The sequence below is a fragment of the Giraffa tippelskirchi genome, chromosome X (assembly GCF_054371585.1).
Source record: "Giraffa tippelskirchi isolate mGirTip1 chromosome X, T2T-mGirTip1v1.2.pri, whole genome shotgun sequence".
In the NCBI taxonomy this organism is placed as follows: Eukaryota; Metazoa; Chordata; class Mammalia; order Artiodactyla; family Giraffidae; genus Giraffa; species Giraffa tippelskirchi.
The window spans coordinates 7,181,832-7,253,920 of NC_137289.1; the positions used below are offsets into that span (position 1 = coordinate 7,181,832).

At 38.7% G+C, this 72,089-nt stretch overlaps 1 protein-coding gene across 25 annotated transcripts; it reads right to left on the reverse strand.

Moving 5' to 3' along the window:
• Nucleotides 1–1,317: 1,317 nt before the first annotated feature.
• On the reverse strand, nucleotides 1,318–40,736 carry FMR1 (fragile X messenger ribonucleoprotein 1). 25 transcript variants are annotated; one of them, XM_081566822.1, is made up of 17 exons: nucleotides 40,094–40,736; nucleotides 29,906–29,958; nucleotides 25,710–25,803; nucleotides 23,107–23,178; nucleotides 22,683–22,831; nucleotides 20,898–20,991; nucleotides 20,684–20,800; nucleotides 18,318–18,488; nucleotides 18,145–18,223; nucleotides 14,273–14,382; nucleotides 13,434–13,568; nucleotides 12,854–12,916; nucleotides 10,456–10,542; nucleotides 7,864–8,059; nucleotides 6,139–6,246; nucleotides 5,350–5,432; nucleotides 1,318–3,259 (listed from the first exon to the last, which is right to left on the reverse strand). In XM_081566822.1, the coding sequence occupies exons 1-17, from the start codon at nucleotides 40,655–40,657 to the stop codon at nucleotides 3,149–3,151; spliced, it is 2,286 nt and encodes a 761-aa protein (XP_081422948.1). In that variant the 5' UTR covers nucleotides 40,658–40,736; the 3' UTR covers nucleotides 1,318–3,148. The 25 variants fall into 25 exon arrangements, with proteins under 25 accessions (XP_081422948.1, XP_081422944.1, XP_081422945.1 ...); XM_081566818.1 differs by having other exon boundaries at nucleotides 1,318–3,310; XM_081566819.1 differs by having other exon boundaries at nucleotides 6,139–6,285.
• Nucleotides 40,737–72,089: the final 31,353 nt, after the last annotated feature.

A 72,089-nucleotide genomic window follows, 5' to 3' on the forward strand; every position in this document is an offset into this window, starting at 1 on the left:
CTCTAAAAGGCACTATACTCCTAACCACAAGGAACCATAAGTTCATGGTCAGATGAGAGAAATGCCTCCAAGTGAGCCAACTGAGACAAGACAGGCTTGAGTCTCAAGCCTGTTGCCACCAATAGGGTACTCACATGTAGCAAGCACTGAAACGTGAAACCACGAAAACCCAACAAAGTTACTTGAGGATGGTTGCTACTTACCACCTCTAATGGACTGTGCAAGAGTATAGGACTAGGCTGAACAGGTAACAGAAATTCAAAAAAAGTACCAATGAAAAACTAGAAATCCAGAAAATAAAGATGGATTTTTCTCCAGAAAAAAAATGCACCATTTATGTATAGACTGTCCTGCTTATCACTGGATCGTTTTGGATTCTAACACTGGGAAGAATTTTGACAGTCATCTCTGTATATCTATCTACTTTTCTAGGCTGTGCCAGAGTTTCCACCAAGTTATTACAATAATCAATTCAGACATATTTTACCTACAAACTGTCATGTTCTCTATTACTGACATCAACATTTTTTTAAAAGATTCATAGACATATTTAATAGTTTCCAAATGGCAAGTATGTTTATGCGTGCACAGACAGGAGCATGTCTTTAACATGGTTTAGTAGCATCCTATGTAATTAACGTGTTCAAATCCTCTAACTGGGAATATATAGAATTATTTTCAACTATCTACATTTCTGCCTTTTAGGGGCACATAAAAGATTATTTGCAAGGCATAATATATGCTTTGCATGATTAATACCTCCCCCCATCTTTAAGTTTTGTTACATTTAGAAATTTAAGACCAGGAGCAAACATCTGTCAGACTAAATTTTTGCTTTTTCATAATTGCAACTTTTTAATAAAAATTTACATCTAGATAAACAATCTTCAGATTTTTGAAACTTTAATAAGATCTTAAAAACATGACTTTGAACTGAAAAACATACATGTTTAGCACACAAATTGTAATATGAATCAACTCCAACTCCACATGAAAACATGTGACTCAAATTACAGTTTTAGAAGTTAGTAATTCACATTTAAGCAAGTTAGCCCCTTGCTGAATTCAGCCGTGGTAAAAAAAGAGACTTAGTGCATATTGTAATGGCACAATGTGCTTTTGTACCATTTTGTTGCTATTTTCACCTTATTAAACAAGATCAAGTTCTTGAAAGTTGGTAGATATCGGCTAACTTCCTATGACATGTGAAATTTCCAATGGTAACAGATACATTTTGTAACAGAACACTTTCTATAGACTTTTCCTAGCTTAAAATTCTAAAAGCAATCATTTGTAAGGATTGCATCAACAGCAGTGTAGCAGAGGAAGATCAAACTTTATTGAAACTGCTTGCATACAAAATATATTGCACTATAACCAAACAAATGTCAACATAAAATCCAATCTGTTGTCGCTAATATGTACAGAGAATATTGCCCAAGAGCAGTTACATTACAAGGTCATTCTACCTTGGTTAATTATCTACAGTATTTTAAACCGAACAGCTTACAGATGATGTGTGCAAGGTACCAATTTCTGTTTTCAAATACTATACATTCCCAGAATAAATAACTAGAAATCAACATTAATGTTTGGCAATACTTTTAAAAGACTTTTTAATATTCTTGAAATCATGTGCAGTTTGTTGCCATTTTTATATGCTTATTTGTATGCAAGGAAAAGTAACCATAAAATGAAAAGTCAAAGAAACAAACTCACAACAGACATCAGAGGCAGAACTTCGGTTTGTACGGCACTGTACAGATTCAGTGGTACCCCTACTTGGAGTTATTTTTTAAGAAAAATATAACATCTTAAGAGTGAAGGTCCTTCACATATTTTCCTCAGTAAATCTCGTAAAAAAAAAAAAAAAAAAAAAAAACAAACAAAAAAAACCACCAAAATCCAACAAGCCGAAAAAAAAAAAAAAGGTAAAAAAACTAAAGAAAAAAGTCTCATGTATTAACCGATCCTAGTCTGCTTTCCAAGTCTGCTTATACATTAGACCTAACATTTCAAAGTTTACAAAACATTTAACCTGCTTCCAATGTTTCTCAAAGTACCTGTACTTCACAGGATTATTATGCACACATGGAAGTGACCTTTCTACCTCCCCCAAATAAACTTGAAATGAAAATGAGAAACTTCACAAAACTCGGGGAGGACAAAAGGAAAAACAGCTCTAAGTTAAAACTGGTCATCAGGCCAAAGAGCAGGCGTATCCTACTAACTTTCGACCAGGAAGATTTGTTCCTAGCTGAAAACATTTGAGCCTCTCGCAAATGAAAAGACCGTTACTTCTTCTCCGGTCTATACAGAAAAATTACACATCCCTCTCAATAACACTATTTGTCAAACTTCAGTGCAACAGAACAAAAACAAAAACAAGTCTTATTCTTTATACTGCCTAACCTGATGTTTATGTAAGAAAAAAAATATGGAAAGCATGCATCCTTCTATAAAGTACTAATGTTTGACAGGGTTTGCTACATCTTTTAACATTTAGTGTTTCCAACTTATCTTCCCTGAACTCTGCATCCAAATATAATATTCCTACCTGCCAAGATATAAAAAAGGCACAGATCATACAACTTTTTTTTTTTTTTTTTTGCTAATGAAAATGACAAACGTCACATCACACACATCTCAGGGTCCACTAAAATACTGGAAAAGTGGACCAAAACATAAACTGACACAGGACATGAAATGCCATAGTATTTTATGGACTTCTATATGAGATTGAAAACAGAAGTCTAATATGATTACCATAAACGCTATTATTCAGAAAAACTGAAATGTACCAGTGAGTTATCACCCAATGCAGGGTAACGGTCCAAATTAACAAAGAATATCACTGCTTGGTTTTTAAAAAAAAAAAAAAAAAAACAAATGAAAATACTGTCCTGAAGTGCTAAGTCTACTTAATTATTTAAAAGTAATGTTTCAAAAATTTTAAGACCTCATTTTGTGCAAATTTGAAAATTGCTGCTTATGGCCAATGTGAAAAAAGCAAAATTCTTAACGGAATTGTTCATTTCATGCCCTGTGCCACCTTGCCTACTATTTGTCTTTGGCCTAACAAAGTTTTCTAATATGGAATAAGAATTACAGAAATGGTATAGGGGATATCACTCCAGAATTATGCAGTTTAGGGTACTCCATTGACAAGTGGTTGCTGGCCATCCACGGTGTCTGGCTTTTCCTTCTTCTGGTTACGATCTTTACCCGTGCGCAGCCGATTACCTTCACTGGAGGTATTCTGTAATGTTTTAATGTGGACACTTCTTTCATTATTGCAGTCAACTCTGATCTAAAACAAGTTATAGTTGTTATATACAAAGACCATATTCTGTTGTAATCTGTAATTGGCCTGACAAGAAATTTAAGCCCAAAGTGTAAATTCCACATGTTAAAAGGGATTTGAATAGAAGAAGTGTGAGAAATTAAGGTCAGGTAGGAGGTTTATTTGGCTTATGATTCTAAAACACTCTTCTTCTGTAACTGGAACACCTTGGTCATCTCACTGCATCCAAAGTTAGATAAAAACTCACAATCCTACTGTGTCTTCTTCTAAGTAGAACAAAACAATGAGAAACAAATAGTTAAAATGAACTCCTATTACTGATTGCAAAATATATATGCAAAATATACACGTCTGTAATACTAGAGTTCAAAAAAATGGTTTATTCTTCAAAGATATGAAACCCAGGAGGAAAGAGACAAATTATTGTCTTCCTATTCTGATGTTACCAGAGCAATAACTTAACTCACTTATTAACTAGCCTTTAGTTGACATCTTCATTTCTATTATTAAGTATGATTAACTTTGTCTACACTGAGGGCTCCCTCTGTCTTACAGTATGTGTGTGTATATATATACACATAAACTGTATATACTCATATATACACACACATACACACACACTATATATACTCATATATACTCATGAGCACTGGTTTCTAATAGCTTGTATTACAGTAAGGCAAGTCAGAGGATCATACAACTTAAACTCTCAAGAATAAGAATAGTACAGGGAAATTTGAAGACACTAATGTGTGGGAGAACTGGAATCCCAGGAAGAGGATAGAGATGAATACGATTTAAAAAATAATATTCTGAGATTTATATTTTAAATGCCAGCACTAAACACCTAAACACTGCTAATGCAATTGTAGATGCTGTACAAAAGAAAGATAATGTTGACACACAGGCCTACAACAATTAGTAAAAGTATTGATATGCTTCAAGTACAAATGGGACTACCTACAGTTCCAAAATGCTGCACTTGAATTTCAAAGTGTGTTTAATTGTTGGTCCTGGGTGAGTGTTTTAACTGTTTGGTTGTCAAGAGGGGAATTATAAAACTGGTACAAAATACATGTGTACATAATTTCATCACTCTAGGTCTAAGATCTTTTCTGTGATGATCCTTAAGCATCAGCTAATAGTTAACACCTACTTACAAATGCTATGAATTCTAAGGAATAGCCTGTCATGAAGTTTCTGCTCTTAAAATTTATGTCTCACTAATTTTAGGTACTGGTCCCAAACCAATCCATAGTCATGAAGGGACCCCCAACTATTTGGATTAAGTCTTCAGAGTTAAAGAAGCAGCCAAAGAGATCATGCGTTCTGGGAATGAGGTACCAGGGTTCAAATATCACTCTAGTGTATGCTAACTATGTGACTCAATCTTTCTAAACTTCAGTTTATGCACCTATAAAACAGAATAGTAAAACTTCTTACCTCAGGGTACTGCTGAAACATTAAGTGAGATACAATACACCCAGCCAAGGTACCTGGCCGTGCTTGGGGGGTCATTTTAAAATTACGTTAACAGTGTGTTCAGCACAGGTGCTGGCCACATGAGATGGGTTCTCAGGGTAGAGGCTGGCTCTAAATAAGCAGCTGACTGATTCAGCATGTACTAGCTGAGTGTCATCAGCCCTGTCTATTGTGAGCTAGATACCTTCTTTTTCTTACTTTTCAGTCAAAGGGGACACCTTATCCTTGTAACTCCAGTGAGGAGGGATGTGGGTTCCACAGGGCTTACACAAGTCTCTCAGTACATTCCTGGATGTTTCTTTCCTTGGAGAACGGGGGTAGGGAGAACCACCTATGTGGTACTGAAGTCATAATGTGGTTGTTGAAATCTTTACAAATACTGAGACTCCACATTCTCTAGAGAAATCTTCTTTCTATACTTGTCACAAAGGACTAAAATTGACCACAAATGTAATGTTGAAAGGAAAGTATTTCACAAATACCTATATAGTATAGCAAATTCACATAAATCTCAAACTTCTGTAACTGGGACAATTTACATGAAAAGAGGCACACAGGTTTACCTGGAGGGATCCATCTGCTGTTCTTCCTTTAGCCTCTCTTGGATTACGTGGACGATTATCTGTTCGGGAGTGATCGTCATTTCCTATAGGGACATTTTTAAAAGGTTCAATGGTCACTGATTCTGACATGTCTATTGGCGAGTTCTTTGTTTCCACATCCTCAATGTATTTAGATCAACCACAGAATCTAAAATATAATCAACAACCTAGCAATTTCAGTTACACACTGCCTAATAATCTAGCATCCAGGTGGCACTAGTGGCAAAGAACCTGCCTGCCAACGCAGGAGACATAAGAGACCTGAGTTCGATCCCTGCATCGGGAAGATCCCCTGGAGAAGGAAATGGCTACCCACTCTAGTACTCTTGCCTGGAGAATCCCACGGACAGAGGAGCCTGGTGGGCTACAGTCCACAGGACTGCAAAGAGTTGGACATGACTAGAGCGGCTTAGTGCACAGCAGCACATGTTACAGAAAACATTCCTAAGCCATCACAGTTCTACATCAACTGTGTGATAGGTCAACCTGAACTAATGATCAGATGTGTGTTTAGAGTACCCAAAGAAGCTGAACTAGTTATCATGGGTTATTCATATTTTATTCTACGTAAACTATAAGAAAGCCTGTCTGATATGGCTAATTACATGAGCCTTTCTTATGGTGACCAGTACAAAATGGTTCGAGAAATGGGGACTTGATAGTATGTCACTGAATCACCTAGCTTTTTCATAGAACTTCAGACAGTTGTTACAATTCAGCTTCATTTCTTAAACGAAAAACCCTCTGTACCTTTGAAGCCACCTCCACGTCCTCTTCCTCCTTGTCCTCTTCCTCCACCGCCACGCCGCCGCCCGTCTCCTCTGCGCAGGAAGTTCTCCCTCTCTTCCTCTGTTGGAGCTAATGACCAATCACTGAGTTCATCTCTGTGGTCAGATTCTGTTTCAGAAGCATTTGATGCTTCAGAATTAGTTCCTATCGAGAGTTAAAAGTTATATACCGTTGTCTGACTTAAAAAAAAAATGTTAGGTTAACAGAAGCTTCCAGAGACGTTCCTGGGGGTAATCCATTACACTTCCCAATTTATAAGCCCACCAAAGAGTATATTATCACCTTCCATTTTGTAAAACAAATTATCTTAAGTTCAAAATGAAGGTTTTCACAATATTTGAGGTAATTTTTGTTTCACATTTTTCCTTCTCATAAAAAAATAAAGGAATTCTATCAGCCATCTAAGTTCAAACCTGAGTATGCCACATCATTAAACAGCTGTGCTCCTTTAAACATCTGTGCTCTCTGGAGGAAAAGTTGCCTACAACAGTTAAATGCAATACCTTGATAAACAAAACTTCTAGAGAGAGGGTTCCTTTGAACAAGGTTTGGCCCAGGGACAGAGGGGAATGCACACATTTTGGTCATCTTAGAGAGGGTGGCAAAGGTGGTCATTGTGGCTACTACCCCAGGGAATGGTCTCTTGTGGGATCACGGACTGGACCTCACTGAATGGGGATACGCTTGCCTGATGCTTGGTCAACAAACTTCCCTCCCACTCCCGCAGGAATAACTGATCATTAGAAAGGATTTACTGTAGTGAACTTATTATACCTGAGGGGGTGGGTTAATGACACAGGGGATGGGAGATGGGAAAAGAACTTCCTGGTGAGGGGGGACCTTCCACAGCATCAAGAACAGACTGTTGGGAAAGGGATGAGGGCTCAGGTTCAAGGCTGGCCTTAGGAGTAGGTAGCTCTCTCCCCCACTTCAGAACAGCAACTCTACTACCTCTCTCTTCCTCTGTTGGAGCTAGTGAGCAATTATAGCTTCACCATTATAGCTTCATTCCTGTGGATCTTGAAGGCTTTTCCATCTTACAGAGTTCCTTTTTGAAATGCAAATATTTGTGAGATGGATTATACCTTATACCATCATTAGCAAGTTACATAGTAGATACACAGTTGAGCAAGACAGTAGGGCACGGGTAGTGGGGCAGCGTTCAGTGAAAGGTACTGGGAGAGAAGAAAGAAGCACTGAGAGAAGAACTGGGGAGGCAAAGAGAAACTTCGCCTACTTCTTGACTGTGCCTAGGGCTGACTTTGGCCATGCCACTCAAAATCACCTTATGAGCCACAGGATGTAGACCCCTGATTTACACAGTCCATCCAGCAAGTATGACCAGCACACGCCTGACAAAACATGAGCCACAGTACACAAATGAAAAAAGTTTTGGCTATACAGTAATAAAATCAGGACAGGCCTTAGGAAAGGCATCAGCGTACAAGGGCTTAAGCAGATTTATCCCCAGTCAGACTGTGGACAGAACTCACACCTGCCCTGTGAACTCTATGGGTTATTATCAGGTTTTTCACTCTATGTGTCTTGCAACACAATTTGACCCACTGTGAATTGGAAACCACATAGTGAGAAATTGTTATAATGGGGTTCTAATGAATATTAGAGATTAGCAGCTATTAAGTCTAGGAACAGATAAAGTTACTGAGTAAAATGCTTAGTTTGTACCTGAAGTATATCCAGGACCGCGTCTGCCGTGCCCCCTATTTCTGTAAGGTCTACTACCTCGACCCAGTCCTTGACCATCATCAGTCACATAGCCTTTTTCCTTATCTGTACGATTTGGTGGTGGTCTAGAACTAGCTCCAATTTGTCGCAACTGCTCATCAATTTGTAATCTCTCCAAACGCAACTGGTCTACTTCCTATTTAAAATATACAAGATAACAGTAAAAATAATTTGACATTTTACTTAATAATACCTTTCTCCTTTTCATCAGATAAAAAGTATACTGGAAATATTTAAATTTCAGCTCTAAGTTCATAGTAAACACTGTTACACAGAATTATCAGGAAATTGAATGGTCTCCTTAAAAAGAAAATTACTATAGGTAACATATTATTGATGTCCAGAATTAAGAGATATAACAAAAATACTCAGCATTAAAATTATACTGACAGAATTTAAAGTTATTTAATTTGGCAATATTATCCAATAGATCTGCTAAGGCACAATTATGGTAGTTTTGGGACTTGATAATAGGTTATTGAATAAAACAACTCTAAAACGTATGAATACGGATAAATGACATTTAAGGCTTAACCAGCTAAGCTTAAAAATCACACATTGTAAATAATCTTATTAATTGAAATAGATTTGCCAGTTAAAATCTTAATTAACGAAACACTGAACTTGGGCCATCTTCTACTTTCAAAGAACAGGAACTATCTAATAGTTAACCCACAAAGTTGGATATCATGCCTTGAAAACCTCTTAAAAGACTACAACTCTGCTAAAACAAGTATGACAAACAGTATAAAGTCAATTGATCAAAATATACACCTGGGGTCCACTAACAGACCCTCACACACAATGCTTCCAATATGCTAGGTTCTGTCAAAACCAGATGATATCTCAGTTCTAACCCTTCTCCTTCCAATCTATTCATAAACATCGATTTACCAGCTGCAGGGAACTAGATCCACAACTAGAGTAGAGGCAATCATAGGGACTGTCCACATGAACAGTCACCGGGGAAGCCCCTGTAAAGCTAAGTTCTTAAAATCTTAGTTACAGCAGCTTCAGGAAAAGGGCAGGTAAGGATCTAGATGAGTGTCATCTGTGCTCTGAACCAGACATTGTTTTACAAAGGACTTAATTAAAGGAGAGACTGCCGCTGAGTGAGTGGCTTGAGTGGCTTACTCCAGAAGTACAGTCATAGCTCATGGAATGGGTGGATCTAGGAAAACAGAATGGTAGTCCAGGTTATCCCATGGGGGCAAAGCAGTCACCACTCGGTGAGAGATGCCAAGCCCACTCAAGGGAAGATCTGGTGATGGGAAGCATGGCAACAGGACAGCTGCTAATAATCCAAAAAGATATTCAATTGTGAAGAATAAATCAAAAGATTTAAAGAAGAACACTGGTTAAAAGAACAAGGGACTGATACAATGCAACCCTAAATTTCCAGGTCTTCAACATTATTTAAGCTAAGAATAGGAAGAAAAACACATACAACAGATTACACATAAAACACACTTTAAAATAAAAGTGACTAAGCAAATCAATGGGGTATCCTACCCATGCAAACCTTGCTGGATGAAACCTCTCCATTTTCAATTATTAATTGACCACCATAAGAAGGATAAGAAGTGCCTAGCTATTATGTTTTTCTTCCTTATTTACATGTAACTATAAATTGCTTCATTTTATTTAAGAAGTCAGCAGAAAAATTCTTAATAGGATAGCCTCATAAATACAATAGAAGTTGGATTATTTTAAAAATAGTATTTAGTACCAGTTATAGTATGTTTTTGATACATGTGGATACAAAGATGGAATTATAAAAGTGACACTGGTAAAATTCTATTTTGTCGAATTACAGAACATTTGGCCAAAATAAATTTTAAAAAGCACCTAGTCTAGGGAGGTGATTTGCCTACAGACACAGGGCTGGTCATGGCAGAAGACTACAGGCAAGTGCTGGGCTGCCAATCCACTGCTTTTTCTGCTATGCCCTGCAGCCTCCTGGTTCTTGCTTTCCAGATTCTAAGCTGGAGTACGCACAGTGGTACAAATACCAACTAAAATGAGCATTTCTACAAGAAGACAAATTGCTTCTAGTTTGTAAAACGGAGTATAGAGAAAATTATGAAGGGTACACATTTAAACAGAGGACTTCATGAAACCCTGGGCTTTTCCTGATAAATGACATAAAGGGGACAACAAAGCAAGTGTTACAGACATAAAATTTGGCCTGGAAAAAACTCTCAAGGGCTAGAAAGGATCAATGGGATGAAAAGGATTTTAGACAGGATTGTCTAAAGTGGGTATGAGGGTTTACCACAAGAATGATGGAAAATAGGGGAATTTCTTCAGAATGGGGATACTGATTCTTAAATTTAAAATGATGGAAAACTGCCTTGTGTTTTCAGAAAGAATACAATAAGCTCAACAAAATGATTTTTTTTTCTATTATATTTTATACGTCTTTCATCATCATGTACAGGCTAGAACAAATCTTAATTGTGTTAAGATTTACTACGGAGTTTTTCTATTTTAGTGCAAAAAGATTCAAAGTTAAAGTTCTTCCTTTCTCACCTTTAAATAGTTCAGGTGATAATCCAAAAGAACAGTGGCATTAGCGATGCTGTCTTTTGTTCCCACAAAAACAAACGGCACCATACCCTGAAAAAGAAATGATAACAGTGATCTTATCAAATTAATGATGAATTACAATCTGAAACATGCAAATAACGACTAAATCCCTAGCACAGGATCTGACAAACAGTAGGTACAGAAAAGTTTGTTGAAAATATGAAAAACATAAAAACAAGAGCAGTTAGTATATTTTACACATCTCCTGTGTATAAGGACAGATCAACACAGCAACCATTAAATGCCATCAGGGTTACTATGATTTAAACACTATTAAATGTTGGCAAGCTTATAAATTATGTAACTCAAAAGTATACACGCTTTAACATGAGAGACATAAACAAAATGAGTGCTTTAATATACTCATTAATTTACTACAAGTTTTATCTAGATAAAATTCTTTAAAATATTAAAATTAGATGCTAGGGCACAAAAGTAAAAACTAAATCAACTTTGCTAACCAAGTCAACAGAGTACAAACAAGATACAAACAAAAAGAGTTAGGATGAATTAGTGTGCACTTAGTAATTATTCTGTGAGGGGGGGGAACTGGGCATACTCATGAACATAAAATTTAACATTTCAATATATTTCAATAATGTACTCTGAACATTGTAAAGGACTGAATCATTAGGAAACTTTGATCTCCCTATGATAAAACTTTAAGGATAGATTTTTTTGAAAAACAAGTATACTAAAAATGTGTACTTCTAGCTCATCAGTAGAAATGAGGGAAAAAAAATATTTCTTGTCACAAGTTATAGGGAGGCCTAGGCCAGTTCTGTAAACTAACAGCTGGCAATTATGACCTTCAAAGCTGAGAACAATTCAGTATTCCACTACTGATGAAATTCTCATGGTTACTGATAGTCACAAGTGACTAAAGAAAAGCACACAGTAGTTTTGATGTAGATATATTAGAATATTCTAGGTGAAGTTTTTAGGTGTGAGAAGCCAAAAAACTTAGCAAGTATCATTCTTTTAAAAAGAGCATTCGTTTGATAGATTTTGGTACTGCTAGGCTGCTTTTGTTTGCTTGCACTCAGTATATAGCATCTTAAACGTATGTGGGGTTGAAATAGGCCTTTTCTTTTTCCTTCCACGTGAACCTGGCTGTTGATAGGGTGTAACACTGAATAATTAGGAAATATTGCTTGCAAACTGGCATCCATCTGGTAGGCAAGGCATTGCTTCCTAGTAACAAGGACCACCTAAAGAATCAGGTGCCACTGAAAACGCATTGGCTTCATTTTTTTTTTTTTTTTGACTGAATGAACTATGGAATTAATCAGGCCTATGACCCAGATCTTTTTCTCAAAAAGATTTTTGACTGTTGAATTTTTTTTTTCCCCAACTGACTTTCTTACAAAGCAGTTAACCATATTATTTTCCAAAATGCCCTATGATGAAATGCTATGCCCTTCTCCCTGGATCACATACTATCAAAATAAGCTTTAATGCCACAGATTTAGCTGATCAACTTTGAAGCAAATACTGAAAAACAAAATTATCTTTCAACATTTCCAAACTGATGATGTACCCAAGTGCCACTCTATTAAGCACATCACTAGTGGACCAGAATAGTTAAGACAAAGAAAGGCAAGAGCAGAACAGTGACCTTCAATGTAGACGCCAGGAAAAAGTGATTCTCTGATCTGGGGTGAGAACTGGACTCCCTCGCAGAGAGCAATGTCCAATTCAACTGCAGTTACATTTCTCTTTATAAAATGGCATTTTCACTTTTAATCTCTTGTTGCTCGTAACATTTTCCCTCATCAACAGTTCTTACAGGCCAGGTAGGGGGGGGCTTGCCCTCAAGAAACTAACAATGTGAGGAGATAACAAGTAAACATCTATGTGGTAAGTGCTACAAACAGAGATGATCACATCAGAGCATCAAAGGGGAAAAAGGCTCTTGAGCTCGACAGGGGGAGGGACCCGATGGCAAGTACACAAGGAAAGAGCCACATGGAGTAAGCCCACAGCAAGGTGGCAAGCTGGAGAAAACAGAGGGCTTCTGGCAGAGGAAACATATGCCTATGTCTAGAAGCAACAAGGAGTAGAGCGGTGTTTGGACAACTCTAAGTATGGCTCAAGCCTCTCTCCAGTGCAAGGAAGAGGAGTGGTAAGAGACGATATTGGTCAGGTGGCTATGAAAGAAAGGCCTTGTAAGCAATAGGAAGGAGTATGAGCTTTCTCCCCACGGCAATGGAGCCAAAAAGCCCACAGACACACCTCCACCATGCCCCAACTCTGATGATCAGTTGAAGTCTTTCTTAACAAGGAGAATAAACATTAAAATATAAAATTGAAATGTATTTTTCAAGGAATGGTTTCCTACCTGCCAAGCCTTGAGTTCAGGTTTCTGGGATTCCCCTGCTACAATGGATGAAACCACTAACACCTAAAGCAGTATAAGGAATGCAAGTGATGTCATTAACTATAGCAAATGATACACAGAAGCCTGAACGCAGGACTTTCACTGCAGGACTTCTAAATCCGTTTCTAAACAATTCGGTTAGTTCACATATTGAAAGTCAGTTTAAAAAATATGGCTTTAAGTAATAATTTATGCATCTAACAGAAGGTACATTTGGATATATTACAACCTGCAAAATTTCAAGAGCTATAGCATGAAAAAACAAAAGTCCACCCTCAAAAGAAAAATGACCACTAAATGGTGACCACTAAATGCAACCCCATATTTTATGTTTATAGCATAAGATTTGTCACTGTGAATAAACTGAAAAGTAGTTATCGCATTGGTCTGTAATATCTCATAAGTTGGCAATAAGATCTGAAACAGATACAGCATGAGTAGCCTGTAAGCCTAACCAGAGAAAATACCCAGAACAACAGCTGTGACATTTGGGGCAAAGAAATTACTTACAGCATAATTCAAAGTGACAATTATTTCTTACCCTCTGGACTTTTGTGCTGTTAGGCTGTGAAAAGTGAGTGCTATTTTCCTTTATATCTGTATGTTTTTTTTCTTCTGAGGGAGTAGGTCCAACCCTTGAGTTACTGGAAGGTAGGGAATTTGGTGGCATCATTTCCTTGGTGAAAAACACAAAATATAGAAGAGAAAAAAAGGATTCATTTTTAAGATTTTACTTAGCACCATTATTGTATCAATGATCATCTTTTTTTAAGAACAGAAACTATTATAGACACTTTTGGTAAACAAACTTACAGAATGCAAAAATTGTGCAATAAAAATGCACACAGATTCAACTTCAGTTAAAACAACCTTTCACAAAAGCAAAGACTAGACAACATATGAAAATTATGGCAATTTGGAAGGATTTTATTTTAAACAGTACCATTGTACTTCAGAAGAGCACGCCCTCACCTCCTCCATCCCAAATACTTCAAAAAATGTAAGGCACACAAACACAAACATACAAACTAAAAAAGCCAAAAGATGAAAGCCAAAAACCTAACTAGTGTCCCAATTTTGTCTCTGCCAGTAACATTAAGTGATAATTGAAGTGTGCTTCAGATTTTTTTTTTTTTACATTTGTGATGGCCCATGCTAAAGATCTAGAAATAACACTTAAGGAGTTAAAGGGACTAATACACAATCACAGCATCAGAGACTAGAAAGAGGCTGTCATCTACAACTGCAATTAACTGGCATGCCTGACAGAGGTTTTACATTCACATTATGTGCATATTAGAGGCCTCTAAGTTACTGTGTCAAATAAAACAATAAAAGACTTTATTAGACAAACCAGAAACATATGCACTAGAAACATACCTCTTCTTGTGGAACATTTTTCTCATTTTCAGCCTCAATTCTCACCCTCACAACTCCTGACTTGTCCACAATCTCTTGAATCAGTTTTCCATTTTTTCCTATTACTTTGCCTAAGTTAAAAAATGAATAATTCAGGTTTGGTTTTAAAATCACACTCCTCAAACCAGTAAGCACACCCTACTGTAAACTATAACATTTTATATATGTATAAAATTTCATATAATTTGAATTCTTTCTATCTCAAAACCAAAACAGAGACTTTTTTCAAAAAAAAAAAAAAAAAACAAAACACGACATTGAAACTGGCTTTTCATTCTATGAAGTCATCACAGTTCTAACTCCTTTGGTCGGGTATGAGTTGAGTAATAACTTGTGAACTGACAGGATAAGTTCGCATTTTTAAGACAGTTCAAAGATAGGCTCTTATTTGGCATACAAGGGCACACTTTAAATGTTCAGGTATAGTGGTGTGTATCCTTCTTTCTGCAAAGCTCTATAAAAAGAATTAATGAAAAGGATAAATAATAGAAAATACAATTGCTTATTTGACAATTTCAATCCTATCTGTATATGATTTACACCTGCTTCTTTGCCCATGGCAAATATTTTTAGAATTTTATATGGCACATTTATAAGACACTCTAAAAGCGGCATAAGCAGCTATGCTGGTGCTGCTGCTGCTGCTTAGTCGCTCAGCTGTGTCTGACTCTGTGTGACCCCATGGACTGTAGCCCACCAGGCTCCTCTGTCCATGGGATTCTCCAGGTAAGAGTACTGGAGTGGGTAGCCATCCCTCCCCTCCAGGGGATCTTCCCAACCCAGGGATCGAACCCTGGTGTCCTGCATTGCAGGCAGATTCTTTACCATCTGAGCCACCAGGGAAGCCCGTAAACAGCTATACATATATCTAAAAGTACACATTCTTCAGGCCAGTGTGTTAGTGGACTACTACTCTTGTGTGTGACTCACAAATTAAACTAGTATGTTAGAAGGTGAAGTGATTAGTCACAGAATAAAAGATTAAGAAATCACACTTTAGCTTAAAACCACAATGAAAAAGTTTAAAACCAGTTCAAGATTAAGTTTTATCATATCATCTGTTAAAACTTTGAAGACTTCAAATAGAAGCAATGGATAGGCACTCAAATCTCTCTCTCACTTTAAAAAATTTGTTCACGTAGCTGGGAAACGACTGCTTTCAGAGCCATCAAAACAAGACATTCCAAATATTAAGAACTGATTGGAGAAATCTACATCCGAATTACATCAAATTCCAATGGAGCTCCTGAGGTACTTAAAGCAAGCTGAGCTGGCCGGGCCCATAAATGGGCTTGCCCCACCATTTCATCTAAAGTAGGGATGGGGATCCTAAAGAATTCCTAAATGAAGTCCTAAAGGAAATCAACCCTGAATATTCACTGGAAGGACTGATGCTGAAGCTCCAATACTTTGGCCACCTGATGCAAAGAACCTACTCACTGGAAGAAATCCTGATTCTGGGAAAGATCAAGGGCAAGAGGAGAAGGGGTAGACAGAGGATGAGATGGTTGGAAGGCATCACTGACTTAGTGGACATGTTGTTGTTCAATCGTGTCCGACTCTTTCCAAGCCCATGGACTGCAGCACGCCAGGGTTCCCTGTCCTTCACCATCTTTCGGAGCTTGCTCAAACTCATGTCCATTGTGGAAGGACAGGGAAACATGGCGTGCTGCAGTCCATGGGGTCACAAAGAGTTAGACTCGACTTAGCGAATGAACAACAACAATAAAGGAAAAAAAAAACAGGAATGAAAATTTGCTGAGCCAATCCTAGATAAGAATGCAGGGAAAGCCTTCTCAAAGCAAGACCTTGTGGTTCTTCAAATCAGAATAGCCTTGGTATTCCTGCTGTGTGTGCCAGTCTCACTTATCCTCACAACCTCTTCTGACTGGTCAGTGGTCAGGGAAAAGAACTGACATACTAAATCAGGACTCCTGACCTAGGTGTTTCTGCAATTATTTCTGTTGTTCTTCCCTTCAAATGAAAAGGGATCGGAGGAGGATAGAAGTTACATGGAGTCTTCCCATATTTTTTTCTTTAAATCTGTAACACATTTTCATGAACTGATGCTGATTTTAATAAAGATCTTTTAAATGAGTTAGCAAAAAGAAAAAGGAGACTTTGGCACACATTTCTACTAATATCTTAACAATCCTATATATATATATATGATATATACTATTATATATATATAAATATATATATATACACACACACTGTGTATTAACTACGACTGATTAAACAATTAAACAAATTCAGTGTCAAAGTGGGTGAAGAACAAGCAATTTTCAGAAAAGATAAGCGTACATACCAAACAATTTGTGGGAAATAAGAGATATCATGTTTAAAATCTGATCTTTTAGCACTTTAAGTGATAGGTTTTTAGAAAACACTTCACTGAATAAAAGGAGCAAAATATAATTAACTTCAGTTCCATTGTTATTGTTGTGTTAGTCACTTAGTCGTTTCTGACTCTTTGTGACCGCAAGGCTTCCCTGGTGGCTCAGATGGTAAAGATTGCCTGCAATGCAGGAAACCCGGGTTCGATCCCTGGGTTGGGAAGATCCCCTGGAGAAGGAAATGGCAATCTACCCCAGTGTTCTTGCCTGGAAAATCCCATGGACAGAGGAGCCTGGCAGGCTACAGTCCATGGGGTCACAAAGAGTAGGACACGACTGAGTGACTAACACGTTCACTTACTTTCATTCTAACTATAAAATGTATGCAACTGCTTGACAAACTGTAAATAAGAGGAAAAAATACCATTCACAACCCCACTTCTGAAGTAATCAGGAGAGTGCTAACCATACACTTCCCATACACGCAACTGGAGTGCAAGTTACCTCAGTACCATTACATCGTCATGCTCTTTAGTTGACTGTATGCAGTATACAGTTGAGAAAACAATTCTGCATTGTTTCACTAGTATTTACACTTTATCTTCAAACTGGTTTTCTTTGGGTGAAAAATACTATTCTAAGTGTTTTTATAATGGCATAGGAAGATGTTTACAATCCTATGCTGACAAAAGCAGCAAGCTAAGTAGAAGTGAAAGCATGTGAAGAAAATGCACATAGAGCCCTTATTTTCTCCTTTAAACCTTCCAAAGGGCATGCATTACTTTTTGTAATTAGCTAAAGTTAAAAATATTTTTAAATGTAGTTATGTCCCAATTTTATTTATAAATTTAAAACATATGTAGTATTCTGATAAAACTGCACTTTGCTGATAGATTTTATTAAAGATAACTGCACCATTCAAGAGCACTGGTGGAGAGGTCCTGTGTTATTTGCTGGTACACATGATTGTGATGGTCATGAAACAACTCAAGTCAAAATGAAGAATCACAGCTGATGTTGCAGAAAGCCCAAGAGACATTCAGAATTACTTCTAGCTTTGCAATTTATTAGATTTAAATAACCTACATTCAGATCTTCAACGCGGAGATAACTGTTATTTTACAGCTCCATTAGAGAGATCAAATACCAGTCTACTCCAAATTATAAAAAGGCCCCAAATGTCATTCATTTTGAAAAAACATTATTTAACATATAAATATATACAGCGAAGAGGCTGTGCAAAACTTATCCTTCCAGGAACCAGTAGGTTTGAACTAGCATAGCAGTATCTTTTGTATGCCTTCTGAAAATGTAATCTTTGAGGGTATTTACCAAATATTTTTTGTACATTGCAGCAATAGACTCTATTTCAAAGACTAAGCTTCAGCTAAATGACTGACTCCACAATGAGTGAAAATGGAATTCTATGAGCATAAATAAGTTATTTACCTAACTTGCTTTTGTAGTGTGTGTCAAAAGCAATTTGTGACTCACCTACTAAGTTCCTTGGAACTTGTATGACATCTTCAGCAAATTCGAGAAAGCTTCGAGCCTTTTTCACTGCATCCTGATCCTAATCAAAATGGGGAAAAGGTTTAAATCAACAAAACACGAGCCATCTGAAATACTATTTTACTTTAGAAAAAACTATTTAGTAAAATATTTACCTCCCCATAAATATGAAATGTGCAGGTATCTTCATCTAGATCAATAGCAGTGACCCCAGGTACCTTTCTAGCTTGCTGAATATTAGCACCATGAGTACCAATAGCTAGACCCATTAGATCTTCTCGTACGATAAACTGTTCATGAAACCTTGAGGCAAGTTGCCTTGAACTCTGAAGAGAAATGCACATCTGATTAGTATGCTTTATCAACTATTAAGACAACTGTATTTAGGTCAGCCATGTAAATTATCTTGACCCTGTGTATCAGTTTCTATTGGAAACTAACAGGTTTAAGAAAATATTTTGCACAGCTTAAGTACTTTTTAGGTTCCTAAAGGTCTACGTCATTTGATACATTTGCTAATAGGAAAGGGCTTGTTGACAATTTTCCAAGGTAACCTTTGGAAACCTATTTGCAAGGCTGCCTTAGTTAACCAGTGACACCAACGTAATAATTAAGAAGCAGATCAACTGTTCCCAAATAAACACCAGCTCACTGGGTCTGACAGACTCAATATTAAGTAAAAAAAAAAAAAATTAAATACCATCTTCACGGAACACTGTATTCATTTCATTTTATTGAAGGATATTGGTGTGTATATTTTTCCAGAAACGGTGTCATTTATGTAACATCACTAGATACTGTGAGTTTAGATACCCCTCTGATGAACATTAAAGGGACATCCTCCCACCACCACCCCCAAATCTGAGTAAAGGAATCATAAAAATTGTTGGTACATTAAACTAAATGATTACAAAGTGTCAGAGATTTACAACTTATCTTACATATGTGCCGGCAACCTAAAACAAGATCAGAGTCTGTAAGACCTTGTGATCTGGATCCACAAGTATGATGAATTCTTTATATTCAGTGATGACTGAACTAGATTATACTGATACCCCAAAACTTGTGGATAATCACTCTCTTTAGATAGTATCATCAGTATTACCAAAATTTAATGTTTAGTTCTAGCATGCCATTAATGAAAACCAAACATATTAGTGGCTCATGTTGAAAAATGGAAATTTCTTATCTGAATATGTGGATCTCTTTAATATTAGTAGTGAGGAAAAGATAGGCATGCACACTAGTTTCTCATTATACAAATATACCTGATAATCTGAATGAATGAGTGTTAACTACTATAAACAATTTTAAAAGTATAAAATCCTTTTTGTAGATTAGAGTAAAAATGTGAATCAAATATTCCTAGACTTTTCAAGAGGTCATGTTTTTTGAGTCCTGGTTCATTCACCTGGTTCATTCTTTTCACCGATAAATGATAACCCAAAGGTATGACAACACATCATTTAAGAAGAATTAGATGTTTAAGAAGAGTTAAATGAGTATATTTCCATATTACTCACAATGAAAAGTAAGGAGGCTATTCTGGCCTAAAAGCTATGAGAGAATCACTAAGGAAACCACAAGCTTGTGAACACAGGGACATCAAGAAAGAATGAGAGTAAAAAGTAATTAAATAGACCTCCATGGCCAAAAAGAAAACAAAGGAGCAAAAGGAGATATGAATGTCTCCTCTCCTGCTAGGTGTTCAGCAATCTCAATTAAGTTGGAAGGTGGCAAGTTTCACAGACTTTTACAAGAATACAGCCTTTAGTAGTGGTCACCTTTTCTCTTCATATGCAGTCTGGAAGTCCTTTTTTTATTTGCTATTTCAACTGCATGGTGTTTTCCCTCTAATGAAATGAATAATGATGAGGAACTCTGGAACCTGACAATTATATACCGGAGTTGGCACATTAAACTAAAATCCATTTAGTTTCTATGGTAATGGATGGAAGTACTAAATAGTTATCAATGAAAATAAATGTATGGTGATGAAAATTATTGGAAGATTAATAAAAGTAGATAAAATGCACCTTAAGAGACGAAATAGTAAGTTAGGGAAAGAGCCTCTGGCAGGAATCTGAAGACAGGAGTTTTAAAGAGTGACAACCAATTAGAATGAAGAAGTTCTATACCCTTTTAAACAGAGATAAACATAGATAATGAAAGGAATATGATTAGATATTTAAATACTCTCTAGTACTTTAATGATAACATGTTATATGGGAGAAGCATTGCTTCACTTTATTAGCAGCTTTGATGAACTTCTAGCAAAAAGTGAGTTGGCCAGAAGTTCTTTAACATACATATAATCTGCTGCTTAATTCTGAAACCTCAGGCATAAAAATTTTAGTATGATTATGCATTGTACAATTTAATTTTTCAAAATATAGAATACAAGGAATTGCTAAGAACAATAAACAAAGCACAAGCTGCCATAGTCACGTTTTGTAATTTGTAACCACACAGTTATCATTTCTAGATAGCCTCACAAGCATCGCTAGGGAAAGCCACATACCTCCAGCTGCTTACTGGCTTCTTCATTTCTCAGTATCAGAGACAGCTTAGTGCGCAGACTCCGAAAGTGCATGTCAATCAGCATGTGTGCTCGCTTTGAGGTGACTTCACTGATGGACTGAAGGATATTAAAAAAAAAAAAAACAAACAACATTACAATCAAAGCAAATGCCCTAAATGAAACACACCAAAATAGACAACTCAGAAACACTCACCAAAACGACGAGCTGATAATTTTCTGGATCGTAAGTTACAGAAAAGGCACCAACTGCCTTTTTAAAGTCTTTATGTGCAGATTCCTTGGCACACCTAGAAATAAGAAGAATAACCATTGTGAAGTTAAGATGCATGATAACCAACTACTGGTATAAATATATGCAGAGACATTTGCACTTAGTAGAGTTGTAGATTCATATTAAACTTGATTTATGCAAAATATGCTATTTTGTAAGTGCGGTCCATTTGTAAGTTCAGTTTCTTTGTTAGGCATCTCTGATATACTCAGGCCAATCAAGCATTTGACATTATAGAGAAAGGAAAAAACCAGTTATGCTCTTAGGAAATTAATGGTGGTCCTAGATTATCAAAGATGACATCTTTAGGGGAACTACTTCCCTGGTGGCTCAGCAGTAAATAATCTGCCTGCAATGCAAGAGATGCAGGAGACCAGAGTTTGATCCCTGGGTTGGAAAGGCCCCCTGGAGGAAGAAATGACAACCCACTCCAGTATTCTTGCTAAGAAAATCCCATGGATAGAGGAGCCTGGCAGGCTACAGTCCATGGGTTCGCAAAGAGTTTGGACACAACTGAGAGACTGACCACCACTCTCCTCTGCAGGCTTCCTGATTTCAGTTATATATGATGCATGCATGGTCAGTCATGTCTGACTCTTTGTGACCCGAGGACTACAGCCCACCAGGCTTCTCTGTTCATGGGATTTTCCAGGCAAGAATACTGTAGTGAGTTCCCATTTCCTCCTCCAGAGGTTCTTCCTGACCCAGAAATCCAACTCTCATCTCCTGTGTCTCCTGTATTGGCAGGGAAATTATTTTACCACTGAGCCACCTGGGAAGCCCTAGTTACATATGATAGGTCACAAATTTTCTTGAGTCAACTGTTAAAAACTTTTGGGGATAGCTATCGGGTATCCAATTTTGTTCTGCCGTTTCTTTTCTAAAGAAAAAGTGCTGATCAATTTTAGGGTGAGAAGAAAACGTGTATGAATCAGAAGGCACAAACATACATATGCAATCTTTATAATTAAGAAGTAGGATTTCTATGCATTTTGAACTATAAATAAAAGTTAATGTTTATCTAAAGTGTGACATGTCTAAATCAAATTTAATATATGCCCTTTCTTCTCTAAAGAGTCTCATTTAAGCATTACTTCATATCAAGGATGATAAGAGAGATGACCTTTGGAAGCTTCTTTAAGCCCTACTTGTCACATATTTATCTCAGAATACTAGCTAAAAGGGGAAAAAACCTGGAGAAATCAACATTGCCTAGAAATTGGTTTGTAACTTATGACAGAACTGTATTAATCAGTTTCAAAAAATCTTAAAATTCTATGATGTTTATTTTAGAAAAAAAATGTACATTAGCTATCTATGTGGCCAAGTAAGTTTAATCAAGTGGAATGTTGGCTTGCTTCAGTTCAGTTCAGTCATTCAGCTGCGTCCAACTCTATGTGACCCCATGGACTGCAGCATGCCAGGCCTCCCTGTCCATCACCAACTCCCAGAGCTTGCTCAAACTCATGCCCATTGAGTCAGTGATGCCATCCAACCATCTCATCTTCTGTCGTTCCCTTCTCCTCCTGCCTTGGCTTGATTACATAACCGGAAAAAGCTAATTTTTTTTTCACTGCTTTTGCAAACCATTTATGTCAAAGTTCATGGAGGTTAAAAATTGATTCCTATTATTTGAAAATGTATTATTCTTTTAAATTAATTGCACAGCACCTCTAAGTTCTCAGCCTTTCTTGCAAATCAACTCACATTTGTCTTAAGTCTTCTGGCACATCCAGTTTGATTTTATGAAAAGTCTCTTTTGTGGCAGGTTTGTTGGGATTAACTGATCGCAAACGTTCAATTGTGACAATTTCATTGTATGTAGCATCACAAGCTGCATATTCTATCACGTAAAACTGTGAGAAATAAATGAAAGTCATTCCTGATCATAGTGTTTGAATTAAGAACAAGAAGCTATACCAATTCAGTTCTTTTAAAATTCTTTAAAGGGAAAAAAAGCTATTTGATCAACGAACTGAAACACACAAAACATACTGAACATATAAACATGTAAATAAAATAATCAAGTTAGCTATTACTTTCAAATAGAAATCTAAACAGAAATGTATATACCTGGATTTAGAAAAGGGGAAAAGCGTAAGAAAAACAATTGAAATAGGCATTTTCCTACCTCACCCTTTATCATCCTCACTTTAGCTAACCACCAACAGCAAGGCTCTTTTTCATTTGCTCTGGAATAAACCTACACAAAAATTACAACATAGAATATTTCATGATTAAAATCATTCAGAAACCTGTAAATTATCAGACATCAAGGAAAATTTCTTGAAACAACCTTAGGTATCTTGCAAATCCGTTAAGTTGTAGACTTTTAACCAGACTACATCCCTGCTTCTAGACACTGACATTCAGAAACTACCTGGTTACCAGGAAGAGTACTGTAAAATATGCTTTCCTATTTCTCTGTGCTGCCTTAGTAATCATCAGTATTCTGAATATGAAAGCTCAAGAAAAGCTGACCACTTATAAACCTGGGCATGCTTTCTTTGGGTACTTTGTGAGCTATGAAAATGCACCTAAACATGTAAAGATGAATGTGTTTTTGTTTTAACTTTAATAAGCAAGTAACAAGTTGGAAGTTAGTGACCCTGGCCTACTGCCTGGCTCATGGTCACAAAATGGGTAAGGCCACTGACTTTTCAGCCCACTAAGGATACCACCTGGTGTTCATGTCTCCTGGGACTAAACGGACAGAAACCTGGTCACTCTCTGGTCTCCTGTCCTCTCTCCGCTAAAATGGACAACTCCACGCTGGCAATCCTCTGGATACCACCTCTCTCCTCTCACACATTGTGGATCAGTTCTTCTAAACTGATCTCTCTGGTGACCACTTCAAAGTTCACTTATGATGTGCAGCATGGAACCTTTTGTGAAGACACTAGCAAATCAAGGTTAATAGGAAAAGAGACACATGGTAAGTGACAGAAATACTCAGAAGTAGAAGACACAGGGAAGACAAGGGGAAGGGGAGGGAAGGACAGGAGAGAAGACAAACAACTCAGCATTCCAACTCTGGTCCCCCTTTTACTACTGAAGTTCATAGTGACAAAACACAGTGATGAAACACAGCTTAACTCAACCTACCTTTCCCTCTTGCCCCCATTACTTCTTTTCACCTCTGCTCTAGTCAGAGAAATAATGTCAGTTATTTGTTAACTGTTATGTCATCCTGACAAGTGTTTAATTGGTTCCCAATGGTCATGTGACTAAGGTGGGAAATAAGCCCCCTCTATCCATTACTATTATGAGCCTTCCTGGTATAGACAGAGCAAAAGACCTAAGTTAATGGTTATACAATACAGTGACTAAATATAACTTGTTTTAACCGACATTTTCTTGTAACCATCAATTCCTTTCATCTCTGCTCTAGCTAGTGACAACCTCAGTTATGTATCACTGTTAGTGAGGTCATTATGGCAACAGGATCTCATTGGTTACCTGTCATGTGACTCAGTTGAGAAATAAAGAAATAGCAGTCCCTTTTATCAACCCAAACACTACTATGAGGCCTTCTGAAACAGAGAGACCAAAAGTCCTGGTCCTTGACTTCAGGAAGCATGTAGTCTCCTGGGGAAGTGAACAACTAAAGGTCCTCAAGTATAGACAGTGTTTGTACTCTCTACTGGAGTCCTGACAAAACCAAGCCCAGTTCCTTTCACCTAGTTTAAGTACTGAGTACATCTTGGGTAAATAAATAGCACTTGAGAAAAGAACACAGGCTGGACATCGAGACCTTCCTTGAGCACTCCCTAAAACAGCACTCTTGCCCCTGCATCACCTTCTATCCTTGGTTTTCTTTCTTGGCCTTATTCACAATGGCCCTAATATTAACTCTCCTCACTAGAACGGGAACTTGTCAAAGGCTGGAGCCTCTTCTGTTTCACTGCACCATCTGTACCCAGCACAGAAAAGAAGAATTCAAGGACCTAGTACACCTCACCTGACCTGCACAAATGGATTCTTAGCTGCTTCCATCATACTGCAAATAAAACTGCTACCATTAACAAGGCATTGTGGAGAAGAGAAGCAACTTAAAATGGAGTATGTGCAGGGGGGTGAAGAGGAGGATACTATACAGACCAACTACAACATAAAGCCGACTCCAAGGGCCTGAAGTCTCACAAAAATTTTCAGTGGCCAGAGAAATCACAAACACAATCTTTTTGTCAATGTATTACATCTCCATAGCACCTTTTGGTCAAAGACATCACTGGCACATAAGCAGTTGGTTCACAGCATCTCCTGTGAAGATATTTTACCTATAGGTGTATATACTAAAACTTGTAGATGAGTTTTTAAAAATATCCCAGAAGGCTTTATTGCTACTTAAAGAAATCCTAGGATGCTTCTCTATTGAAAGGCATGGTTTTTTTCCTAACCCATTTTGCTTAAAACTGGGACATGGTTGTAAACTAACAATATATTATTCAAACAAGATTCAGAAATTGAGGAAATGGGGAAAAGAAATACTAGTGGACAAAGGAAATCAGTGGTGACTTTCCAAGGTGTGCCTTGAATGCTGTTCAGGCAGCCACATTTAAGCATCAATAATGCATTATGTCAAATCATTACTAGGATGGTGCAGTCATCCTAGTAGCATCAGAGCTATAATCCTCAAGGTAGACTGAAAAGCATTAAAGACAAGGGATACAAAAGGCGCAAACAAGTTAGATGTTCCCAGTTCTCAATAACTTGATGGCAGGGGAAACTTACCTCTACTTCATCGCTTTCATTTATATCTTTATTATAACCCACAGGTGGTGGGAATCTCACATCATGGAATGGAATCTGCCTGTCTGGCTGCCAGCTGCAAATAAGCAAACACAATTATTTAACACGTTTTTTGGTTTAATGGAAGGGATGACTATAATGCCATCAACCTTTGGTTAAGTGTGACCCTTTGTTTTTCTAGTTTAAAGAAGCAAATGCTTTAAAACTGTCAGTGTTTCACTGAGTGGGGGCATAATGGCAATATAGAGACATTTCAACAAAGTCCGCATGCAACACAGCAGCCTTGTAGTTCTATTTGGAGTATTTCTCTAAACACAATAGATCAACATTACAACTTAACAAGTCTTTCTTCCAATAATTTCAACCTCTAAGGGTTCTAAAATTCAGGCCACGACAGCAATTTCCTTTGGTGCTTAAATACATTAGTATCAGTATGTGTTAGTAATGTCATCACCGTATTTCTACTTGCAAAGGAATTTTAACCACATTCCAACAACCACAGAAACTGGTCCTAATGCGCTCTAATTTCCAAGCAAAACGGGGCAGTCAGCACATTAGCAATTCACAACTCACTTTTCCCCCTTTAAATTTTAGATCCCACGAGGTGGTCAACTCTTGCCATGGATAGCTGGCTGCTGATCAGTATGATGTACCAGCATGCACTGGACGGGTGGGGTTTCCTAAACCACAGAAACCCAATGGAGACAGCCTACAGGAGTTTAGTAAGTTGTCTATGTTTTTTCATTTTTATATGGAACAATTTTGAAAACACCAAATTATTCTATCACGATGATATGAAATATTAAAAGATAAACTTTGCAAAACACTGGCGGATTCAACTGCTAGAGCAGTCATTTCTGGGTTTTCTGTTAAAGGGCTTTCTTAGTAAAATCCTATCAAGAAACGTGCTATTTGTTTTGGAGGATTTTTTTTTTTTTATATTCTATTATATAAGATAGCAAGGTAAGGAAGTCAGAATTTATGGAAATCTGATTCGGGCTTATGTTACACTGAACCTCTCTTCTGCATTATTATATACCCTTGAAATCTCTACAACTTAAAAAAAATTATCTTCAGGGAATTCCCTGGCAGTGCAGTGGTTAGCACTCGTCTCTCTCACTGCTGGGACCCTAGGTTTGATCTCTGGTTGAGGAACTAAGATCCCACAAGCTGTGCAGTGTGGCCAAAAACAACAACAAAAAAGTGTCTTTACTGCAGAAAAACTTTTTTTAATATAGTGACTGAAATTAGTGACCAATGTTACTGATAAACATATATATCACAGATTCATTGCTAAATTTGATTTGTGAAGCATGTAGTAATACATAATTTTCTTCATTCCAAAGAAAGAAGAATTATTTTAAGGATACAGAGATAAAAATTCAAATTCTTTTTTTAAAAATGTGAAACATGGAAGACAAAAAAACACATCTAAAATAATGTGGTATTATAGGAGTTTATGATTGAAAGGAAAGGATATAAGCTGAAGTTTTATAAAACATCAGGGGTTTTTTGTATGCTTGCTTTTAAAAAATCAGAAAACAAAAAGGAAACGCAAGGGAGTGCAAAGACACTATTTTGGTAGGGACCTATCAAATCCTGGTGACATGCTCAAACCCAGTGTTGAATCGCATACATAGTACACAAACACAAGGAAAAAGTTGATCCATTTCAAACTCCCAGCATGACAGTAAGAAGAGAAACTTGTACACAACTATGGTACAGGAGAGAACTAGAAGGTCCAAAGAAAAATAATTTTAAGTTTATAGTAGAAATCTGATTGAAAACATGAGAACTGATCACTGTAAAAACTAGAAGCCAGATACATTCTTAAACACATAGAGGAAATAAGTATTTGCTTAATACCTGAAAAGAATAGCAAATAAAGAAAACTCTCTGTTTACGGAAAATAGTGTTTACCTCATGATGGAAGCAAGCAGATAAAGAGTATATACACAAGAAAAAAAATTCCTCTCCAAGTTATTCAAGATTCCCCTGTTAGAGGCATGATGCTGTTATCCAGTCTATAATGCATGGATAATCATGTAACAAAGCAGATTCTGAAACTTTTGGCTCTATGTATTCAAAGAAAGGTATTCTATTACCCAAACTTGTATTTTGGACCAAGACCATTTGTCTAGAACTGAGAATATGGTTGGATATTCTAAATCCTTTTATCTCTGTCCCCTTAAATTTTAGGCATCTGAGACTACTACAGTTGACTCTTGAATAACTCAGAGGTTAGGGCCACTAACTCACTCTGTGCAGTCAAATATCCATGGATAACTTATAGTCAACTTTCCATATCCAGAGTTCCTCTGAATTTGTGGTTTGTATCATGGATTCAAATGACTGATTCGTGTACTACTGTAGTATTTACTACTGAAAAAAATCCACATACAAGTGGTCCTACACAGTTCAAACTCATGACCCTTGGTCAAGGGTCAACTGTACTTTGTCCTGTTGGTAGCGAAAAGATCCTGTTAACATTTTCTTTACACCATGTCTTGGTCAGATACTGTATTTTAACAGATAATAATGAGATATAATTCACATAACCCTATAAGCCATCCACTGAAGTGTACATACAAGTCGATGACTTTAAGTAGATTCACAGATATGTGCCACCATTACCAGGGACTTTCCTGGTAGCTCAGTTGGTAAAGAATATACCTGTAGTCAGGAGACCCAGGTTCGATTCCTGGGTGGGGAAGATCCCCTGGAGAAGGAGATGGTTTACTCACTCTAGTATTCTTGCCTGGAAAATCCCATGGACAAAGGAGCCTGGCAGGCTACAGTCCATGGAGTTGCAAAGAGTCGGACACGACTTAGCAACTAAACTGCCACCATTACCAGTCAATTTTAGAACATTTTCATCACTTCAAAAAGAAACCCCATACTCTTTAGCTATGGCTCTCCACTCCCACCACGCCCTAAGCAACCACTATTTATTTTCTCTGTAGATTTGTAATCTGTTTTTGATACACTACTAATTTCTCTAAACACCAGAGAATTGATGCTTTTGAACTGTGGTGTTGGAGAAGACTCTTGAGAGTCCCTTGGACTGCAAGGAGATCAAACCAGTCAATCCTAAAGGAAATCAGTCCTGAATATTCACTGGAAGGATGATGCTGAAGCTGAAATTCCAATACTGTGGCCACCTGATGCGAAGAGCCAACTCACTGGAAAAGACCCTGATGCTGGGAAAAACTGAGGGCAGGAGGAGAAGGGAGTGACAGAGATGAGATGGTTGGATGGCATCTTCGACTCAATGGATATGAGTCTGAGCAAACTCTGGGAGAGAGTGAAGGACAGGGAAACTCAGCAGGCTGCTAGTCCATGGGTTCACAAGAGTCGGACATGACTAAGCAACCGAACAACAACAATTAATTCCCCTTGGTAAATAAAAACCAAACATTGTAACTGCTGACCATCCATCCTTGAGAGTTCGATAAACTCCTAAGATCAGCATCACATCTATGGGCTTGGCAAAGGAGTTTATACGTACTTTAGAAGCTTGAATGGCTACTCTGAAAATTGCTATTAACAGCATTCAAAAAATTTAGTCAAGAGACCTGTCTCCCCAGTAAAATGTTAACATCTCTACTATTGATGCCTTTGTACATACAGCTAATGTGCCTAGGCCTCTAAGTATTTTTATGTACTCATCTAGCAGACAACAGAAAAGATGAGTTACTGCTAGTGATGATTTTAAATATATGAAATAGATGAAAAATGTTAATAGACAAACATAATTATTTCCAATAAAATATACCAAAGGACTAAAACTATCAGTTTTAGATTTAACATTACAAAACTCACATCGACTTTCCTAATACCCATGAATCCATTCACTTTCATCTTTTAATATTTACAAATATTTCTATTCAAAGTCTCAGTTACTAGCACAGAAGAATCTGGTTTCTTTCTTCACATTCAAAGGAACTGAGATGTAAGGGTCAAGATTATACAAAAGGGATCTCCGAGGTCATTAGCAAGAATAGTCATTCCACTGGCTTAATATTGAGTTGTTCAGGAACTTCCTGGTCAGTAACATGAAGATCCATTCCTGAAAAACACTCAAACTAGACTTGAATTTTTTTTAAATGAAGAGTAAAGGGAAAATTAGCATAAAATATTAAAGAACATAAATATTAAAATTATATCAAGACACTTACTTGTTTTCAAATGTCACTGTTATTGAATCTTCATGAACATCTTTTACAAACGCCTATTAAAAAAACACAGTTAAATTAACTTCTAAGTTTAAATATCATTTTGTTTTTAGTTACACTTTACAGCAACACAAATATTTTATGTTTAACAACAGAATGAAGCTTCAAGTAAAAGTTTGTTAGTTTGCGAGGCTCACTCATTCATGAATCACATCTATATTTACATACCTACAACGTGCTAGGCCCTAGGAATACTGATTATTTAAAACAGAGCAAAAAGAATTGCTCTAGAGTTCAGTACCTAATAGGAGAAAGACATATAAGTAAACTGAAAATTACAATGCAAAGCTGAAGGTATACTTTAGATTAAAAGTATTAGAAACTAAGAAAATTGTTCCAGAGCTATATACCAGTCAGTATAGATCTGTTGTAACCTATCTTTTAATCCTTAATACAATTTTAGGAGACTACAATAGTAAATAACTAAATATAATCTCAAATCTCTGTGTACACAAGTACACTAAGTTCTCTTTAACAATATGCTGCTAATACCACTAAAAAGTCCAATTACCAGAGTTTAATTAAATTCTCAATCTCACAGGCACTTGGTGGAAAAAATAGTAATATAAAGTACAGAAGCTTAAATCTTTTAAATCTGATGACGCAATTGCTAATAATCTGCAAAAACACATAACAAAACTAATAGCTAATTATCAAGAATTCTTAATCAGCATGCTGCCTGTAATTCTATAAAATGACATAACAAAAGTAATAGCTAACTAATTATCAAGAATTCTTTAATCAGCATGCTGTCTTTAATTCTATAAAATTAAGTTTTTAATAGGTGCAGGAAAGGAGGCTTTGTTTTTTGTTTTGACAATTAGAGGAGTAGGATAAAGCATAAAGAAACCCAAGGCGCTTTATATCTTAATTCATTTTAAAATGGTTTTAGAGATTTAAGCTTCTTACTCCAGTGTGTTCTGGGCATGTCTCTGTGCTTTCGTGGTTTCTCCCTGTCTACAGGATTATGGTCAAACTCCTCTGGCTGTTGAAGGCCCGTGGTGACCCGAGGTGAGCATTTTTGGAGGCTGTAACCCAGCAGTGCTAAACTACTTGGGCCTCTCTTCCTGCCTGCCTGCTGTCCTTCCCCTCTTTTCACTGAGCTAACTCCTATGGGTTTTAGATTTCAGTTCAGATGTCACCTCCTATGGGAAAACCCAGAAGACTAAGTTCAATTTCACCTTCTACCTTCTTAGAGCATCTTATGAGTATCCTCCACTATAAACTACCCTACTAGAGTATTTTGCCGATTTTCGTACCAAAGGTAAGCTTCCTGAGGGTGTCTTTTATTTACTGTTGAACTTCAGAGTGGCTATTAAGGGTTCAATGAATAGCTATTATCACGGATCATTGTCTAAGGGGTTCTTATCCTAGCCTGGAAGAGGAAAGGTATTTGTGTGGTTCAGGGGGTGTGGCTGGGTGGGGGTGGAGGGTGGAAGGGGTGGGGTGGGGATGCAGATCAGGGAAGACAAATAGAAGAAGGTGAGGCTCTTATCCAGCAGGCCTAATGGGCAGTGGGAACAAAGGCTCAGACCTGGAGAAACAGCTAGGGGTGTGGTAGAAATAAATCCTCTGTGGAAAGGAAGTCAAGACAATTCAATGAGGGGAAAAGAACAGTGCTTTCAACAAATGGTGCTGGGACAACCAGATTATCCTCTTGCAAAAGAATAAAATTTGGCCTAACCTTATACCATATACAAAAATCAACTAAAAACTATCAAAGACTTACAGGTTAGAGCTAGAACTATACAACTCTTAGAAGAAAATATAGTAGCACATCCCCATGACTTCAGATATTGGGAAGATAACTAGCTTGGAGTAAGACCCTTCTTTAACTTCTCTATGTATCCTCAGTAATTGGCACAATTTCTGGTATACAGTAGGTGTCCAATAGATGTGTTAAACAAACGATTCAATGCAAATATCTTGGTAAACAAATACATCATCAAAGGCCAGAAATTAAAGCATTGTTTAAAAACTGAAACTTCCCAAAATATCAAATTAAAACATATCAGTCAAGTATTAAATAGTTGTGTGAAGTCACTTCAGTCGTGTCCGACTCTATGCGACCCCATGGACTGTAGCCCACCAGGCTCCTCTGTCCATGGGATTCTCCAGGCAAGAATACAGGAGCGGGATGCTCCTTCTCTATTAAACAGCTGCTCCTAAGAAAAACAATGGCAAGGTAAGACAGGGCTCTGGAAACCATTTACAGCTGACCCTTGAACAACACAGGTTTGAACTGTGAGGATCCACTTACACATGGACTTTTTCCAGTAAGTACAGTACCCATATTTTCACTTTATAGACATTTAAATTATCCAAAGCAGGCGGGGGGGGTGTTCAATTAGAGGTCACAATATGTGAATTAAAAGAACTTGGGTTTGTGTCTGGATTCTGTACAAGCTGTTTCACCTTTCTGCCTTTGGGTGAGTCATTTATCAACTGCTTTTGGTATCCCAGTCCCAGTGTTCAAGGGTTGACTGTACATTGAACCTAAACAGAGACACCAAACTCCTGTCATTATGCTGTGAAGAATAAAAGCAAAGCTATGCTAAAAGAAAGTTTCCTTGTAAGATCAAGGTGGACTGTAATGGAATCTAGGTGTTCTGCTATATCCAAGATGCCTAAAGAATTATTTCTAAATTAAACACATGCCTGTATCTTTATAGTTGTTTGTTTGAAGTGGGGGGAATTCACATTTTCTTCCTATCATTTTGATATTGCTTATTTTCCCTCAGCTATATTTAAATCACACACATTTTCAACAGAGAGTTGAGAACTCTAGTTAAATACTAACCATGATATCTTAGAATATACTAGAGATTTCGTAAGGGCTCATGCCCCCACTGCTCTAAGGGGTTTGCCTCACTATCACTATAGCAACAGAACGGCATGATTTTGAGTAAAGTTGGAGGAATTGGACATTTAGTTTTCTAAAGTAAAATTAGCTTTTTAGTTTTAGTAATTAGTTTTCCACAGATTACAAAGAAAGGGAGAACAGGGCCCCACTGCCCTCAATTTCTCCCGTCTTGACAATGATGGCTAATACCAAATTAACAATTTGCTTTTTGAGGGTGAGACTTCTATTAAGAGCTAATCCCTTATTTACCAAAAAATGTCATGGCCTCTGTCTTCATCCTTGTCTAAAGTTTTATGTTTGCATGTCATGGCAGTAACAAATATTACTTCCTCACTTTATATTATGGGGCTTTCCAGGTGGCGCTAGTGGTAAAGAACCTGCCTGCCAATGCAGGAGATGCAAGTTCCATCCCTGGGTTGGGAAGATCCTCTGGAGGAGGGCATAGCAACCCACTTCAGTATTCTTGCCTGGAGAATTCCATGGACAGAGGAGCCTGGTGGGCTACAGTTCATAGTGTTGCAAAGAGTCAGACATAATTGAAGTGACCGAGCATGCACACACTGTATATTAAATGCCGAAAATGTTAAGTCCTTTAGTCAGCTAAGAGAACCTTGTTACAGCTGGGTGAAGATCTGTTCTCACTAAATCAGGTATCTTTCCAATACTTCTGCCCTTGTCTAAAACTGTGCTGTTCACCACAGAAGCTGCTGGTCATATGTAAATATTTCTATTTAATAAATTACAAGTAAATAAAATTAAAAATCAGTCTCTAGAGTTATACTTGCCACATTTCAAGTGCTCAAAAGCCACACTTGGCTTAGTACCTACTGCAGAGGACAGCATAGGCCGAGAGCATCGCATCATCACAGATGGACAGATCTGTGGACAACACTGATTTCAACACTTAGAAATTTGGGGGAATGATTTCAAATCCACGTTGAAAGCACTCTAAAGGTTCGTCTCATTACTTGACGGCTATATTTTAATTTTTTTTCTATTTGCCAAAAAGTTTTTGTACAGTTTAATCACACTCATTCACCGCATTTGCCTATTCCCTAAAATTAAGCATTCCTTCAAAGGAGAAAGATCTGCAACGGTTGCGACTATTTAAAAAAACAAAAACAGCTCTCAAGACTTTAACAGCAATTCCGGATGTACAGTGTCAAAGATGGTTTAAGCAATCATCACAGCCTACTGGAGAAGGCAATGGCACCCCACTCCAGTACTCTTGCCTGGAAAATCCCATGGACGGAGGGGCCTGGTGGGCTGCAGTCCATGGGGTCGTGTAGAGTCCGACACGACTGAGCGACTTCCCTTTCACGCCTTGGAGAAGGAAACGGCAACCCACTCCAGCGTTCTTGCCTGGAGAATCCCAGGGACGGGGGAGCCTGGTGGGCTGCCGTCTATGGGGTCACACCGAGTCGGACACGACTAAAACGACTTAGCAGCAGCAGCAGCATAGCCTACCAGGGCCACTGCCTTCGAGTTAATGAGGCTTACCTGTACATGGATGTTTGCATGATTGTCTCATAACCAGTCATTTTTAGCAGAATAAAAGAAATTCATAGGTTACCTCTGATTTACACACTCGCCAAGCACAAAGGTCTCCTGTGACTTCGGAGGCCTTTTGCTAAAATTCCAACAAAGGTCCCAACTGTCTTGTTTCTCATCATACTTTCTCCAGTAACTCTCCTTCTTGGCCCTGCTCCTCCTTTATTGCAATAATCATGTCCTTTCCTTCCCTGGCCGCCCCCAGAGCACTATCACCCCAGCCACCAACGTGGAAAACTAAGGTTGACTGCACTCTCTACCTATCCACACATCAAAGTTGATGAGAAGATAGGTTGAGGGGATTTCTGTGGGGTTGGTTACCAAAGAAGGCAACTGAATGGGTGTGAATGAATACAGGAAGGGAGTTGCATGGAACTGGATGAGAACTAGGGCTCCTACAAGAGTCAGTAAACTTAGTGGTTAAGTAAGTGTTCTGCTGTGGGGACTTTCCTGGAGGTCCAGGGGTTAAGAATCCACACTTCTACAGCAGGGGGCCCACATTCAAGCCCTGGATGGAGAACCAAGATCCTACATTCCTCTATGGCCAAAAAAAAAAAAAAAAAAAAAACCACAAACAACAACAACAACAAAGAAAAGTGTCTTTGAGGAAAAACAAAACAAAAACGAGTTTTTCTGTGAATGAGAGCTAGGTTCAAAATCTTGGTTCTATGACATAATAACTGTGGGACTCGCCAAGAAGTGGTCTCTGGGCCTTGTATGCCTTGTCTACGTAAGTAAGGAATTGATACAGAACTGGACTTGCTGTCTGCTGTCCTGAATAAAGAAATCACACGTCTAGCGCCTAGCATGAGGCCTAACACATAGTTGGCACTAACTAAGTTACAGGTAAAGCAGAGAGGGGTGTATTTTATAAAAGACAGAGCCATTAACATTGTTGCATTTGAGAAAGTTACATCTCAAAAAATGATACTTTAAAAAATGATGTTACAACTTAGGACAGAAAAAGCAAAGAGTATTTCCTCAAAGATACTAACAGGTCATTTCGACTTTTAGAAGAAAAAAAAAGTCACAAAAACCTTTGGGGTTTGAGAAACTGCTAAAAGCGCAGTTAAACACAGACACCTAAAGCAACTATACTCCAAAAACAAAAACAAAAAAAGACACAGACTTCTTATCAGGGGGAATAAACACACACACATACACAAAAAAAAACCATTATGGGATCCCCTCACCTTACTGGCAACCGGGCCAAAGAGGCAATCATAACATCATACTAGCCAAAGTGTGTCATGACTAGAGTTATCTAATTTCAACATCACATCACCCGGACTGATGAAACCAAAAGAAAGTCCATCCCCATTTCGGTGAACTTTTACACTCCCACTCCACCTCACACCTTGGCAAACTCTTCTCACAAACATGAGAGAGGTGACTGTGTAGAGAAATTTCAGTGTAAGCCACTGACCAGCAATGAACAGCTATTACATTATCACTGAAGACAGCTCATGTAGTGCAATGATGATTCTCATTAGAGAAAACTTAAAAGCATTGCAAAATATCCCTCCTCAAGAAAATCTGTAGGAGATAAGATGACAAGGACATATGAAATCTGATAAAATATGATTCAAAGCCAAGGCTTCACATACAAAGTGAGTTACTGCTTTGCCACCCTTTGAATGTGGGCGCTAACAACATATGAGAATGAACAACGGAGAGGGCAAAGTACAATAAAACTCATCAACAATTCTTCCAACCACAGAGCATGACTAGGAATACTTGACTTCATTTGGGCATTTACCACAAATTCTGAGAAAAATGCATTCTTTCTGGTTCACCTTGATCCAAAGACAACACACAGGTACAGAAAGAATAGTATGAAATGAATTATTAATTTTCCTGTGCCTATGTATTCTAACTTTTGAATATATCAGTTCTTACCTGCTCCTAATGTAACAAAAGCAAATATTATAGGAAAATCAAAGATTTCAAACAGGCATTCACATGAAGAATTACTGTGTGCGAGAGTTACTAAAAAGAAAGCCTACACATAAACGGAGTATTTCATGATGTCATTGTATGAACTTATAGAATAATGCTGAACTCGCATATCTTACGCCTCCTGCATTGGCATTCAGGTTCTTCACCACTAGCGCCACCTGTGAAGCCCAGAATAATGTTAAGACAGTGTTATAGGAACAATTATAATAAAAAAAAAGTACAACGAAATTTTTAAAGTGAAAGTGAAAGCATTAGTCGCTCAGTCACATCTGACTCTTTGGGACTCCCATGGACTGTAGCCTGCTAGGCTCCTCTGTCCATGGAATTCTCCAGGCAAAAATACTGGAGTGGGTTGCCATGTCCTTCTCCAGGGGATCTTCCCAACCCAGGGATCCAACCTGGGTCTCTTGCATTGCAGCCTGATTCTTTGCCATCTGAGCTACCAGGAAATCCAATTCATTTAAGTTAAATTTCATTGCTTCAGGAAGTCAGAGTACCTCATCTCAAAGCCCCAATCTGACCCTTACTAGCTCTGACACTTAGTAATAAGTCACCTACCTCATCTCTTTGTACATCTATGTCCTTATCTATTACCTGGGAGGTGACTAAAGAAATTTAAAAGACAGTAAAGCACCTCGAACAGTGCCTGGCACCTAGAAAGCTCTCAGTATCTGTTAACAGTTATCCTCATAGCCATGTCAGGAACCACATTCTCACAGTGGGCAGGAATCAGAAATCCAACTATTATAACACTGAATTTTACATTTAATTAATAATCTGTGGAGATTTTCAGAGTGCATGAGTATGAAGTTGGAAAATGCTCAATTCAAAAGTGTAATAATGCTGCTTCCAAAACATTAAAAAGGGTGTTTAGACTGGGAAGAAAAAAAATGCAGTTGACCTAAAGTTGTACTTCCTTGAAGTACAGAAGACTTCAGAGAAAATATAAGAAAATATTTAAAAATTTTCCTCTTGATTGTACATTTTTAGGCAGATGTCCTGACGATAAAGACTTTTTTCAACATTCTTTGTTTAGGAGATGTCTTGTAAAAAATTTTGTGAGGTATAATTCAAGTGTTCTCATGTCTTAAGTAACCTAGGCTCTATACGGTGTACTCATGACTTTTCCAAAGTCAAAGAAATACCTAAGCATAAAAATAGTGGCTCTGACAGTTACTATATTTAACTTTCAAGTTTTTAAGAGTAAACACCAGAGGGAAAAATAGAAATGAGCTGTTATGATCTTAGGGTTTAGATCTCATGGTTCCGTTAATTTTGAATCTGAAGTTTAAGTTAATTTTTTAGAGGATAAAACCCACCTGTTCCCAGCATACACTCTATCCAGTTTATACTGCAAATTTGGACCATGTGCTCAGAAGACAGAGAACTGCACCTTCCAGTATGGTGGTTCTGGTAGGCAAATCAAAGTCTGAATTCAATTATACTGAAGTCGTTTGAGTTGTTTAGTTCCTTAAGCCTTTTCAATCAATCTGGTGAACCTAGATTTCTAATTTTTGTTAACATTTCTCTGTAATAGTTGATTTTTTTTGTCTTGATTTCCCATCTTTTCTGCCCATCCCACTGGACAAGTAACTTTACTTTTGCTTTACTTTTATAACTCAAATCAGTATTGAGTCCTATAAGAATTTAAACGTTTTTCACTATAGAAACTATTTTTCTACCAACACAGACCATTTGAGGTTTTCTTAAAAACAAAACCTTAATTAAATAAGCATCTCAGCAATTTTTCTGCATATGTTTGTTCACCATTTAACATCTCCTCTCAAGGAACTAAGGGACAAACATTCCTTCTACTCACCTTCGTATTAAGCAACTTTTGTTTAAAAAAAAAAAAAAAGGAGGGAATAAAGAGGAGAGATAGAGGGAGTTTCTTATGTTCCAATCAGTTTGCAAATAAAATCACAAAGCAAATCATAGGCTGCTGGAAGAGAACAATAAATCCTTCAAGACTGGGATGTCCTTGCCCTCTATAGCAAGCAAACTCCACTAAAAGACAGTAAGAGTGATAGCCGATCTAATATCACAGATTTATTAGACTACCGCTCCACCTTTAGCCCCTATTCATATTTATTATATTTAGCGTCCCAAATCTAGTGAGCAAAACTACCAATCTAGGAAACAGAAGGGTTTTACACAAACTAACCAGCAATAATTATGGATCATTGAAATAAATGCAACCAGAATTTTGACTGCAGAGTTAACTGAAAGAATTTTATATTGGTGAGACTGTTAGGAACAGAAATGCTGGGTTAAATTTTTCCTCCTTTTACAGCAAAAGATTTTATCATTTTGCTAAAAGCATGGAACAGTTTACATACTTTACTCACTTATGAAATATAATGATCTCCAAATTTCTCCATGAAGTAGATAAACACATATATACTTAAGTCAATGTTTATTTGCCTATACCTCGTTTGAAACATTTATGTTTTTCTATGTAGATTTAAGAATGGCACTTGGACAATGGCAATATTTAATTTCCACACTTTCTTCCATATGCACTTTCTGTTGCCAAAATACCGTAGGTAAGGTGTGACATCACCTACCGAAGTTACAGAGAGACATTCAAGAGGACACGAGGACTTATAGATTACTAGATCTACAACAAGCATGAACCAACAGAGGCACTATTTGACATATGAAAATGTTATTAATCCTCTTTTTGAAAATGTAACATATTATTGAGATGTGCAACGTTGTAACTTAAAAAGATCCGGTAGCAAAACCACACGCCTACTTAAAACCGCAACAATATAGCTAACTGCAACATTACACGTTCAGAGAAGGTAAGTCAAGCGCTTGAAGCACAAAACAATCATATCCACTCACTTAAAAAAATTCCATAGGAATGATATACGCTTAGTAAATTTTCTAAAGTTTCATGGCATATATCCAGGCCTTTGGAGGGGTACTTTCTTTTTTTTTTCTTAAGTAGCAGAGTTGCCAATGTTTCTAGACGCTGAAGCATCTGTATTTCAGAATTTCCCAGATTTATAACGGGGGGGGGCGCAAATATTAAACATCACCAACTTCTTTAATCCATTACTCAGATATGTAAGGGTCTTCCTGAAACTTTTGAATCTAAAATCTCTTTTGAAATCCACAAAGAGAAGTCCCTAATAATTAGTTGCCATTGTGACTTGGTACCGACTACAGCTTCTTACTACTCTTTCTTCACACCGCTCGCCCAGAACAGTGGAGCTCTCCGAAGTCCCAATGCTGGACCGGAAAAGAGAAGCCAAAGGAGAACGCAAACCCTCTTTGCAAGGCAGAAGGCGGCTTGACGGAAGCGCCCCCCGCTCCTCGGCAACTACCCACACGTCAGGCCCGGATCCCACTGGAAAAGGACATTTAAGAAAACAGAAATAAGCCTTCACCGTCACTTCGCGCGGATACTGGTGGTTCCCGCCCGGATCTCTTACCTGCCGTCGGCCCTCGCCCACCCGCAGCGCTCCCTGTCGGGGCTGGGCTCCCGAAAGGGCACCCTCTTTTCCTTGCTCGCTTCTCATTCCGACAGGCGCCGGGGCCTCACACCGGAGAGGCAGTGGGGCTCGAGGGGTTTCCCAAAGGCCCGAAGTCCGGTCCTTCCCTCCCTCCCCAAGAACATCCCGCCGAGTGCGCCCCGGCCCCCGGGAACGGCCCTCGGGAAGAGGGCTCCAGGCCTGCCTCCGGCCGAGGCTAAGAAGAAAAGGGAGGGAAAGCAGGGCGAAGATGGGGCCTGCCCTGGAGTCAAGTACCTTGTAGAAAGCGCCATTGGAGCCCCGCACTTCCACCACCAGCTCCTCCATCTTCTCGTCCGCCCTGCTCGCTTCGGAAGCCCGCCCTCGAGAGGTGGACTGCGGGCGCTCGAGGCCCAGCCGCCGCCGCTGCTGCGCTACCGCACGCCCCCCGGCAGCAGCGCCGCAGTCGCCGCTACCGCCTGCGCTCGCCGTCGGCTCGTCGCCCGCTCTGAGGCGGCCCCTCACCGGAAGTGAAACCGAAACGGTGCCGAGCGCCTGACTGAGGCCGAAGGATCCGGCCGCTCCGCGTGTAAACACTGAAACCGCGTCATGTGACCGACGCCGCCCCTCCCCCAGCGGGTTCGGCCCCCTCGGCCCCGCCCTCTTTCCCCTGGCGGGCCCCGGAGCGCGCGCCTGCGCGCTGCCCTGGACGGGCCATGGGGGCCGGGCGCAACGTGAGGCGCGCGGGCTCGGCAAGCGCGGGCTCGGCAGCCGGCGGGAAGGCGGGAAGGGCGGCGACAGGTCGCACTGCTGGCCGAGGTCGCTGGCGTGGCCTGGCGGGGTCCTGAGCTCCTGTTCCATTGGTGGGGGCTGGGGGACAAGCCAAGGGCTTGTGAAAGGGCCTCTCGTAGCGAACAAGTGTGTTCACTTCTCCAGGTCTGGACTGGCTTGGGTCGGAGGTGGTTTTTGTTTTGTGGTTTTAAGTGGGGCGGAGCCTAATGGAGGTGGAGTCGGAAACAAGAATAGAGGTGAAAAATTAGATTGATGAAGACTTTAAACTAGTAACTGTGGCAACAGGGGTGCGAGAGCAACGCTCTCCCCTCCCCAGGAGATTTTGGGCCGCCCCGTGTGCTCGCAGGGGCAGTGGATTGTGTCAGGACTTCTGGAAATGTCTTTCCTCAGACCCAGCCCTGACCCACGTACTCCCCTTCCCTCTATTCGATTTCATACCGTTTTGACACACATTTAAAAAAAATACGCTAAACACTCTTTAATTTCTTAACAGTTAATTTCCCTCCTGTTTCACGCCTTGCATCGGAGGTGACCTGTATACAGGGACCAGTGCGCCTCTTTGCAGCTCTCCCCTCTTGCCCCTCACAGGAGAACAAACCCTAAATCTTTCACATTTTTCCTTCTGCACCATGCTTGTATCCACCTTGATCTCGGTTTCCTTTTGAAGGCTTGTATTCCACTGAGAAGTTTATTGAGCCTCTACCGTATGCCAGTGGAGAAGAAATGGCAACCCGCTCCAGTATTCTTGCCTGGGAAATCCCACAGATAGGGGAGCCTGGCAGGCTGCAGTCCATGGGGTCGCAAAGAGTCAGACACCACTTAGCGAGTAAACAACAGCTATGTGCCAGATGGCTTGCTGAGTGCTAGTGAAACATTGGTGAAAGAAAAAAAAAATGAAAAAAAAGTAAAGACCACCTTCATTGAACTTGGAACCTAGATGAACATAAATTATCAGAAAAGAAACTCGGGAGTGGCAGTTGTGAGAAGGGCTCTGAAGGACAGGTACACCTATGAAGGTGGTGCAGGACCCAGTGTGGGGTGGAGGAAGGGTGGTCACAGCTGGGAAACGACTCCACCTGGAATGTGACCAGTGAGAGTTAACTGGCAGCACTGAGTTGGTGGAGACGGTTGAACTGCCCCAGGCAGGTGCCCCAGAATGCAAGGCATCCTTGGGCCTCCAGTTCCCTTCCCAGCCCACTCCTGGCCAGAGCAGCTGCCTTGCCTCTGGTGGAGCTCCAGCATGAAAGCTTCAGATCAAGGCCACATTCCTTGAGGCCACATAAACAGGAGTGAGTTGTTGAACTGGGGTTTCTGGTGTCGTCGGAAGATGCGAAGATTACAGTGCGGCTAAAAGAGACTCTCACAGTTGACTGGGTGGAAGCAGAGCATAAGCCTTAACCCCGATATAGTAAAGGGGGACAGATTGATACGGATGATTATAACTTCCATGTGTAGGATGTTGTTCAGTTTACTCCAGGCATTCAAATATTATCAGCTCTTCATAACCACTGCAAGCAACACTAAACCTAGTGCTGTTCCCTGAAGCTCTGATGCACTTGCATGCCTTCATGTCTCCCAGTGTGTCTTGACTGCCAGATATCTTCTTGTTAGGGTTATCGGCTGGATTCTCATTAGCTTGTTATTTGTATCTCAGGTGCAGAGAGTTAACTCTGCTCCACAATTCTCAGCATGTTGTCATCATCAGTCCCTGCAAGGCCCTTATTTATATTGTTTTACTTTGGTTAAATTATTTGTCCTTGTCTTTCTCAATACCCACTCTGATTCTTCTTCTAGACACAAACTGCAATATGTTTGGTATGGATCCTTGATCATTTAAGACATGGGGTTTTGTGTATGCCTTTTACCTTTATGAAGATGGTCCTGGACTGTAAATCTCTTATTTCCCACTGTTTTCACTCAATGCTATGACGTACTTGAGCTATATCCACATTATTGCAATTTCCCTAGTGATGGGCGTCTAGGTTACTGCCAACTCCCTTATGTCACACTGTGGTGAAAATCCTTGTGAGTGTCTTTATGAACCTTTGCAAGAACTTCTTTTGTGCTCTTAGATACTTTGTACATGCCTTCTGTTTCTCACTGCACTACTCAGCATGTAGAAGGGACTCAGTCGATGTTGAATACCTCACCTAAGATGCTTAAGGTACTATCATCACTTATTTACATTTCTGTTTTCTTTGTTGTGTTATAGCCACACGATCCGGGAAACAAGCTCACTCAGAAGGACGATGCAGATAGTGAAGTGCAGTTTATTACACCGGCGGGCCCAAGGCAGACCAGGACCCTGACCAGCATTTGTGAAAATCTTTTACACCCCATGTGTACGTGTCTGAACCCACCACCCCAATTTCCTTGTGACTTACATAAACAAAGGAAAGGTAAATACAATCACAATAACCCCATCATTCATGTATTATGTGTTCAAACAATCAAATATCAATAAGTCCGAGGTGACAGAAAAAATTTATGACCTGTCCAGAGGTAGGGGGATTAGCGTATGTTTTCTCTTAGGTGGTGAGTAATCTGCATACAATCTTCAAGATTTCCATGTCCGGAGGGGGTCTTATCCTTCTATTGTGCTTCCACAGGCACTAAGCACAGAGTTCAGAGTCCATTAGAGAGGTGGCTGAAAAGATTTCCGTGTCCGGAGGGGGTCTTATCCCTTCTATTGTCATTTCCACAGGCACTAAGCACAGAGTTCAGAGTCCATTAGAGAGGTGGCTGAAAAGATTTCCGTGTCTGGAGGGGGTCTTATCCTTCTATTGTCGTTTCCACAGGCACTAAGCACAGAGTTCAGAGTCCATTAGAGAGGTGGCCGAACATGATCAGCACGAACAGGCCTAAGATGGAGTCCAGGCCCCATGAATTCCTTCTTTAGTTGGACTATGAGTGCCTTATGCACAGGAGAGATGTCTTAGGTATCTTTACGTCCCTGGCACATTCAGAGTGGTTGATTTTAGGAAATCTTGGATGAATGAAATCATGCCTATCCTCATTACCTCTGTGTTACTATGACTTGGTCTGTCCCAGTTAACTCTAAGTCTCAGCTTTGCTCTAATCTCTAGGACCTTGAAATGCCTACTTTTAAGACAGCTCAGCTGAATTCAGACATGGGCTCAGTCCCACTCATGAACTTGTTACTCCCATATTCTTTCTCCCTGTCACTAGCAGCCGGTTCTTCCAGGTGATTGTGCAGACCTAAAACAGTCGTTCTGACCATCTTTTTCTCTCACACATTGAATCCATCAGCAAATCTTTTCAGAGTCCACAACCTACTTCTCATCACTTGTGCTGCTAAAACCATGGTTGAAGTCCTCTTTTACCTGGATTATTTTAACAATTTCCCTGGTCTCCCTGCAGTCACTCTTAGCCTCTGTCTGTTCTCAACACAGACATTGACCCTATTCAGATGTCAATGAAGTCACTCTGTTATTCAAAACCTTCCAATTGTACCCTAAATGCCTCAGCATAAGGCCAAAATCCTTATTCATTCCGGCCTCAGTGCCCTTCAGTCACTGGACTCACTTATCTCCTCTGTCTCTCACCTTTTATCTTCTTTATGTCCATTCCAGCCATACTGGCTTCTTTGTTGTCTCTTGAAAACGTCAGGTAAGTTCTGTCTTCTATCACTAAAATGTAAGCTCAGTGAAAACAGAGACATTTCTTTTTATTTACTGCTGTTTCCCAGTGCCTACCACAGCGTTTGGAACATAGCACGTACCTACTAAATATTTATGAAATGAGTGAATCCGTGTTGTGGCTGTAGCTTGGGTCAAATCTGCTACCATATTTACATTTACCCAATATGAGAATGATGCTTCAGCACCTCTAGGCTTGCCTTGGCCCCTAGCTTCCATTAAATTGTTACCTGTTGTCTTTGTATTGATTTATTCTGTGGTATTTCCTGCTGCTTTGAAATTTGAGCCCTTTGAATGTTTTTCCTGCCTCAATCCCAACTGAAATACCCTTTGCCCTTTCCAACTCTGGAAATCCTTTGTACTCTCTTGGACCCACCTAAAGCCTCACTTTTTTCATGGAACATTTGTTGACACATTCATCTTCATTCACTTCACTTTGACATCTTCTTTGAGCTAGACATTAGGAAAAAAATTAAATCATAGTCCTTATGTTTTAGAACAGTTTAAGATGTACAGAAATGTTGAGCAGACAGTAGAGAGTTCCCATATTGCTTCCCTGATACCTCCGTCCCAGTTTCCTCTATTATTCACATATTGCATTACTTTGGTACATTTGTTATCACCAGTGAGCCAAAATTGATTCATAACTTTGGATTAACCAAAGTTCATACATTAGTTTAAGTGGACTTCCCTGTAGCTCAGATGGTAAAGAATCTGCCTGCGATGCAGGAGACCAGGATGTGATCCCTGGGGCGGGAAGATCCTCTGGAGACGGGAAAAGCAGTCCACTCCAGTATTCTTGCCTGGAGAATCACGTGGACAGAGAAGCCTGGCGGGCTACAGTCCACGGGGTTGCAAAGAGCCAGACACGACTGAGCAACTAACACACACATGTACGTTAGCTGTGTAGTGTATGGGTTTTGACAAATGAATGATGTCATGTATCCCCCATTATAGTATCACTGAGCATAGTTCCACCATCCTAAAAATTACCTGTGCTTCACCTATGTATTCATCAGCTCAACCCCCTACTCTAGGCAACCACTGAATTTTCTACTGTCTCCATACACTTGCCGTTTCCGGTATGTCCTAGAGTGGGAATCATACAGTTTGGAGCTTTTCCACATTGGCTTCTTTCACTTAGCGATAGCATTTAAGGTTCCTCCATGTCTTTGTATGATTTGATAGCTCATTTCTTGTTAGGGTTGAATAATATTCTGTTGTCTGTATGTATCACAACTTATTTATACATTCGCCTATTGAAAGACATCCTGATTGTTTTCAAGTTTTGACAGTTAGGAGTAGAGTGCTATAAGCATCCCTGTGTGCGTTTTTGTGTAGATATGTGTTCAACTCATATGGGTAAATGCAGTACCTCGGAGTATGATTGCTGGATCCCACAGTAAAAGGATGTTTAGTTTTGGAGAAACCACCAAACTGTCTTCCTAAGTGGCTGTGCCATTTTGCATTCCCACCAGCAATGAATGAGTATTCCTGTTGCTCCATATCCTCACCAGCCCAACCTAAATTTTAGTGCTGTCAGTGTTCTGGATTTCAGCCATTCTAAGAGGTGTGCAGTGGAATCTCATTTTGTTTTAATTTGCAATTCCCTAATAGGGGCTTCCCTGATAGCTCAGTTGGTAAAGAATCCGCCTGCAATTCAGGAGACCCCGGTTTGATTCCTGGGTTGGGAAGATCCCCTGGAGAAGACATAGGCTACCCATTCCAGTATTCTTGGGCTTCCCTTGTGGCTCAGCTGGTAAAGAATCCACCCTGCCATGCGGGAGACCTGGATTCAATCCCTGGGTTGGGAAGATCCCCTGGAGATGGGAAAGGCTACCCACTCCAGTATTCTGGCCTGGAGAATTCAGGTCACAAAGAGTCGGACACGACTGAGCGACTTTCACAATGACTTACGATGTTCAGCATCTTTTTGTACGCTTATTGTTATATGTATATCTTCTTTGAGAAGGTCTCTATTCAGATATTTTGCTCATTTTTAATTTTTAATTAGTTAATTTTAATTGGAGGATAATTATTTTATGATATTGTGATGGTTTTTGCTATACATCAACATGAATCGGCCACAGGTATACATGTGTCCCCCAATCCTGAAGCCCCCTCCCACCTGCCTCCCCACCCTATCCCTCTGGGTTGTCCCAGAGCTCAGATCTTTCGCTCATTTTTAAATTGGGTTGTTTTCTTATTGGTGAATATTAATAGTCCTTTGTATGTTTTGGATACCAGCTCTTTATCAGATCGTGTTTTCCAAATATTTTTCCCAGTTATGGCTTGTCTTTTCTTTCACCTGTCTTTCACAGAGCAGAGGTTTTTCATTGAAAACTCCAACTTAATCAATTTTTTCTTTCATGGATCATGCTTTTAGTATTGTATCCAAAAGGTCATTAACAAACGTAAGTTCACTTAGATCTTCGCCTTTGTCACTTTCTAGAAGTTTGTAGTTTTGTGTTTTGCATTTAGGTCTGTGATCCACTTTGTGTTACTTTTTGTGAAAGGTATAAGGTCTGTGGCTAGACTTATTTTTTGCGTATGGATGTCTAATGATTTTAGCACCATTTTTTAATAAGACTTGTTTTTCATTGATTGCCTTTTCTCCTTTGGAAAAGATCATTTGACTATATTTGTATGGGTCTAATTCTGATCTCTGTTCAGTTCATTGATGTATTTGTTCTTTCATTAATACCACTCTGTCTTGATTACTGTTGCTCTTTTAAAATTAATTTTTATTGGTGTATAGTTGCTTTACAATGTTGTGTTAGTTTTTACTGTTGATTTAAAGTAAGTTTTAAAGTCAGTCCGCCAACTTTGTTCTTCTTCAATACAGTTTGCTATTCTGAGTCTTTTGCCTTTCCATATAAACTTTAGAATCTGTTTGTCAATATCCACAAAATAACCTAGCTGAATTATAATTGAGATCACACTTGAATCTATAGAACAAGTTGGGAAGAAGTGACAATTTATCAATAATGAATCTTAGTATCCATGAATGTGGAATGTCTTTGCATTTAGATCTTCTTTGATTTCTTTCATCAAGGTTTTGTAGTGCTCCTTATATAGATACTGTACATATTTTGTAAGATTTATGCCTTAGTATCTCATTTTTTTTGGTGCTGATGTGTTATTGTATTTTTAATTTCAAATTCCAATTGTTCATTGCTAATATGTGAATCTCCCTTTAACCACTGCTTTTGCTATATCCCATAAATTTTGATAAGTTGTATTTTTTTCATTAGTTCAAAATATTTAAAAGTTTCTCTTGAAACTTCTTTCACCCATATGTTATTTAGAAGTGTGTTGTTTAATCTCCAAATATTTGGGGATTTCCCAGTTATCTTTCTGTCATTGATTTCTAGTTTAACTTCATTGTGGTCTGAGAAAAGACTCTGTGTGATTTCTACTATTTCAGATTCGTTATGGTATGTGTTATGGGCCATTCTTGGCAAATGTTCCATGTGAACCTGAGGTCTTATGTTAATCTGACTAGGGGCTGAGCTGTGTTTAATATTAGCTACAGCTGTTTCAATTTCAGTTTCTTCTAGTAACCTTATGTTTGTCTCTTTTGTTACCTTTGAGTTTCCCTAAGAACTCCTCCTTACATAGTGTGATTTTCAGCTCTTTTAGTTCTAATCAACTGTTACACTGGAGCCCTGTTGATGTGGTGGCAAGGTGTTAGGGAGGGGATGCATTCTGTCATCTTATGATTAACTCCCAGATTTTTAGTGGGCGTGAGTCCCTGGGCTATGATCGTCAAAAGCACGTCTTAGCTTTTTTTTTTTTCCCCTTCCTTTAGGTGATACAGAAAGGTTAGAGGGGACTGGCACTGGCTAATAGCCCCTCTCCCAGGTTAGGAAGTGCTTGAGTAAGGTAATTTCCTTTAGAGAGCAGGCATTTGTTAACAAAGAACATTGAGTGTATCTTAAAATGGTTGTGTTTTCCATCCTCCTGTGGGGAAACTCGGAGAAGGCAATGGCACCCCACTCCGGTACTCTTGCCAGGGAAACCCCATGGACGGAGGAGCCTGGTAGGCTGCAGCCATGGGGTCGTGAAGAGTCAGACACGACTGAGCGACTTCACTTTCATTTTTCACTTTCATGCACTGGAGAAGGAAATGGCAACCCACTCCAGTGTTCTTGCCTGGAGAATCCCAGAGAAAAAGGAGCCTGGTGGGCTGACATCTATGGGGTCGCACAGAGTCGGACACGACTGAAGCGATTTAGCAGCAGCGGCAGCATGGGGAAACTGGAGGGAATTTTTCTCTGAACTTCACTCTGAGAACCTGGAGTGGGGGCGGGATGGGGGGGGGCAACTGGTTCCCAGAGGCAAAAGCCATGAAAATAGAGGACTTATCCCAAGATTGATTCCCCCAGGAGTTTTCAACTCTCAAGCTAGTCCCACTCAGCCTCAAGCAATTCATCAAAGCCAGCATTTAAGTATTCCTACCAATAATTGGCTCCAGTGGCTTCTGCCTCGGGTAACCTGATCTCTGTTGTGATTACCTGTATTCTCCTGTCTCTCCACATCAGGGGCAAGCCATTTGCCTGGTGATGTCAGTTCTCTAGATCTAAGAAAAGTCATTGCTTTTCTGTTGCCTCAATGTCTTTCTTGTTTTAAGGCTCAGAGTGACAATTTCTAAGCTCTTACTCTACACTTCAATTTCGAAGCTCTATACTTCAGAGCTTGATATTAAACATTTGGGTTGGAATTTCTTTTGTACTTGGGGTTTGAGTGTCAGGATTCATGTTCATAGTCCAAACATCACCAATAAGCCCGCACAGGTGGAAGTATTAATGCTCAAGTTCAGTTCAGTAGCTACTTCATAAAGAGATAATCACATTATTTTCTCTTTATCCTTTAAGAACAAATAAGCATGTGATCTGTGGCAGACACTGGGTTGGGTAACTCCTCTTCCATTCCCAGCCTCATTCTCTCCTGCTTGCCTCTACCCTAGAGGCTGCAGAATCTAAATATGCAGATTTACACCCCCTACCCCCCAGCTAGAATGGCCACATGACATATTTCTTTGCAATTAAGATGTAAACATGGACAGGAGTTTGAGCAAGCTCTAGGGGTTAGTGATGGACAGGGAGGCCTGGCATGCTGCAGTCCATGGGATCGCAACAAGTCGGACATGACTGAGCAACTGAACTGAACTGAAGATGTAAACATAAGTTACTGGGAAGTGTCTGGGTAAGCTTTTGCTTTTTTTGAGAAAAGGGGACAAATTTGGCTGATATTGCCTCTTCCTCTGTAATGCCTACCTTGGCAGTGGATAGATAAGGTGCCTAAAGCTAGGAAAACCATGAGAGGGGAGACAAGAGAATCACAGTGGTATCACTGGACTGTCACCAGCAACCACCTACCACCAGACTTCTTATATGAGAAAAATAAACCCCTATTTGATTAAGCTTTCCAAAGATAGCTTTTCTATAACCTGCAGCCATATGCACTTCTAACTGATGGAGCACCTAACATAGCTGGAATCCGGGTTGCAAAACCAAGAAATCAGTCTAATAGATAAACATGAGGAAAAGCAGCAGTAAGTTTGGTTACAATGAACAAGTGATGCTGACACCTACTCTATTCAAAGAATGAAAGGAAAGATTAGTCTTAATGTTGAAATAATGAGGGCTAGAGCTTTGACTGCCATTTGTTATCTACACATGTTACATGAGATGTGGAGGGAATATTGATTCTGTGAAGTTCAGAGTACCAGTGACCAAGCATGAGAAAAAGGCAGCTTTCTTGGAGGTGGGGCTTGTAGCAGTATCCCAGTACTGCACAAAGGGAACCAATCTAAGGATGGATTGCTAGAGTTTTCTGAATTTGCCAGTCTTCTTGGACAAGTTATTTGATCTGTGTTCAGTTTCCTTATCTGTACTGAAAGTGAAAGTTGCTCAGTCATGTCTGACTCTTTGTGACCCCGTGGACTATACAGTCCATGGAATTCTCCAGGCCAGAATACTGGAGTGGGTAGCCTATTCCTTCTCCAGGGGATCTTCCCGACCCAGGAATTGGACGCGAGTCTCCTGCATTGCAGGTGGATTCTTGACCAGCTGAGCTACCAGGGAAGCCCTTATCTGTAAAATAGGTATAATAAATAGAATGGAGCTCATTGGGAGCACTGTGAGCATCAAAGGAGATAATCTATGTGAAGAGCTTAACCAGTGTCTACAAACAATAAAGGCTGTATCAACTGTGTTAGGACTGGGTTGTGGATGTAGTCCTCTGCTTGCTTTGCCATCACCAGCCACAAACTTACAAACTCTGCCTCGCTCTGCAGAGCAGCACACCTGATGGCTTGTTCTCCTGACATCAACGGAGTACTCCAAGAATGCCTCTTCTTATCAGGGCAGAGAAGTATTTCTAACCTATGGTGGACCTTGGTTTGATCATTCATTGGAACTTGATGACTTGCCAAAGTTAAGTGAACTTTCACCTGAAAGGCAGTAAACAAAGTCCTTCAGAAGTGTGAATTTGTTTAGTTACAATCACATTTGGAGTTCTGCTGGGAATTGACTGAGTTTGGAGATCCGTGTGTCCTTTTTGAAATGGGGAATATTGTCTATCTCCAGTCTCCTGGCATTTTTCTCATCCTCTTCATTTCTCAGAGAAGATTTAAAGTGGTTACTGACCATTACTGTACTGCAGTACTGGGTCAATGCATGTTGCAAGTGTGACTCTGTTTATCAGTATGATTACATTTGATTACCTATCACTTAAACCTAACAAATATTGACCTTACTAAAAGATTTTATTTTTATTTCATTATCACATGTAATAAAAAGTCTGGAGACAGGTTGGGTGGAGCAGCTATGGGAGCTCCTTCTACTTCGCACTTACTGTCCTTGATGTTACCATGCTTGTAGGTTGACTGCTTCTCCTCCAGGTCTTGAGCTTACATTCTATGCAGGAGAAAAACGGAAGAATAGAGTGCATAAGGCATACGCCAACTGCTCGTTTTCCCACTCCCTAGTTTTCAAATCAGAAAAATAATAACTTTCTGAGAAGCCCTTGTAGACTTCTGCCTCTGTCTCATTGGCCAGCATGATGTTACCTGGCCATGCAGAGCTGAAAGCAAGCCTGAAGCTTGACATTTTTTAGCCAGACACATTACTGTGCTAAACAAAACTGGGCTGCTTTTGGAAGAGAAAATTGTGAGTGGTGTTGAGTATGCAGCTAGCCGCGAGTGCTGCACTCTGCATCTTCAGTGTCAACTGTAGAACTGTAATAGCTGGGGTAACCCTGGTTCACAGTTGCAAGCTAGTTGACAGAGTAGAGGATATGGGTAAAAAAGTGTGGAGATGATTGTTCTCGGCCTCCATGAAAACGTTGCGTATTTTGAAGGAGTAGAGGAAAGTCCAACCTCAGAAATAGAATCTGGGATTGTTATATTATAAAGCAACACTCTAGAGCTTTCTCGCTCCTCTCTTTAATGACAAACCTGCCTTTTCAGAATTAGCAAGAAGAAATATTTTCCATACCCTTTTGTATCTAGACAGAGCAGGGCTCAGACTCTTATCATAGAACTGACATAAAAATATTTCAACTATTTAAAAATTCAGGGTACAAGGAAAGACTGAGGGATGTTAACAGACAAAAGGAGATTAAAAAGATATGCTGACAAAATGCAATGTGGTATTCTGGATTGGCTCCTGGGAGAGAAAAAGGAAGGTAGTGGGAAAGCTAGTGAAATCAGAATAAAGTTGGTAGTTTAGTTAATAGTAACATGCAGAAATTGGCTTCTTAGTTGTGACAAATTGAAGGTAGTGTGATGTGTTAACCTTTAGGGGAAACTGAATGTATGGGAACTCTAGATTACCTTTGTAACTGTTGTGTGAATTGAAAATTATCTCAATATTAAAAATACATTGAAAAATTAAGGGAATGCTGGAGGAAAAAAAGTTGTTACATGACAAATTAAGTATTTACACTTCCTTAGTAGCCACTGTAGTTAGAATGAGTGGGATCCAGATGTACTGGAATGAGCCTAAGGTATTTTTCACAGCTAGAATTGATGCATGTCCAGAAAACGGATGGGAGGAAGGCCACCGTGAGTCTGTTTTTCATGAGAGATGCAAAGCCTGTTAGGAAAAACTTAGATTTGGAGTAGAGAGATCAAGCAGATGTGGTCCAAGGACTGAGGCCACCATGGGACAGGACTGATTGTTAGTGTGGTATTAGTCATTCAGATTGTTTCCTGGTTCTAGAACCCCTAGCATCATGATAGAATTCTAGATATAAGATATAGTATGGAATTTAGAAAAATGGTACTGATGAACCTATTTGCAGGTCAGGAATAGAGACACAGACATAGAGAATGGACATGTGGACACAGAGAAGGAAGGAGAGGATGGGACAAATTGAGAGAGTAGCATTGACATATATACACTGCTGTGTGTAAAATAGATAGCTAGTGGAAAGCTGCTATATAGCACAGGGAGCTCAGCTTCGTGCTCTGTGCTGACTTAGAGAGGTGGGTTGGTGGTAGGAGGGAGGATCAAGAGGGAGAGGATATATGCACACTTATAACTGATTCACATTGTTGTACATCAGAAACTAATACAACATTGTAAAGCAATTATACTCCAATAAGAAAGTAAAAAGTGAAGATGTTAGTCCTTCAGTCATGTCCGGCTCTTTGTGAACCCATGGACTGTAGCCTGCCAGGCTCCTCTGTCCGTGGAATTCTCCAGGCAAGAATACTGGAGTGGATTGCCATTTCATTCTTCAGGGGATCTTCCCCACCCAGAGACTGAATGTGGGTCTCCTGTTTTACAGGCAGATTCTTTACCATCTGAGCCACCAGGGAAGCCCCTAATATTCCAATAAAAACATAATAAATGGGCAAAAAAGACATCACCAAAAAAAAAAAAAAAAGGTGAATCTGTGAAAGAGCTCTTAAAGCTGAACTATTGAGGATGGAAGGTATCAGCTACATTGAGCCCATGATTTTTTCAAGTGATGGACGTAACACTGGCTCTGTTAGCAGTGGTGGGCGTTCCATGTTCAGTTTGCTGGTCACAGGACCTTTAGCGATGGCCCCGAGCATCAGTGACCTAATGGGAGGCCAGAGGTATCAGCAGTCATGTTTCCAGTTAGCTGTGGTAGCACAGTTTTAGTGATAAGAAATCTAAACACAGGAGAAACAAATATAAAATGCCTCAGGAGCCAAGAAGGCTAGTTCTAAGAGATCATATGAGACACAGTCAGGGACTCACAAGAAGTATTTTTGAGAAGCTGAAGAGGCCAAGATTTTCTCAGAATTGTACAGGAGCATGGTCAGAGTCACACTAATATACAGCTAACACTGGGACTCTCTTTTGACACCTTGGTTGATGTGACCTGAGAATCACAGTTTATATGAGAATGCATTTGTAAGGCCTCACTATAGAATAACAACACTCTAGAACTGATTGCTATTTGCTGGGTTCTTTTAGTATGTGAAATCTGACTTATGGATGCTGACCAAATACAATATGATAAAAAAGGAAATGAAAATCACTTTGGTTTGAAAGATGCGTCCTTGAAAATGTTGCTTTCCCCAATAAATGGTGCTCTTGTCTTGTAAGAAAGAAAATAACAAGCTGCATGTTAAGCACACTGTTATTATTCATGGAAACTGACCAATTGATTATTCAGGAGAAATTAATTCTTCAGCACCAGGGTTTGGGGCTGGTATAAATCTGATCACTGACAGGTCTTATGATAAGACTGTGAAGAAAACCAAAAGTTACAAATCTTGTAGTTTGGAAAATCAGGGGCTTCTCTATCATGAATTTCTGTAGTGCTTACAATAAACCTAGCAGAAAATTGGGCAGAGTTTTTTAATGTAAAGTCAATTTGCAGCTTAAAATAATACATTCCCTAATATTAGTGGTTGGAGAAGGAAATGGCAACCCACTCCAGTATTCTTGCCTGGAGAATGCCGGGGATGGCGGAGCCTGATGGGCTGCCATCTATGGGGTCGCACAGAGTCGGACACGACTGAAGCGACTTAGCAGCAGTATTAGTGGAGTTACAAAGTCCTGGGAGTGGAGAGAGAGCCTTTGGACATACAGGTCCTAATTCCAATCTCTCTACTTCTCTTTTTTAAATTTAATTTTTATTTTATATTGGAGTATAGTTGATTTATGGGCTTCCCTGGTAGCTCAGTCAGTAAGGAATCCAATTACAATGTGGGAGACCTGAGTTCGATCCCTGGATTGGAAGATCCCCTGGGAATGGCAACCCACTCCAGTGTTCCTGCCTGGAGAATTTCATGGACAGAGGAGCCTGGCAGTATACAGTCCATGGGGTTGCAAAGAGTTGGACATGACTAACACACACACATAGTTGATTTATAACATTGTGTTAGTTTCAGGTGTATAGCAAAGTGATTCAGTTATACATATGCATATTGATATATCCATTCTTTTTCAGATTCTTTTCTCATGTAGGTAATTACAGACTGTTTTTAGAGTTACCTGTGCTGTACAGTTACTGGTCCTTGTTGATTATCTCTTTTATGTGTAGTAGTGTGAGTATGTTAATCCCAAATACCTAATTTACCCCTCCCTGCCCCCTTTTCCCCTTCAGTGACCATCAGTTTGTTTTCTAAATCTGTGAGTCTGTTTCTGTTTTGTAAATAAGTTCATTTGTATAATTTTTAAGATTCTACATATAAGTGATATCATATGATATCTATCTTTCTCTGTCTGACTTACTTCACTTAGCATAATAATTTCTAGGTCCATCCATGTTGTTGCAAATGGCACTATTTCATTTTTTTTTTCTTTTTCATTCTTTTTAATGGCTGAGTAGTATTCCATTGTATATATGTACCATGCCTTCTTTATCCATTCCTCTGTCTATGAACATTTAGGTTGCTTCCATGTCTTGGCTATTATAAACATCACTTCAATGAATATTGAGGGGCATGCATCTTTTCAAATTATGGTTTTCTCTCAATATATGCCCAGGAGTGGGATTGCTGTATCATATGTCTCTCTGCTTCTCTTGAGGCAAACAGATGCTGAGATCTCTAGCTATTGGGTGCAAATGAAGCTTTGGACTCTGTGGAAGCTCCAGTGGAGAGAACTGGTATGGGACTTTCTTCTCCATGGGCTGTAGAAACGCCTGGGGACCAGCATGCAAGAGCCATGGTCTGAGGGGGAGGACACTCTCCATCTTGGGAGAAGCTGGTGATCCGAGCCAAAGGCAGACTCTTCAGTGGCTGCTCGCAGGGCACTGGCAATCTGTCTGCTTCCTAATTCTTGACCTGGGGACTGAGTCTTTTTCACCTGCCTTCACCCGGAGGACTGTTTCAACTTTATGCTCCCTAAAATCCAAAACTGAGCCTCAAAGAGGGGACAACAACAGTAAAATAACTACCAGCCCAGGAGCCTAGCAGCCAGAGAGGAAGATCCATAAGGATGCATCCCAGTCAGCAACCTGCTGGAAGGACACAGGACAACTTGAATAAAAAATAACTAGAGCGTTTGAGGCGACTCAAGAGTAGATTAAAAAGAAGTCTGAAGCTCTGCAAGTTGATTTCCCGACTATATCATACAGCCAGTGAATCACAGGAGAGAACAGTCCCTGTTGAGATCCAAATTTGTGACCTGGAACATCAACTCGAAACACACAAAAATAGAGAGTGATGATGGAAATCATGAGAGAAAAGAAGGACAGAGTTGGAGGAGAGATTTAGGAGATTTAATGTGCAAATTAACAGAAGTTCTAGGAGGAGATAAAGGAACAGATGGAGGAGAGTCCACAGAAAAGAAATGAGAGGGTGACCAGAATCCATAGATTGAAGGAGGTCACCAAACTCCCAAGTGGGTGATGGGAAGAGTCACCAAGGGGAGACAGGCTGTCCAGGACACCAGAAAGCTGGAGGATGAAGTATTGGCCGGGGACACCAGGGCACTGACTGTGCCCCTGACAGGTGCCAAACCCCAGTCAAGACCCACATGAGCTCATTGTTTATCAACATTTCCTTAAAGGAAAGCAGATTATACAAGTTGTCCAGAAGGTGACGTGAGTTTGAGACTAGAAGGGCAGTGGTGGAGAAACTAGCCAGCTACTTTCCTGATGGGGAAACCCTGCCTGCATGGAAAGTGCCACTGGAAACTGCACCCACACGTGGAACATAGAGGCCAGGGAAATGCAAGGGCAATTTAGGCTGCATCAGCTCCTGTACTGTGGTAACTGTTAGTGCTGTTTACCAAATAATTCAAATTCTCTCCTGTTCTAGGAACAGGATAGTAAATTACATTGCTGCCTTCTTTTTTTGTTTGTTTGTTTTGGTTGATTTTATTTCTGTTAACAGCAAAAAGAGAGTTGGAATCCTGAAGGGGAGGAAAGCTTGATGTTCAGGCAGAGGCCTGAACAGGTATCTCAGTTGGATGCCCCAATTCCTATACGAAATGAAGGATGTCTCGAGGACCACCTTGAGACCCTAACAAATGAACAGTTAAGCTGACTTTTCAGGCAGGGTTTGATAGAGACCAGAGCTTTTAGAAGTAGAAACATGTACACCCATGGTGGATCCATGTCAATGTATGGCAAAACAAATACAATATTGTAAAGTTAAAAACTAGAAAATAAACTAATTTAAAAAAAAGAAGTAGAAAGTGGTGACAGCAAAGATGATAAAGCTTTAACTTTCATGGAGCCAACTCTTGCAGAAATGGTGCAAAGTACAGAGATTTTGAAACAAGGGGATTTAAGTCAATATCTGAAGTTTTAAATATAGGAAGGAATAATAGTAATATCAGTAGAGCTTTAAAATTTTTGCTTTTATTGACTTTCCCTGCAAAAGCGGCTAAGGAGGAAATGAGCTTCAAGTTAAAAAGAAATTTTGTTAGAAGTAATTCTTTGAAAGAATTCTTTAAAGGCAGTTGGAATCTTTGAGCTCTGTGATTTACGTGAGTGAATTCTTTTGTTTTTAATCGATGGTCAGAAGACAAGAATTCAGAAATGGTTTTCTTCATGGAATGTGACCCTCCACCCCCTGCCCAAATATGTACATCTGAATAAGACATAAAGCTTCCATTGGCTAATAGTACAACAAACGGTCTCTGACATTTTTCTTCAAAGACAAATGAGTGTATGCATGAATTTTGGGCAAGTAGATGAGACAGTGTTTGGACTTTTAATAGACCTGAACAATTGATCCGTAAGTTTCAGCATTTACACGATGATCTGTGCTCTCTAAGTATACTGAACTGAAATGGCTTTCAGACAATTTACCTAAATGATTAAAATAAGTATAACCTTTGAAAACGAAGCACTTTGTTTTACTTCAGACATGACATGACTTTATTTAAGGGAGACGATGGTCCTGCCGGAGCCATATGCAACTGACATTGGGAGGAAGGAGGTGGTTGTTGTAGATAAATCTAGATGGTTGTTATTGAATAGTTCCTCTCTAAGGTTGCGGTCTTGGGAAAATAATAGTTTGTTTCCTTTTCTTTTGTTTTCTTCCTCTTCGAAAATAGTTTGTTTCCTTTTCTTTTGTTTTCTTCCTCTTTGAATGTTTTAACATCTTGACTTGAGGCTGAGGTATCTGAGCTGGTGAGTAGAGAATTTGGACTATTCCTTTAATAGAACCTGGGGAAGCACACATTGTAAAAGTTGGGGGCGGTGTTAAATGGACAGGATGGAAATCTATTGTATTCTTGGTGCCATAGTAGTTATAGCAGTGGGCACATGGGAGGGGAGAGTAGGAGGAGGAAATCCCACAGGAGGTCAGAGAACTCCCACTTTCCCACCCTGCCAGGCCACAATGGGCTCCTCCTGCTTGCACAGCCAGAGCCAGCCAAGGTGAAAGATGTCATGAATCAGAAAGACGAAGTCGTGTAAGACCTGGTGGAAGAGAAGCTGCTCCTCAGTTTCAGAGCTCAGAGAAAAGACTGAGCATGGGCACAGGGAAGATGTAGAATTCGAGGAAAACACTATTCAGAAAACTGAACTCTAGGGAGCCAAGTTTGACTGAGCGGTGCCCCCAAAGTCAGTTTGCTGCTGACAGCAGGTGCTGATTGGACATGCAAAATGAGAACTGCTGGTATTACAGGCCACTAGAAAAGAGTTAATCTCAAGCAGTTAAATTGCCGAATAATACATTACTGGCCCTGGTGCCACCCAAGTTTGAGTAGAATTTCAATCCCTAGTTGGCTTGCTATGGTTTTGGCAAAACCACATCCCATACTTGAGTCTCTTATGGGTTGTATTCATTGGATCACTTGGAAGGAGTAAACTTTGTGCTTTATCACTGTGTTGATTATGAGGCAATCATAGAGTGCAGAATTGGGTTCTTTTCTTTCTTTGGATTGTTTTTATTTTTGAATGTACTTTACATAAAATACAATTTACTCTTTTTAGTGTATGGTTCTTTTTATGAATTTTGACAAATGGTTACAGTTGTATAACCATAACCTCTGCCTCTCACACCCAGCCCCTGGCAACCACTCTGGTATGTTTTCTTTCCCTATAGTTTTTTCCCTTTCCAGAGTGTCATGTTAATGGAATGATACAATATGTATGTAGCCTTTTGAGTATGAATTTTTGCACTTAGCAAAATGCATTTGAAATTGCATGTGTTGGTACTAGTCCATAACTTTGTATTGATGAGTAATATTACATTACACGCATATGCACATGTTGTTGTCTGACTCTGTGCAATCCTATGGAGTGTAGCCCACCAGGCTCCTCTGTCCATGGGATTTTCCAGGGAAGAATACTGGAGTGGGTTGTTATTTCCTTCTCCATGCCTTACCCAGGGATCAAACCTGCATCTCCTGCATTGGCAGGCAAATTCCTTACCACTGAGCCACCAGGGGAGTCCCATATGCATATGTACCAGTTTGTTTATCCATTCACTTTTTTGGAGGCCATTTAAATTGTTTCCTGTTTTGGGAGATGGTGAGTAAACGTGATATAAACATTTGCATGGAGATATTTGTATGAACACAGTTTTTTATTTCTCTGAAGTAAATACCAAGGAGTGGGATTGTTAGATCATAAGGTAAGTGTGTGCTTTATAAGAAATTGCCAACCTATTTTCAAAAATGGCTGTGCTATTTTGCATCTCTATCAGCAACGCATGTTGCTCAGCCATTTTTGCCAGCATCTGGTATTGTTTCTTAAAAAAATAGACATTCTAATAGGTGCGTAGTGATATCACATTTGGGTTTTAATTTGTATTTCCCTGATAAGTAGTTAAGTTCATATGTTTATTATTCACTTGTGTATCTTTTTTATGTGTGTAAACTGCTCTAAAATCTTTTCCCTGTTTTAAAAATAGGTTGTTTACTTCTCACATTATCCTGGATACATGTCCTTTGCTAGATGTGCAGCTGATGTTTTCACTCTTTTAATACATCTTTTGAAGAGCAGTCATTTTTAATTGTGAGCAAGTCCAATTTATTTATTCTTTATAGATTGTGCTTTGTGTTTCCTACCTAAAAAAACAATTTTTGCTTACACCAAGATGGCAAAACTTTTTTCCTGTATTATCTTCTAGAATTTTTATACTTTCAGCTTTTAGGTTTAGCTTTATCATCTAATTCAATTTAACTTTTGTGTAAGGTGGGAGATATGAGTTGAACTTCAACTTTTTGTTCAAATGGATATTGAATTGTTCCAGCATAAAATGTAGGGGATACATTGAAAGATGGGAGGTGAGAGGAAATAAAGGCCTTTGTGAGGATAGGCAGAAGAGGGTAGAGTGAAAGTATTCTAATGTTTTACCTTCCTGGAATGGGGGAAGATGGGGGAGGAAATGGAGCATTTTGATGGAGACAACATTTGATATCTTATTTTAAATAGTCAAGAAATATGTGTATTAGAAAGAAAAATAGCAAACAGTAATATAAAGTAAATAATAAATATAAAGCTAGATGCTGATGCAAAGCATAGAATTAGGCGCATCAGACTTTATGTTATATTTGAATGGACTTTTTATCTCTTTAAAATATGGAGACTGTCCAGTAGATTGAAAACACGCTTAAAATGATAATGATTGAAATTAAGTGTATGAGCAAAAAATATTAGGCAAACACAAATAAAAAGAATATAAGAGGAATTTAAAATTAAGAGCACCAAAGAGGACAAAGAAGGACATTATGTAATTATAAAGGGCAAGGCTATAATAAACATAAACATAGGGCTATATGCAGGAAACAACATAGCAACTAAATACATAAAGTACGGTTGGTCACTGACTATAAACAGGAATCACTGGATAGGGGTTCGAGGAAAGCTCTTTCAGGAAGGCTGACTTAACTATAAGATCTTTTTTGCCCCTTCCTTTCCTTCCTTCTGCCTGGAATATTGGATGTGATGGTTGAAACTACCAGCCCTCTTTTGGCCATGAAGCAAATTTGAGGATGAATTGTGGCACTAAAAAGTGCAACGTAGAAAGAGAAAAGAAACACATAACATCATAGAGATGCCATATCATAGAGATGCCATATCAGCCCTGAGTTGAAATTTACTGTGTGTGTGTGTGTGTGTGTGTGTGTGTGTGTGTGTGCACGCGTGCACGCGTACGCGTGTGTGAAGGAGAGAGAGGCAGAGAGAAAACCAGTACCTTGTTTAAGCTACTGTCTTACTGATCCTCTTTCTAGCAGCTGAACATAATTCTGGTCTGATACATAGTGGACTTGAATAATATAATTAATAAACTTAAGTTAGTAGCTATATGTGTATTGATAAGTATACTATTTTGTGAGGGCAAAGGGCAGGGGGAATAAGGGGATATATACACTGCCAATCATGGCTTGGTCCAAAAACAGACGTGAAGCAAACTTTTAAAAGTAGTTCCTTTATAGATTATACTCACTGATAAAATTTAAATAACATTTGAAATAAATAATATAAAGACTCATCTATTTAGATATCAAAAACCTCTCAGATTTCCAAATAATCTTTGGATCAAAGAAAAAATTGAAAAACTATTTAGAAAACAATGTGCATTATGTATCAAAATATATATTCTCAGAGTAAAATTCATGCCCTAAATATCTTCATTTTTAAAAGGACCATGAAAAATAAACTAAATGCTTATTTTAAAATATTGGGGAAAGACAATGAAATAAACTAGAAGAACTAGGAGAAGGCAATTAAGAAAAATAAAAGTTAGCATTAATAAATTGGGAAACAAAAATGGTAACACACAGGATAAAAATCCAAAAGCTTATTCTTTGAAAATACCTATTCTTTGCTAGACTAAGGGGAAAAAAGTAGAAAAAACCCCAGAAATCCTTAACATTCATAAGCAGAAAGGAGACATAAACTTGTGTGTAACATATAGTGAAAGAAGTATGTCAGTATTACATACATGTGTTTGGCAGCAGATCTGAAAACTGAGGGATCACTGATTTCTTTTTAGTATGTGTGACCAAAATTGACCAAAGTAGATGTGGAAAACTGGGGAAGATCAATTTCATTAAAGAGATTGCAAAAGTGATTTAAGATATACCATGGCAAAATCCACCAGATAATGTTGGATAAACTTTCACAAACATCTTATCAAAAGCTTATCTGAGCTCAAGAGAAAGTAAGGGCAGTTCCCAAGGAATAAACCAAGTAGAGCTGAAAACCAGAGGGGTAAGCTGGAGCTGAAGTTGAGCCTAAAGTGTCATTCTGCCAACATCAGTAACAAAAGGTTTAGAATACAGTGACTGTGGCTGGACAGGAGATAAGCCCATGCGACTGCATGACATGGAGAGTTAAACTGAGATCCTCAAATAATATTGAGGCAGTCTCAATGAAAAATGAACTGGAAACAACTATGTGCTCCTTCCCTCTCCTGTCTTCAAGCTTTCCCCCAGAGTTAACCATTACTTGGGATTATGTGTTTGTGTCAACACAAATCAGTTCAGTTCAGTCGCTCAGTTGTGTCCGACTCCTTGCGAACCCATGAATCCCAGCACGCCAGGCCTCCCTGTCCATCACCAACTCCTGGAGTCTACCCAAACCCATGTCCATCGAGTTGGTGATGCCATCCAGCCATCTCATCCTCTGTCATCCCCTTCTCCTCCTGCCCCCAATCCGTCCCAGCATTAGGGTCTTTTCCAATGAGTCATCTCTTCGCATGAGGTGGCCAAAGTATTGGAGCTTCAGCTTCAACATCAGTCCTTCCAGTGAACACCCAGGACTGAGCTTTCGGATGGATTGATTGGATCTTCTTGCAGTCCAAGGGACTCTCAAGAGTCTTCTCCAACACCACAGTTCAAAAGCATCAATTCTTCAGTGCTCAGCTTTCTTCACCATCCAACTCTCACATCCATACATGACTACTGGAAAAACCATAGCCTTGACTAGACGGACATTTGTTGGCAAAGTAATGTCTCTGCTTCTCAATATGCTATCTAGGTTGGTCATAACTTTCCTTCCAAGGAGGAAGCGTCTTTTAATTTCATGGCTGCAGTCACCATCTGCAGTGATTTTGGAGCCCCAAAAAATGAAGCCTGACACTGTTTGCACTGTTTCCCCATCTGTTTCCCATGAGGTGATGGGACCAGATGCCATGATCTTAGTTTTCTGAATGTTGAGCTTTAAGCCAACTTTTTCACTCTCCTCTTTCACTTTCATCAAGAGGCTCTTTAGTTCTTCTTCGCTTTCTGCCATAAGGGTGGTGTCATCTGCATATCTGAGGTTATTGATATTTCTCCCAGCAATCTTGATTCCAGCTTGCGCTTCTTCCAGCCCAGCGTTTCTCATGATGTACTCTGCATATAAGTTAAATAAGCAGGGTGACAATATACACCCTTGACGTACTCCTTTTCCTATTTGGAACCAGTCTGTTGTTCCACGTCCAGTTCTAACTGTTGCTTCCTGACCTGCATACAAGTTTCTCAAGAGACAGGTCAGATGGTCTGGTATTCCCATCTCTTTCAGAATTTTCCACAGTTTATTGTGATCCACACAGTCAAAGGCTTTGGTGTAGTCAATAAAGCAGAAATAGATGTTCTTCTGGAACTCTCTTGCTTTTTCCATGATCCACTGGATAGTGCCAATTTGATCTGTGGTTCCTCTACCTTTTCTAAAACCAGCTTGAACATCTGGAAGTTCACGGTTCACGTATTGCTGAAGCCTGGCTTGGAGAATTTTGAGCATTATGTTACTAGTGTGTGAGGTGAGTGCAATTGTGTGGTAGTTTGAGCATTCTTTGGCATTGCCTTTCTTTGGGATTGGAACGAAGACTGACCTCTTCCAGTCCTGTGGCCACTGCTGAGTTTTCTAGATTTGCTGGCATATTGAGTGCAGCACTTTCACAGCATCATCTTTCAGAATTTGAAGTAGCTCAACTGGAATTCCAACACCTCCACTAGCTTTGTTCGTAGTGATGCTTCCTAAGGCCCACTTGACTTCACATTCCAGGATGTCTGGCTCTAGGTGAGTGATCACGGCATCATGATTATCTGGGTCGTGATTATCTGAGTCAACACAAATACCTGCTTGTTTTTGAGCTTTATCAAAATGAAATACTAAAATAGTCTTGTGACTTGCTTTTTTTTAAAAAATGCACTATTGTGTTTATAAGATTTATTCATGTTGCCTGTAGTTATAGTGAATTTATTTTCTCTGCTGCATAACATTCCATTGTCTAAATTTACAACCGTTTGTCTTTATTCATCTGTTGCTAGAGTTTTTTTTTCTATTTTTATTGTTTGCTGTTATGAACTGTGTATTATCATGGTGAACATATGGAAGAACATAAACATATAGGCATATATATGTATATGCATGTATATGTAGTCTATATTTCTAGGAGTGGAATTGCTGCCTTACAGAATATATGAATGTTAAACTTTATAACATAGTGCAAATTATTTTCCAAAATGTTTATACCTGTCTATACTCCTACCAGAAGTTCCCAGTGATGTGTGTCCTGACAACCATTTAGTATTACCAGACTTGTTAATTTTTGGCAACCTAGTGGATATTAAATGATGTCTAATCATGGTATAATTTATATTTCTCTGATTATTAATATGTTTGAACATCTTTTTACATGATTATGTGCCATTCATTTTTCTTTTCTATAAAATGTCAGTTCAAGTCTTTGTCCAGTTTCTAATTGGTTGTTTGTCCTTTCTTTTTGATTTGTAAAAATTCTTTATGTATTCCAGATATTAATGTTTTGTTAAGTATATTTGTTGCAGATATCTTCTCCCTGTTTATTACTTTTTACTTTCTTTTTTGACAAACAAGTTAATAATTTTCATGTGGCTAAATTTATCAATATTTTCTTTGTCATTGTTTTATGTGTCTTATTTAAGAAATATCTCCTTACTTTGAGTTTATAAAAATATCCTATTATATTGTATTAAATTTGTTTTAATTTTGTTTTTTAATATTAAAGTTTTAATCCACTAGCAACTGATTTTTGAGTATGGCCTACGGTCAGACATCCAGTTGTTGCAGCACTGTTTGTTGAATAATCTATCTTATTTCTATAGTACCATTTCTAGCACATATCATTTTTATATGTTTATGGGTTTATTTCTCCATACCCTATTCTATTTCATTTTTTAGTTCTTTAGAGCTATACCAATATTATATTAATTTTGCTTTATAGTAACTTTTGACATCTGAAATAGCAAAGGCAAACCTTGGATATTCTTGAGCATGTACATTTTAGAATGTACCTGTTGAGTTCCTTTAAAAAAATTGTTCAAATTTGAGTTGGAATTACACTGAATTATGGATCACTTGACCATGAACAAGGCATCTTTTTCCATTTTGAGGATTTTCTTTAATATCTTAAGAATTTCAAGACGATGACAGCAGAGTTTTAAACCAAGTGGTTAGTTCTTCTTGGTGCGAGGCTCTGTGTAGATTGCACAGGTTGCATGCCAAAGAGGCTGGCCCTGTCCACATTCCACCTCCTATACTGTCTATGTTATTTATATTTGCATTCTGTCCAAGAGATACTATCAAAATTTGATAGAACTAGAAATAGAACTTTAAGTACAATATTTAAAGTTACCAAGGTAACCAGAGAGAGAACTAAAAATAACAAAGATCAACAATCAGGAAGATGAGAGAGGACCAGAAGGATGTTGTAAATTAAGTGCTTCTTTCATATCAGGGCTATCAGGGCGTCAGCAGATACAAATCGGGAAATAGATGTCTAAGCATATCATTCATACTTCCAAAGAGCTAAAGAGAGAAATAGCAAAAAGAGATTGCTTTTGAGAGGTGGGTTTCCTATTGGGAAAGAGTGAGATGGGGGAGGGTCTGTGGTCTCTTGTCTTTGGATTTTTTGTTGGTGCATTACTGTTTGCATTCATTGCTTTTATAAAATAAAAATAAAGACAGGGAAAAATGCTTGCTGTTTTGCGTTGCAATAAGCTAATATGCATAAATTAACATAATTCACTCTTAGCTGATTTTGGACAGTAAATTTGATTGCTTTTTGAATATGAAAATACAAAGTTTATCATGATTAATTAGATTCAGATGTTTTCTTATTCTCATGAATTGGATATTTATAACAATGAAATTTCTCTGTATTTTTATTGTTAATAATGATTTAATCTGAATAGATATTTATCAAATAGAAAGATATTTTATTTTATTATGTGGCTGGTATTTCCAACTTTTATATTATGTGGTTTTCTGTTAAACAAGACAAACTAAGGTTTTTTTTAAGATTGATTAGCTACTTCTGGGGGTGCATTTTAAAACTAGTTCTAGTTGTAGGAACTAGAGAGTGGTAGTTAAGACTGTGAGACTGTAGTGCTGGAGGTTCAAATCCTGATTCCTCTGCTTACTAGCTGTCAGGCCTCTGGCAAGTTACTTAATAACTCAATGCTTCTGTTTCCTCCTTTCTCAAATGCAAACAATAATAGTACTCACCACCCAGGATTTTGTGACAATCAAATGTGATAAAATATGTGAAATACTAAAGCAGATTTGTGAAATTTAGCAGATCAGAATTATAAATTTTTGTCATGTCTTCAGCCATACCATATATCTTAGAGCTCACATCTAAGATATATATCATTTCTGTGTCTGAGACAAAACAACTGTCCAGTTCCTGTAAGAGCCATCAGAAAATTGTGCTCTAAAATACCTTTCTTTTTATCTAAGAAATGGAGACAGAAGCCAATAATTTCATGTATTTTAACTTTTTTGAAAGTCAATTCCAAAGAATCAAAGTGATTTGAATATTTAGTCTTCTACTCCCCTAAAAATCCTAGTTGACTCTGTATCCTCCATGGTGAGTAACATGTTTAATAGATAAGCAAAGCCAAAAATCTGGATCAAGTGTTTTGATGGCTCTAAATCCATTTAAAATGACTTGAGATATGTCTAGTAATAGATGGTTTATTTAATTCTTCATTCTGGCAACTATATGACATTAAACTGCAAAGGTAAAGCTATCTGATTTTGAAAACTTCCTTTCCTTCTGAGATACTGTAGTGGGAAAATATACACTCCTGAGTTATTATTTGTTTATACCCAGCTTAGAACACATCAATTTGGGAACCTGGCATGATAGACTTATAATTATGCAAAAATCTGCCTTGTATTTTGTACCCCTAAATTAGCAATTATACTCATAATTAACTAATTCAATTATTATTCTTTCTATTATTCTTTCAACTTATTCTTTCTCTTCTCTTTGCTTTTCCTTTCTTTCCCTCTCTCCCTCTTTTTCATTTTCCTTCCTCCTTTCTGGAAATAAAAATGCATTTATTCAATTTCCAAAAGAAAAAAACCAAATTAGAACCTCACACTAATCTGAGTCCCACATAAACTTATTTTTTATAGCAGTATTTAAAATGATTTTTCTTTGTAATTCTGAAAATATACCCTGAGGAGAATACATATATACAGACTATGAATAGGAAATTAGAACAATTAAAACATACTGTTTGAAAAGTTTAAGAGATTCCAAAGGATTTGTGAAACTTAGCAGATCAGAATTATAAACTTTTGTCATGTCTTCAGTCATCATACCATATATCTTAGAGCTCACATTTAAGATGTATGTCATTTATGAAAATAACACTGCCTTTGTAAAAGTAAGTTTTTACACCCACATCACACTAATGATGAATTACAGGTAGAAAATAACTTGATAGACGAAAAAGATTTTCCTACTCCCTTAAAAGATCTCATTGAAATGTGAGTAAATCTGGGGGGAAAATCTTTATAGTTGTTACTTGAATTTTTTGAATGTCCTAGGAATGCTTGCTACTATTGAAATCTACCCTTAGGAAACTGACAAAGTTAGCATATTCTGGTGATTACTCTCTCATATGGTTATTCTCCTCTGAAATACCAATGAAGTGAATTGTTGAATTAGTCAATACTCTTGGTTTTAGGTGACAGAAATTTATCTCAAATGAGCTTATACAAAAAAACAGGGATTGGTTGGCTTACGTAACCTTGTATGGTCAAGGGTAGAGCTAGTTCCAGGCATTCAAACAATATAGTTTCAATTCTCTCTTTCTCTTTCCATCTCTTGGCTTTACTTCCCTTCGTGTTGGCTTCATTCTCAAGTGGGCCTCTCACACTTGGCTGCAAAGACAGCCCCTGGCAGCTCTAGGCTTATAGTGTCCCTGGTGCTTACAATCTCAGAAGAGACCCTTTCATAACCCATATCTGTATCAGTCCCTGAGAAAGAGTCAGGCTTGGCTTTATTTATTAAATGTATTCATTCCTGAACCAACCAGACACCTCGATTGACCTGGAGGAGACACCCTCTCCTGAGTAGGGGAAGAAGTATTGAGTGGTGATGGATTGTCTCCACAGTGGGGCAGTGGAAGGTTCCAAAAAGAAAAGATGGAGCTCTGCTGGATGTTATGTGGCAGCGTGGATGGAGGGGAGTTTGGGAGAGAATGGATATGTATGGCTGAGTCCCTTCGCTATTCACCTGAAATTATGACAATATTGTTAATCGGCTATACTCCAATACAGAATAACAAGTTTAAAGTCAAAAGAACAAAAAAAGAGAAAAGAAAAGGTGTAGGGCAGTGAGAAAACTAACAGAAGCTTCTAGGATCTTCCCTTCGACTTCAATGTTCTAACATTTCTCAATGAGATGACTTAGTATGTTTCTATTTTCTTTCATTATATTGGGCATGTGATGGTGCCTTTCAAGTTGGAAACTCATATCCTTCAGTTCTGGAAAGTTTTCTTATATTCTGATATTGCTTTGAAGTTTTTCTTCTATGGAAGATTGCATTTTCCAAAGATGACCATCCCAATATGTCTCCCGTCTCATATACTCATCTTACAATGTGGCCTTGACATTCCTCCAAGGAATGGTAGTGTCTGTATTCTCTCCTTTTGAACATGGGTGGACCTTTGTAACTACCTCAACCAATAGAATATGGGAGAAGTAACATTGCTCTTCTTCCAAGGGTAGATCATAAAAGGAAACATGATTTATGCCTGGACCTCACTTTCCCTCTCTCTATTTCTCCCAACACTTATTATTGGAATCTAGCCACTACATTGTGAGAAATCCTAGGCCACATGGGTATACCAGTTGACAGCCTCAGCTAGACCTTCAGTCAATAGCCAAGACCAACCACTAGATATATGAATGAGCTCTCAGATGATTCCAGTCGCTAGTCCTGGAGCCTTCTAGCTGAGAGCCAGACATGGTGGAGCACAGATAAACAGTCCCCATTGAGATCGCAGGAGATAGTGATTATTGTTGTTTAAATCACCGAATGTTTGAGGAACCTGTTATGTACCAATAGATAACTAATACAGTTCCCTGTTTTCTCTCTGTTCTCTCTATTGCACTGCCGTTATTTGCAAGTTGTATCTTAGACTGGTCCTCTAACTTTCTTACCTTTTTAAAATTCTAATATTTTGTTTCTTCACCTTTTTGCTCTACTTTCTGGGAGATTTTCTCAATTTTATATTCCAATCCTTCTATTGAATTAAATTCTTTTTACCATAATATATTTCTAGGAGCTCTTTTTTGTTTTTGTTTTTTTAAATATTCCTTGTTTATAGCGTTCTGTTTATATATAGCTATATACACTATCTTTTCAGATATCTCTGAGGATATTATTATATACATTTTATAGCAGATTACTGAGACATAATTCACATACAACACAATTCAATCTTTCAAAGTATAAATTCAGTGTTTTTTAATGTATATTCAGAGTTGTGTAACCATGATTATTATTATCTAATTGCAGAAACTTTTCATCACTCCCTGCTAAAACCTTGTACCCATTAGCAGTTTCTCCCTGTTTCCTCCCCATCCTGTCCCCTGGCAACCACTAACCTACTTTCTGTCTCTATGAATTTGCCCATCCTGGACATTTCATATAAATGTATCCCTATACTACATGGCCTTTTGTGTCTGGCTTCTTTCATTTGGCATACTATTTTCAAGTTTATCCATGTTGTAGCCTAGATTAATACTTTAGAAGCGTTTTCTTTTTCCTTCGTGAATAGTCCCTGCTTTCTTGGAATTTTTTTTTTCTTTGTTTCTTGTTGCCTTGGTTTGGGTTCTATCTTTCATGTTGGAAGCATTCCATAGATGTCTGATAATCCTTGGATGTATGCTAAAATGCTTGAGTGGGAGAACAAAAGTCATTTGGAAGCAGTCATTTGGAGGTTGTGGGTAGACCTTGTCAATATAGAGTTTCACTTCAGGGTGATAAACTGGGCCATTTTGAGGGGAATTTGAGATAGTCCTATACTAGTTTGCTATGGCTGCTGTAACGGTACCACAGACTGTGTGGCTTATACACAAGAAATTTATTGTTCACCAATTCCCAAGACTAGAAGTTTAAGACAAACTGTCAGCAGAATTGGCTTCTTTTGTGGCTTTTCTCCTTGGCTTATAGATGGCCCTCTTCTCCCTGTCTTCACATATGTATGTGTGTGTGTCCTTCTGTATATGTCTGTGTCCAAGTTTACTCTTTTTGTATGAATATCAATCATATTGGTTTAGGGTCCACCCTAATGACCTCATTTTAACTTATTTACCTCTTTAAGACCCTGTCACCAGATATACTCACATTCATATGTAAGACGTGAACATACAGATTTCGTGGGGCACATAATTTAGCCCATAACAAGTCCCTTTAGATTTCTTTTCTTGTGATGATCAGATTTCTTCCAAACTTGTGCCTGGAAGGCATGAACCTGGCCACCACCACAGCTCTGAGAACTGAGTAGGGAGAAACAGCTAGAGGTTTCAGCATGTACCCACTCTGTCTGCTTTCAGGGAGAGTACCCTCAGCCCACCAATGTGTCTGATGCCCTCTTGTCTAGAGACCTTCTGTTTTAGCCTCTCCAGAAAATAAGCCTTTTGATCCAGCTGGCTTAGGGAAGAGATATGGAGTTCCAAATACGTCCTAAGTCAACTTTCAAGTGACCTTTTCTTCCATCCTTCCAGAAGTACCTGCTTCCACTAATTAAGCTGTCATCAGGGGTGGGGGCTCTGCATTGGAAATTGGGTTATTTTTCAGTTTTCCATACTATTAGTTCAAGATTTGGCTTTCTGGTTTCTACTAAGTCACCACTCAAATGCTTTCTAGCTTTCAAAATTGTATTGCTGTTTTCTCTTCTATTGTTTTTTCCTTGTCAGTTTGTACTTTTTAAAAATCTTTTTATTATTGTTTTTTGGAGTTTCAGGAAGAAGTAAAAGCAAATGTGGGTGTTTAATCCATCATCTTTACTCAAAAGTCCCACACATTTATATTTTTAAATGAGCTCACGCTATACAGACTGTTCTATAATCTAGTTTTATCATCAAACAAATTCTAGTGAATATTTATGTTGTTTCCATGTCAATAAATAGAAATCTACATCAATGGTTCTTAAGCTTGGCTGCACATTGGAATCATAGGGTCGTGGGGGTAGAGGGAACTTTATAAAGCTCTAATGTCTGGGTCCCACATTCAGAAGTCCTGATTGAATGGATATGAGGTATTGTGACATTGGGAATGATAAAATCCCAGACAAGTCAAATATACAGCAAAGTTTAAGAGCCCTTGAGCCATTGTTCATCATGCCAGTATCCACAAAAGGGATAGATGGCAATGCATTTAAACAAACCCCTTTCTGTTTCAAATTGTTATTGTAAACAATGATGTCATGAACATCTTTGGACATAGAACCTTATATTTCTGATTATTTTAGTGGCTGTATTCCTAGAAGTATGATCACAAAGGATATGAATATTTATAAGATCTTGGGGTACAGTTTACCACAGTTCCTCTAAAGTGGCCAGTTCAGACTCCCACCAGAAGCATGTGACAGCCCTTGTTTCCCTACACTTAGAAACACTGTGTACCATCATTGACAAAATTGAAAAGAATTTTAAACGTCAGTTTAAACATTGAAAATTAGTATTGTGTTGCTATTTTTTTCTGATTGGTATCATATTTTTATTGTGGTAAAAATATATACAACATACAATTTACCATTTTAGTAATTCTTAAGTGTATGGTTCAGTGGCCTTAAGTACATTCACATTGTTGGGCAGCCATCACCAACATCCAGCTCCAGAACTTTTTCATCTTCTCCATCTGAAACTCTAATATTAAAGACTAATTCCCCATTTTCCCCTCCCTTTGCCCCAGCCCCTGGAAACCACCATTTTATTTTTTGTCTCTATGAATTTGAGGATTCTAGGTATTTCATGTAAGTGGAATCATAAAGTAAGAGTCTTTATGGCTGGCTTATTTCACTTAGCATAATAGTATTGCGATTTTATTCTTAAGGTATTTGCAAGGTGAAGCAACGTTTATGCCTATTGTCTATCTGTATCTTACTTTTTGTGTATGAATTGCTTAATCATATGAGGAGCATCCGTGAGGAATGATTTTGGCTCAAAG

Excerpts from the sequence above, each read along its gene's own strand:
- FMR1 (XM_081566811.1), bottom strand. The coding sequence starts at position 40,657 with ATGGAACAGGAGCTCAGGACCCCGCCAGGCCACGCCAGCGACCTCGGC. Across the intron at positions 23,179-25,709 it reads ATGAAAGCGATGAAGTAGAG|GTTTATTCCAGAGCAAATGA; the intron begins GTAAGTTTCCCC and ends ATTTTTGTGTAG. Across the intron at positions 12,917-13,433 it reads ACAGCACAAAAGTCCAGAGG|GTGTTAGTGGTTTCATCCAT; the intron begins GTAAGAAATAAT and ends ATACTGCTTTAG.